Here is a 72089-nt window from a genome sequence, read left to right as displayed (position 1 = left end):
GTTAACTATTATGGGAAGTCAAATGTAAACAAACTTATAGGCTATAAAATGCCTTTTGGGTCAAATGCTTATGTAACCTTAAAGGCCCCGCCCTGTTTGCCACCCTCACTTATAGTGCACAAACATGCTGACTATATATGACTCGTGCAAAACTTAGTTGAACCCTGATGGGTAAATGCTTATGTAAAATTAACTTGTCAGTGAGTAGATGCTCTTTTAAATAGCTAAGATGGACAGAAGCAGAGGTCTCTTTGAGTAATTACTTAAATAATATAGTTACACATGCCATAATCTATGAATTCCTCAGTATTTTCATCACATGTCAAGTACCTCAAGCCAAATCATCTTGAAACAAGAGTTTTAGCAAGTGTAATGACAAGCAGTACTCAAACAGCTAGATAAGAGATGTAAGAGACCCGAGATGTCTGAGTGGCCCTTGCATTGCATATAAAGTAAAGATGATTCCTAGCTCAATAATAATGCATGGTGGATTCAGAATTGAAAGCGACTAATAAGAGATGTAAGAGACCCTAGGCTCCGGCAAACTCATACACCATTGCGGAATATGTAGTGATATATCCACTTCATTTCATAAAGTTTATTTCTTCTTTTTTTCCTTCAGTGAACAGAAGTAAACTTTATTAATTGTTCCAGGAACTAGACATATTATTATTTTGTGTTATAGATAAGCACAACATTTTCTTCCAACATACTTAACGCTTTTCATCGAAGTTCATCTCTTAAACGCAGATCACAGCATTATTAACCTTTGTTTACAAGCTTTCACACAATGCACATGAATTGTTGAATTTAAGCTTGTATCAGTTTTTTACACACTATTGAAATTAGCTCAGTTGTAACATGTAACTATCTTATTTTTTACATAACCACTTTACGTTCCTATCGATAGTCACTTCAAATTGGCGTTTAATAGGGTGCATAATGTCAGGTTTTCACATTATCCGAGTGTATAATTTAAATCCATACTAATAATGAGTAAACCCCAACCACCTCCTCTGCCCCGCGCGGGTAAATGACGGTTTTAATGGTGGTTCATCTGACAGGTTGTGATATCTTAAACTTTTTTAGATCACAAGCTTCCGAAGTTCAAAGTAGTGAAGAGCCCCAGCTAGATCATCTTATAAAGTAGTTTGGAACAGTGCTCTTACCTCTTGGGATTGACTTATCAAATCCGGGAACTATTAGGTGAAAGTTACATATAGTGCTGCACATGCAAATTTCTGGCTAGAAATAGGCAGGGTATGAAAGAGGAAGCTGCAGTGAATCATCAATATTGCCATTTCTAGTTCATTCATTTGATCCCCTTTCTCCTTGACAACAGTGGAGGAGATGTTTAGCAGCATAATGACTAATAGAATGATATTTCCTTTTAAATTTTCGTAAAAGAAAGACATGTCAACAGTATATGCTGTAATTCCTCCGTGCTTAAAAATCATTCATAAGTCCCACAAGCCAGGCTAGGCCCAAAATAGTTGTCGAGGGGGGATCACATAAGTAACGTTTTGTTGCACTCCGTTATCATTCGTAACACCCATCTTGGCTCAAAGGATTGTCACGTTTCGCTTTCCAAAGTCAAAATACATATATTTGATCTAATTTCTGATTTAATCATGACACTTCATCTAAGTTCTGAATTTATCAATTCTCATTTTACTTCAAAAATAAATTGGCTAGTAATTTGTGAATTGCATACTTTCGATCGCTGTGGGGTTAACTCAAATCTAATTAATTAGGCCATCTCAAAAATCGGGGGAAGTGCACGGGTGGCCACTAATAACACATGTATTTACTTTTAAGCCACCGTTTAAAATGTCTTTAGCCTTTAGTCACTGCTTTAATAAACTTTAACTGCCCGGACGAAAATACCCTTCTGCTCATGTCCTTAACATTTGTACTTAACTTCAAGACTTCGGGACTACATGTCCTTAACTTTTGAACTTGGAACTCTAAGTTCAGGACTTCAGGACTACATGTCCTTAACTTTTGAACTTGTAACTCTAAGTTCAGGACTTCAAGGCTACATGTCCTTAACTTTTGAACTTGAAACTCTAGGTTCAGGACTTCAAGGCTACATGTCCTTAACTTTTGAACTTGGAACTCAAACTTCAGGACCAAGCGTCCTTAACTTTTGAACTTGTAAGTCAAAGTTAAGGACCTATTGTCCTTAACTTTTGAACTTGTAACTGTAAGTTAATGACTACTTGTCCTTAACTTTTGAACGTGTAACTGTAAGTTAAGGACTGTCTGTCCTTAACTTTTGAACTTAGAAATCAAAGTTAAGGACCTATTGTCCTTAACTTTTGAACTTGTAATTGTAATTTAAGGACTGCATGTCCTTAACTTTTGAACTTGTAACTGTAAGTTCAGGACCAAGTGTCCTTAACTGTTGAGCTTGTTAGTCTAAGTTCAGGACCTATTGTCCTTAACTTTTGGGCTTCTTAACCTAAGTTCAGGACCTATTGTCCTTAACTTTTGAACTTGTTAGTCTAAGTTTAGGACTTCAGGACCTATTGTCCTTAACTTTTGAACTTGTAACTGTAAGTTCAGGACCTATTGTCCTTTAACTTTTGAGCTTGTTAGTTTAAGTTCAGGACTAAGTGTCCTTAACTTTTGATTTCCTTCTTCTTTATAATTTTTTTTATGATGCCTAACCAAAAGGCTAATCTTCAGAACACAAATTAAACTGATAATAACAGAGAGAAATTTAAACAGAACTTTTTGAACAGAAATTCTCCCATTCTTGCCATAGAAGGGGCTAAGAAACTTCAGTTGGCTCAACACCGTGCAATAACCAGGGGCGAAGGCACACTTGGGTTAGGGTGGTCAACTGACCACCTTTTGTCGGAAAATTGCGCTGCTTATATAGGTAAACTATTAGATTTTAGAGGTACATAACATGTATTGAACACCTTTTGTCGCATTATTTTTTTTACTTATTTCAAGTTTGAACATCCTTGACAAAATTCCTGGCTTCGCTACTGGCAATAACAATTGAAAGACTAAGGTCAACGTTAATTAGTAGGAGTATTAAAGAAGAAAAAGAGATTAACAAATTGGTAGAAGTCTCTTTTCCGGTATTTGATTTGACAATTTTGTTAATCTCTTTTCTTTTCTTCTTCAAATACTGAAAAAGAGACTTCTACTTATTGCTTGTATCGCCGCCAAGTCTAGCTCCGCCCACCCGGTCTTTCCAATCCACTGTAATTTCGTTTGGGAAGGAAAATGTAACTCAGTCTTTTTATATTAATTTTAATAGACTAGTGGCTACCTTTGTTCAGTATTAAAAATAATGAATAAAAAGTAAATATAACTTTAATAGTGGCTACCCCACACAATTTTTACTCAAAAATCGTAATTAGATCAATTATTAATGGCAAGCCCAATCAAGAATGGGCCAACAGTCAAGTATATAATCTTATCACTGGACCATGTTACCCATGAAGAACAGACCTCAACTTCATACAACTAAAATTGGGTGATTTGCAGTCATACCCTATATTTATGTCACCTTTTAACCTATACCTTATTTTTAAAAATTATTAATTTTGTAACCAACTAACAAAAAATCTGTAATAATATGACCATTATACCCCTTCCAAAACATATAAAAGATGCATCAAGCATACCAGATTTAAATTCCAGATCGCCTCCGTATTTCCTCATATCGCCTCTCACAAACCAGATTTGAACCAGATTCAAAATTACAAAATATATTGTAAGTATTCAAATTCATCTTTAGAATTCAAAAGAGTTTTTGAAACTGGTTGATTTCATGATATATGTTTTCTGATTGATTGATTGAAGTTGTTTGACGAACTTCACTGATATGCTGAATTTGCATTCTAAATCTGTTTGACGTTGAATTAACATTCTAATCCGACAAATTTAAATATGTTGAAGTTTTCCACTACATAATATGCTGAAATTTTTGGTTTATTTGCTAAACAAGCTGAGCCTTTACATATGCTGAAGTATATGTCTTGTTTATTTGCTAAATAAGCGGAAGTTATTTAGTTCATATTTAAAAAATTCAGCAAAACGAGCTGAAGTTTTAAAGTATTTACACCTTTAGCAAAACTTCAGGATAGGTGCTGAAGTTTGTTAGTTAATCTTTAAAAACTTCAGCAAGACGAGCTGAGGTTTTCCTCATGCACTGAGTAAAAAATAAAACATAAATTAAAATTTCATAATGCACAAAAACTTCAGCATTAGGTGCTGAAGTTTTTTAATTAACTTTTAAAACCTTCAGCAATACTAGTTGGAGTTTTCCTCCTACACTGGGTAAAAAAAATAAAATATAAATTAAAATTACATATTGCACAAAAAACTCCAGCATAGGTGCTGAAGCTTTTTAGTTAATCTTTAAAAACTTCAGCAAGACGAGCTAAAGTTTTCCTCCTACACTGGGTAAAAAATAAAACATAAATTAAAATTTCATATTGCACAAAAACTTCAGCATTAGGTACTGAAGTTTTTTAGTTAATCTTTAAAAACTTCAGCAAGACGAGCTGAAATTTTCCTCCTACACTGGGTAAAAAATAAAAAATAAATTAAAATTTCATATTGCACAAAAACTTCAGCATTAGGTGCTGAAGTTTTTTAGTTAATCTCTAAAAACTTTAGCAATACAAGCTGAAGGCTAATACAACAAATCACTTGTTTCTCTTCTTTTTATTTTCAACTAGTGAAATGATCCGCGCTTCGCGCGGCCTTAAAATACATCTATAAAATTTCAAAAATGATGAGATATTCTTGAAATTTTGTTGAAGCAAAAATATGCTATTACTCATAATGTCCTCAACTACAATCTAGAAGAATAAATGGACTAAAAAAATTATAACAAAATAAAATAAAATAATAAAGGTGGCCATAATAGAGTAATCACAAAGAAGTTAGTATTACGAAGCAAAATGTGATAAAAGTATCTCAAAGTATTCGTAACCGACTGGTCTGCTGGGTAAAAATGAGAGCAAATTAAAACGTACATGGCATATTTAAATAATAGCAAAGTATGGAGTGTCACAAAATTAATCATTAATTTTGTGAAAGAAAAGAAAAGAGAAAGAGTAAGAACCTCCGCTCATTAATCAGAATCCACATTCATATACAAGGCTTTGGCTCAAAATTTAAAGGATGCCAACCGTTGGTAACCGGTTTGAAACGGAAAATAGGTTACAAAATTAAAAATGAAAATAAAAAGATACAATCCTTCTCTTTCGTACAAATAAAAAAAAATCATAGAGAGAAAGCACATAAAAGAAAAAGATCGATTGGCGCATCTCTACAGTTCTGCCTTTGTTGCCATCACCTCTGCCTCCTTTATGGCCGCACTGCCACTTTTTTCCCGTTAAAATCCTTATTTTGTCATGTTGAAACCTCTCCTCCTTTATATCCTTTAGATCTGAATGCACTCATTAATTTGTCCAAATCAACAGAATAAAATACAATTTAAAAAATATGGAATGGAAAACCTCTGTAACCTCATGAGAAACCTACATTTGGTTGCATGCTAATTTAGTGTCACCCGACTTCTACAGTTGGGAGTTTTGGGATGCAGTGTATGCACTTGTCCTTAACCTTGCTTCTTGGCAATGTTTGGCAATGCTAGATATAGCATAAACAATTCTTACACAACCATGTTGCATATTAGACTTATCATAGTAAGATGCTCTCTCCATTTCTGTTTCTCTAATCCTTTTATTGCTATTCTTCTTTATTATATCTTTGTTGCATCAAAAGATTTTCTTTTATAATTTTGTTCCAAGAACAACTTTAACAGGATTCTTCGCAGCATTACAAACAACCACACTCGCTAACCAAATAGGATTAATTGAAAGTTAAACCATACAAGTGTGGATATCATCACTTCTAATAAAAGTTAAATGACAATAACAGACAAATTCATTAATGCATATCTACTGTTGACACTAAACAGAAAAGTAAAAGAAGTCCAAACACTTTTATTTAAGCTAACACAATATGCTAGAAGCAATGCTAAAGACTCTTCTGTTTGCAAATATTGGTGTCTCCATCGCTAAATTCATCGTCATCTATGATTATGTTTCTTCTCTTTCTATTCTTTACAACATCATTAACATGTTGATCTTTGCCAGAGTGTTCCAAGTTATCCAATGAGACATCGGCAGCCTGTTTGGTTCTTAAAAAGAAAAGTTCACATATCTATTAAACATGTCCAATTTTAAATCTGAAAAAGATAGGTTATTCAGATACCTATTAAACTGTAAATCAACTTACCTTTTTTTTATTAATCTTTTTGACTGTCGCTCCTCTGGTTCTTTTTCATCCCCCAATAAGCTTTTTCCCTACAAAAGCAACAAAAATAAAGCTTATTTATAGATATTTATACATGTCCAATACAATTATGGATTAAAAGTTCTTATAAAGTACATAACTGATAACACTACCTTCTTATCTTTCCTCGATTGGTATTGCATTTCCAAATTTTCAACAAGAATGAAAATCTTTGATACGGTAAAATTTTCAAGCCCCTCTTGCAAATTGTAACTGTTTAATTTTAGCTTGAAAATAAAATCTTTTCCGATAAGGCTTTGGATTTGGGCAGGTACATCATTGTTATCCGATGATGACAGCCTGCTGAACAACTTGTGAGCTGATGTATCAAGTAGCTTCTCTGCAACAACATTAAATAGGACAACACTGCTCTCCCCAGTTTTGTCTTTGACTTTTACGTGTATCTTATACCTTATTTTACAAAATAAGTTAGTTTAGATAACAACATGAATCAAATTCACATTACAAATTGGTTCCTTACTTCACCAAGGGAAACTTGCATTTTTTGTTGCAAATCGAGCAATTATAGACACCATTAACAGGTTCGATCTTCTTTGAACACGCATTGTATGAAATATAATACCAACCAAAACGGTTGTCTATTTTTGTAGTCTCTCCCCTCATGATAACAATGTATTCCTACCATTTAAAAGACTATATATTAGCGGCATCTTAAAATTTTGAGAAAAAGAAAACTTAAGAAGCAAAATAGGAAAATAACCTCTAGTTCAGGACTCCAGTCATAATCCAACAACTCCTTGATGTTCATCCTGTTCAAAAACATCTCTTCCTCAATCGGAATGTTGTTAACATTAGAGCGTTCAATAGTTTGTACTCCAGCAGACATGGTCGCAAACTTTTGGATCAAAGAAGTTATGTAGTCTACATTGAGATTCACATATATTTTGCTTGCGTAGCTGGTGGCGAAGCTAACCTCACCTATTGACAATGAATGCAATAATTAATAGCTTCATTATAATGTTCAATGTATCAGAGTAGATAACTTTAATCATTAAATCTAAAACAATTACCACTGAATTCTTTAACTGTTGTAGCGGTTACTATCACGATATACGGGTCAGAATCCCTCTTGTACAAATAAGGATCAAATTTCTCACCAAGTTCTTCCCATAAAGTAATTTTTGATTTGACAGAACTACAACAAAATAATGGATCGGACACTAATAGAAGAAAAATTCATATGATTCATGTAAATATAATCAAAAGATATATGCAATAGAATAATTGGTAAAAGAGCAGGTGAATTTTTTTAGTTTAGGCAATATTGGTTCCTATAGACAGGAATCCTATTTTCTCCAAACCAAATTAACAGATTTGTTTGAAAGGTTTTACTCCCCGAACCAAACTAACAAATTTGTTTGAAAGGTTTTACTCTACCAAGACCGCACATTTGAGGAAGAGGCATTGAAACATAATAGGAAATGAAAGTTCTGGAAGATTTACAAATTAAAGGAACATAAAATGGGAAGCGACTCACTAATCAGTAATAATATGGATGCCCCTTTTTTTCCACCTCGAGCCAGCAGTCTCCATGTCTCCAACTCCGCACAAACAACGCACCACATCTACAAATGAAGAGCAGAAAGTTGTTATTTTAGAATTACATGAATATTTAAAAAAAATATAGATTTTTTAATAAATATACTTGATAACACAGTATTATTGTTCACCCTTGAGTCAATCATATCTGGTGTGATAAAGTGAAATCCATTTACAAGAATACTAACAATATCTTCCTCTAGACTTTTGACAGCGGTTTTAAGTAAAAAAATAATTTTAAAATTACTTTCAACAGGCCTATATCCACCAGTACTTTCAACAACTTTGAACTTTTTGATAACAAACAAAGAACCTTTGGTCAACTTATCGTTGAACTTGTTATTTAATTTCTTGTTGATTGTAGCATGCATCAAATTTTCCTGATAAAAGAAAAGACGTAAATATTTTGAGATGAAAAGACACGAAGAGAATCTGTGTATAAAAGTATAAGAATCATGAAGGTACCTTTTCGTCAATAAATATCATATCCAAGTCAATCAACTCTCCATTTTCTTGAGATTAAAAGAATCCTACATTCTGCAAATTCTAACCCTTATCAACTAATTGAAGACCTAACTCTGAAAGAAAAGAGTATGTCATTCTAAGAAAATAATGAAAAGCAAGAGAAAGCAAGCTAGTTACAGTATGAATAACATTCATCACCATCTATATATAATCCATCAAAAAAGAGTATCAATAGGCAGAAGATTAATCATCAATTTAATAATTAGAAATTAATACACAATAAATATCATTGTAATTAGGAATTATGAGGATAAATGGAGAATTATTAGGAGAAGATAGTAGAAAAAATCAAACGACTACAACATTCCATAAACTGAAGAAGGGATTTTACCTTGGCATGAAGCTGTGAAACGTGGGGTGTGTTAAGAGGAAACAAAAAAAGGGCAAATTAGAATTTTATCGTGAAAGGGTAAAACAAAACGGTTAGTGGGCTTAATGTTTGGGATGTTTAGTAGCATTTTAATAGCAGTTATTATTTGGAGTAGTGGGCTAATAAAGTACTATTAGAAATAAATGGAGAAAAGGAGTGAAATAACAGAAAAAATTCAAAAAAATCAGGAAAAAGAAAAATATGAAAGCTGACCATTCAGGGATGCCACATCAGCTGACCATTTCCCAACTTTATATATATATATATATATATATATATATTTACATTACATATTTAAATATAGTATGAAGCAAAATATTTGTATAAACGGTGCCGACCAGTTAGAATTATCTTAGAAAACCTCAAATATTGATTATTAAATTTAAATAATTTAAATAAAGATAATAAAATTCATATAATCAGCATCAACTAACTTGAAAACAAAATAATTATCGATTTAGTTAGATGCATTAGGATCTTTAGATGCTTTAGGTGCCATCTGTTAAAAAAAAGAGTAAAAGTTACAAAAAATAATATCAAGACATTATCAAAAAGATCAGTTAAAACTTCAATCTCTAAGAAGGCTGAAGTTCCACAGTTACAAAACAAAAACTTCAGCTCTAGAGCTGAAGTTCGACATTACAAAAACAAAAACTTCAGCTCTAGAGCTGAAGTTCACCAGTTACAAAACAAAACATTCAGCAAAAAAACATGATGTAGTTTTTACAAAACACAAAACACAAATTCAAATCCAAAAATAATGCCAAAACATGAAAAAATTTCAGCTCATATCTAAGGTATCATTGAACTATTATAAACTTCACACTTTAATAGTATCATCTATTTAACTCTCAAAATTTTTAAAAGTTTTGACGTCTAATCACTGAAGAATTTATAGAATTTTCATCAATGACACAAACACTCGTTCAAAAAACCTAAAAACACAATCGTAAAAGTAAAACTAATGCACTTATCAAATAAACCCTAAGAAACTATTTTATCATAAATACATGACTATCAAAACTAAAACTAGAAATTAAATCGTAAAGATTAATACTAAAATAAAACCCAGAAAGTTAATGCAATGTACCTGTGATTAAATCGTAATGTTGGGAACAACGACGACTAGCAGTTGAAAAATAAAAAACAACGACGAAAACCGTTTGATTTCAGAGAAGAACAAATCAAAAAACGCGAATAACGGGAGAGAGAGACAAAGACAGTAGATGACTAGCATATACTTGAAGAGAAAGTAGTCTTTTAATAAAAAAGGGCAAAATAGTCTTTTTAAAAGGCTTTTAATAAAAAAACAGGTACAAATACAAATAGAAAAATAAAGCGGCTACAGATTAAAAAGGGGCGTTCCACGCAATTTTTACACTAAAATATGAGATGGCCCACTAAAGAATTTTCCTAATCAATTTGGTTAACATAATAGAGTACCCATAAAACGACCGATTTTGTGATGGACCAGATACTATTTCAGTTGACAACGTATCAAATACGACTCCAAAAACAACAGAAGCTACTGAGTAGTGTAGTACTACTATAATAATTTTCACAGATGGCCATGGCTGACACAGAAACAGAGAGAGAAGTAGCCAGGCTAATATTGGAAGTCCCCACCCTCCTTTTTTTCACTTTCATTTCTCTTTTTCTTTCCCATATATCTTCACGTGAATCTGACTGTGCCTTTGCCATATCCTCTCTTCAGTCTTTCACCTCTTTTGTCACGTATTGCACCTCTAAACCTCTCTGCATAATGTAAGACCATTGCTACATTATAGAGCTAGCAAAGAAAAGAAAACCAAAAAAAGGGTCGTAAAAATTCAATCTTTGAACCCCCAACAACTCTTTTCCCTTCTCGCACTGAGAGAAGATGAAAATACATCAACTCTTAGTAGTAGTTGTTAATCTCTTATGTTTATCTTCTTTAGCCACTGGTTCTTCTCATTTACAATCCCCTTCCACTAGTTTGTTAGTTCCTTCAGATGCTTCAGCATTGTTAGCATTCAAATACAAAGCTGACTTAGGAAACAAACTTGAGTTTTCTGCTAATAAAAGCTTCAGATTCTGCAAATGGAAAGGTGTACAATGTGCAGAAAAGAAAGTGGTTCGTGTTACATTTGAAGGTTTAAGCTTAGGTGGTATATTTCCTCCTAATACATTGTCTAAACTTGATCAACTACGTGTTTTGAGTCTTCAAAATAACTCACTTACTGGTCCCATTCCTGATCTTTCTTCCCTTGTTAATCTCAAAGTTCTTTTCCTTGACCATAATTTATTCACTGGTTCAATACCACTTTCTATATTTACTCTTCACAGGCTCAAAACTCTTGATCTGTCCTACAACAATCTCACCGGTTCATTACCCATTTCAGTCAACAACTTGAACCGGTTGTACTATCTCCGGCTTGACTCGAACCGGATAAACGGTTCAGTTCCACCGCTGAACCAATCTTCACTTCAAATCTTTAACATTTCTCACAATACCCTCTCCGGTCCTATTCCAGTAACTAAAACACTATCCCGGTTTAAAACGGCATCGTTCTCAGATAATAAAGGACTTTGTGGCGAAATCATACACAAAGAATGCCGTCCAATACAACCCTTTTTCAGCCCGTCTACTGACGCCGCTACCAAAATTAAACCGCCGCCACCAAAAACTCCAGCAGAACTCGGCCAAAACGAGGATTTACAAAATGGGGTTGCTTTAAAAAGTAAAGAAAACAAAACCCATAAAAGATATTTACTCATTATTGGGGTTTCCACAGCTTGTTTAGTCCTTATATGTTCAGTAATATTATTAGCATTAGCGACGAAAAAGCACAAGAACTCGAAAAAATTGGGCGAAAAAACTCAGAAAGGTGCATTTGATCCAAGTGTTAGTGGCAATGCAGAAGCAGTAATGAGGATTGAAGAAGACAATAATGAGTTAGAAGAGAAGGTGAAAAGAGTGCAACAAGGAATGCAGCAAGTGATTGGGAAAAGTGGGAGCTTAATGTTCTGTGCAGGTGAGGTGCAGGTGTATACGCTGGAGCAGCTGATGAGAGCTTCTGCTGAGCTTTTGGGTAGAGGGACAATGGGGACCACTTATAAAGCAGTGCTTGATAACCGTTTGATTGTTTGTGTGAAGAGATTGGATGGTGGGAGATTAGCGGGTACAAGTAAGGAAGAGTTTGAGCAGCATATGGAATCAGTGGGCGGGCTTAGGCACCCGAATTTGGTTCCACTTCGGGCGTATTTTCAGGCAAGGGAAGAAAGGCTTTTGGTCTATGATTATCAGCCCAATGGTAGCTTGTTCTCTCTTGTTCATGGTACGTTCCTTTTCTATTTGTTCTTATTCCTTTTTTTTCTAATACGCTTACTGGAGTAATTCACCAGCATTGGTATTAAATAATTCTATCCTTCAAAGCTTAAATAGATGAAAAGAAATGATCCAATATTTTGCTTTCGCCGGATTTGAGCCTACTTCTGTTTATTCTTAATCTTCAATAAATGAACGTAAAGAGAACATGACATTAATGTGAATGAGAAAAAGAATTGAAATGGATAGATTGGGATATCAGAACTATTATTGGTTTCGCTGTAATTAGTCTAACTTAATTTGTCGGAATAAAATGCCTACGCTATATGTAATGTAGGGACAATATCTTAGATTTTCTTCTTTTCTTCTTCGTCATTTTTGTTTTTGGTTTTAAATTGTTCTTGGAAAGGGCTTGGTTATGATAGAATTGAGGGTCTTTTGGTCGGAAACAAGTTATTCTAAAGTTAATTATATCGCCATTAATATTATTATTGTACCTATATGGATAAAAATAACACTCAGTTTCTGCCTCCGCCCTTCCTCAACCCCAAGGTTTTCACAGACACAGAGCATCTTGCAGCTGACCCTGACGACATTGGAAACCGATTTCTATCTTCGTAAAATATTTTTATGTTTGTTTAGTGTCCTAATCATAGGTAGTAGTGTTATTAAACTTATTTAATCTGATTTAAGAATATAACTTTAATTTTGTTTCACGTGTGATTGCGTAACTTGAAGTTAATAGTATTGTGGGTGTCAGCTCTCGGCATTGCTCAAGTAATAAAGAATACTGTTATTGCATGTTCAGTACCACCGTCGCATATTTAATACAAAGCCTTATAATTATTCTTTATTGAATTTAGTTAGTTTTATCAAACTTGGTCGATCTGACGTGGCATCCGAAACATACTTTGACTGGTCAATGTGCCACGTGTTCAGGTTCCAAGTCATCAAGAGCAAAGCCACTTCACTGGACTTCATGCTTGAAAATAGCAGAGGACGTAGCTCAAGGACTTTCCTACATTCACCAAGCATGGAGGCTTGTTCATGGCAATCTCAAGTCCTCTAACGTCCTCCTCGGCTCCGATTTCGAGGCGTGCATAGCCGACTATTGCCTCTCGATCCTCGCTGTCCCCTCGGACGACGAGGACCCTGATTCTGCAGCCTACAAGGCTCCAGAAATCCGAAAGTTGAGTCACAACCACCACCACCACCGCCAAGCCAGTGCAAAATCCGATGTTTATTCATTTGGCATTCTTTTACTTGAGCTTCTAACAGGAAAACATCCCTCAGAACATCCATATTTAATGCCAGATGATATGATCCATTGGGTGAAATCTACTAGAGAAGATCATGAGGGAAGTGGAGAAGATAATAAGTTGGAAATGCTTCTTGAAGTAGCTATGGCTTGTAGAGTGACATCACCAGAGCAAAGACCAACAATGTGGCAAGTGTTAAAGATGATACAAGAGATCAAAGAATCTGTAATAATGGAAGATAGTCGTGATATGGACCTCCTCACTGGCACCTCCTAGTTCTTGCTAGTTACTAAATCTTAGTTATAAAGTTAAATCTGTATTATATTCTAAATACCTTTTATTGTTCATTGGAAAAGAAAAGATAAAAAAGGGGAAACTAAAAAGGCAGAAACATCTAGACTATATACGGATTTTCATTTGCTTAAGTTTTTGGGGCTCTTAGTTGGGGGAAATTAAAGACTATACCTTTGTTAGCATGTTCATAAGTAGCTCGTCTTATTTAAATTAGGCAAAATACCTTAAACCACCCCTAAATTTGGCTCAGATTATTAGTATCCTTCCCGAACTATGCCCGATCTTAATTACCCCCCTCAACTTGGCCTTTTGAGGGCCAATACCCCCTAGACGCTGATGTGGCAAAAAGTGTGGGTACACTCCCCTGCCACGTGGATTTTTCTGTCTGTGGTATTTTTTTGAAAAATAAAATATTTTTTTACCCTTTCGAATAAAATTTATAATAAAACTTGGATATAACTACATTATTTAGGCTAAATATTTTTGTTTGGCCACAATAATAAAGTTTTAGTTAATCTTTTTTTGAATTTGACCTGAAAATAAAGATTTATACAATTGAAATAAATAGTCAAAACATCTAAAAAGTTATAAAAAATACATAGTTGAAATAATAGTCATTGCACCAAAAGAAGAAATAAAAAGAGTGTACAATTGCAAGACTATTTATTTCAACGGTGTATTTTTACTTTTTTAAGTAAAATCTATAAAAATAAAATAAAAATAAAATTAGAGCACCGTAATTTAGAGCTATATAAAAAATTATAGCCAAAATAATTAATTTCAAACTATGTATTTTTTATATCTTTTTAAATGCCTTGACTATTTATTTCAATTGTATAAATCTTTATTTTCAGGTCAAAGTCAAAAAAAGATTAACTAAAACATTATTATTTTTGGCCAAGTAAAAATATTTAACCTAAATAATGTAGTTATATCCAGGTTTTATTATAAATTATATTCGAAAAAAATATCTACAAAATAATATTCTTAAAAAGGTAAAAAAAAAATATTTTATTTTTCAAAAAAATGCCACATAGACAGAAAAATCCACGTGGCAGGTGAGTGCACCCACACTTTTTGCCACATCAGCATCTAGGGAGGTAATGACTCTCAAAAGGCCAAATTAAGGGGGGTAATTAAGACTGGACATAATTCAGGGATGATACTAATAATTTAAGTCAAGTTTAGGGGTAATTTAATGTATTTTGCCTTTAAATTACTATCCCCTTATTTCAAATTGGGTATTCCCCGGCCCATTTCTTTTCTCAAGAGTCTAAGTTGATTTATTTTCTCTATACCCTTTTTAAAAACTTTATGATGTTATAAATTGAATCTTGGTAGTAGATGGGAGTCTTAATAATTTTAGGGAAAAAGGTAGCAAGTTTAGCCGCTTCCAGTAAAAAGTGGTAGAATATTTAATGTACATCTTCAAGAAAAAAATACAGCTTGCCATCTAGTTGGTTGTTGGAGCTACTTCTCTTTCACTACTTGGAAGGTTGAGTTTGTAAAATAATTATTGTTGAAGGCCGTACACATTCTTCAGACTGGCAATATTTTTTTGTGGCTTAATAGAGGTGAGTACGTGTCTATATTAAAGAGATGACGTAAAACTCAATTGTATTAGCTGGACAAATGAATATATTCACCCATGAACAAATTAATATGGAAAATTTTATTTTGTGTCTCGTACAACTGACACTAGTTGTATGAGATAACTTTTTGTCTTACAGTTTTGTGGACCCAAAAATGGAAGATTGGGGTCCGTAAATTTGTGAGACAAAAATGAGCCTCATACAACTAATGTAAGTTGTATGATGCACAAAATAAAACTTCTCAATTAATATGGTGTGCACAACCTGATCTACCACACAGTATTTTCCACTCGAATTGAGCTTCCATTTAACTCCTTCCCCTTTTCTTTTTGGTTCCTGCAATGGAAAATTGAACCAGTGAAACCATCTTAAGTTGTCAATATAATCCTAGCAAGCATGTTGTTGCTCTGCACAGCTGGATGCTCGTATTCATGTCCCGCTAAAGCCCTCTATCTCTTTGTTTTTCCCTCTATCTCTTTGTTTTTTGTTCCAAGTATGATACACTTCATTAAACGTGAATGATACACTAATAAATATGAAGAGTGGATTTAGATTTGGGAATTTTTAGTTTCTAAGTTGCACAGACTCTTCGGAAATATCACCGAATGTGCGTCGAATCCTTTAAAAGTAATGTATTTTTGGAGGATCCAACAAAGGTGCAGTAGCATTTTAAAAAGTCCGCACAACATAATTGAATCCTATGAGCTCCATGAGAAGGGCAATGAACAAAACTGGCCATGGTGTATTTTTTTATAGCAAATTGTATGGGTCAAAATTAAGTCTAGTTTAGCAAATACAGACAGACGAGCTGAGGCCGAGGTCGAAACCAAGCACGACCCAGTGGCGAGGAGTCACTCAGAGAGAGAGAGAGACCAGTGCCGAGGTCGAGTAGAGAACAAACGGCTACAACTGTTAGAATATTCCTAGGATTATGAATAGGAATATTCCATTGAATATTCCCCTATATTGTGTTTTTTAGGGTTTTCTAGAGATATCCCTTATAAATAGGAAGAGAGAGGAAACAAAAAGTGGATTCGGAACTTTTATGAAAGAACATCTTGTAAAGAGTTGATTATCAAAAGTATACAAAAAGCTTGTCTTGTCTCCTCTGTTTGATTCCATTACATAACATTCCTCTTTTATTCACAAGATCCAAGAACACGTTGTTTACTTCCATAATCTGATGTCACACGCTATAGTCAGAAAAATGAATCATCCATCCCATTCAACATTTGGGTGATAAATTCCTTCTTATTACATTTAATGCCATTTGTCATATTTATTGCATGTTTTTATCCTTATATTTATTGACAGTCATCGAGCATTAACTTGGCATTTGTTGACTTGAGCACGATTACGTACCTTCAACTTTAGATCTGGGATTTATTACTTTTAGCTTGGATTCACTCTTTGTCAATTTATTAAATTGGTTTAACAAACATGTCTTAAAATTTTTTGGTCAAACAATTTGGCTCCGTCTGTGGGGAAGTCCTAGTTAAAAAGTTTAGTTTCTTCTAGATCTGAAAAAAACACACAACAAAAGCTCCATTTTTCTTGTTTGCACAAGCTAACAATGACAGGAAAAGGAGAGGAAAGACTGAAAGCAATGATGGGTGTCACCACTAATCTCCTAGGCACCATCAACGAGATGGACAGGGAAGACGAGGAGAATTTGACGCCGAGCGCCTCACCCAAGCAAAGTGATTCACCTCCCCATCATGGGAGTGTAACCGCTTCACATGAAAAGGAAGCCTCCACGTCCATGATGGAAGAAGCGCCGCCCGCAGTGAAAAAGTTATTGGAGGCATGGCTGACAAGTACCCTAAGCAGTATACTCGACAAACCCGTTCAAGGGGCGAGTAGGAACACCGCACGAGTTGACACCCAAATAACCATCAACGAGCAACACGCCATCCCCCAACAGGTAACACTCACACCATTGTTGATGCAGGTAACGATGCCCTCATAGCTGTTCTAAAGAAAATGGAAGAAATGGAGAATGAGAATAAAGCGCTCCGCGACCAAATGAGGGAGCACCAAAAAAGAGTTGATAAGATACCAGGCACCCCAAAACTCCTGCCAAAATGGGATGTCGGTTGGTTCGTGGAACAACCATACAGCGAGGAGGCAGTCCTACATGCCATACCCAAAACCTTCACAATGCCACCATATCTATATATGACGGCACAACGTACCCTGAAGACCATATCATTCACTACGCCACGGTGGTAAAAGGCAACGACCTCTCGAAAGAGTAGGTATCGTCGATGCTGCTGAAGAAGTTCGGTGAAACCCTAACAGGAGAAGCCTTAACATAGTACTCGTAATTACCAGCACACTCCATAATGACGTTCGAGGAAATGGCCGACAAATTCGTCACCACCGATGCCGGGGCCAAGAAAGCAGAAGCCAGAGTGAATGACATATTCACCATCAAACAATCACCTGGCGAAGGACTCAGGGACTTCCTCGTCCGGTTCAATAGAGTAAGAATGAACATGCCAAACGTGTCATAAGGGATGTCGGTAGTGGCCTTTCAAAACGGGTTAAATAGGAACGGGTCGAGGGAGATTAGAAAAATATTAAGCGGACTCATGAAATACCCTTCGCACCACTCGGGAAGAAATTCACAACGCTTACTGTGCCGAGGTGAGAGCAGATGAAGACGAACTCAATGGTCCAATCCAACGGCTAACAACAGTCCAAATGGAATCAAGGAAAGATCGTCGGAATGACAGCCGAAGAGATCACGCAGGTCCACGCCTCAATGGGGAAAGGCACCAACCATACATCAGAGCGACCATCCCACTACCTCCCTGCTAAGCCGAAGGGGCGTTCAGGCCACAAACAAGAATTCACCGAAATGAAAGAGGTATGCCTCCACATTTATCTGCTCACAATTTTTGTGTTTCTCCTTCAGAAATAGTTTACGCCCTAGAGAAGCTCGGTCCCAAGGTGAAATGGCCACAAAAGATGAAGTCGGACCCAAATTCTAGAAAGTCGAATGCCCTCTGTGAGTCCTACTACAAGAAGTAGTGAACATGCTCCACCAAGGACATTTAAAAGAGCTTATGAGCGATTGAGGGAGAGCAAATTTTGCCCGTGGAAGAGAACCACATCAAGGCCCCCCAAAGCCAACTTTCCCCGCCTGCACCATCCAAATGATCACCGGCGGAGGTGACGAAGCAACAATTAACCATGTGAAGTTCACCACCACACACAAATTGAAACGGTCGATCACCTATGAACGGTATGATGACCTCGAAGACAGTATCATCTTTGATAAGTCAGATACCCACGGTTTGACCTTTCCTTATTTCGACGCTCTTGTCATTACTTTACAAATTTCAAATAGCGATGTAAAAAGAATCATGGTAGACGACAAGAGGGGCGCATGTATTATCCACCCTAGAGTTCTTACACAAATGAGACTCGAGGATTAGATAGTACTATGCTGCATAACTCTAACAGGTTTTAACAATGCAGTTGAACAAACCTCCGGAGAGATAACATTTCCCGTTCTGGCCGGGGGAATCACCCTGGAAAAACCATTCCATTTCATGAACCAAGACACTTCCTACAACACCATTATAGGGCGACCCTGGATACACGTCATGAGGGCCATCCCGTCCAGTTTATATCAGGTCATCAAGTTCCCTACCCTATGGGGAATATTCAGCATCTGCGGTGAATAGCGCACAACTCAACAATGCTACCACATCGCCCAAGATTTCACATACACCCAATAGTTAAGAGAGGAGGGCTTAGGAGCATAGCAATTACCGAAGTCGGGGGTTGAGTCCGACGAACAAACAAACATTTTCAGAGACCCCGATGTCGTAGAAGCCACAAGGTCAATAGTGGAAGAACTTGATCCCATCTAGCTGAACGAAAGCGACCCCAACAAAAAAGCCTACATCGACTACAAACTCACAAAACTAAGTAAATTCCATAAATTTTTAACTAACAATGCCGATCTGTTTGCTTTCTCCCATATAGATATGCCAGGTATCCCGAAAGATATTGCAACACACAAGCTGAACGTCGCTCCACCCTACCCGTTGGTACGATAAATCAGAAGAAAGTTCAATACAACAATCAATGAGGCCATCCACCAAGAGGTAGAAAAATTGCTCTCTAACGGTTCCATTCGAGAATCAAAGTACCCCCAATGGGTCGCTAACGTGCTCATGGTGAAAAAGAAAAACGGGAAATGGCGCATGTGCGTAGACTTCACGGACATAAACAAAGCCTGCCCAAAAGAATCCTTCACGTTGCCTTACATCGATCACCTCATCAATGCAACAACAGGGCACGAGTTATTAAGCTTCTTGAATGCCTACTCAGGCTACAACCAAATCCTCATAGAGGAAGAGGACTAGGAAAAAAGCACATTCATCACCCATCAAGGGACGTATTACTATAGAGTCATGCCATTCGGGTTGAAAAATGCAGGGGCGACCTATCCGAGGATGGTCGCCAAGATGTTCAAAGAGCAACTCAGCAAAACGATGGAAGTCTATATAGACGACATGTTAGTCAAATCAAAAAGAAAAGAGGACCACATCGACCATCTGAGGGAAGCCTTCGACATACTTAGACGATATGACATGAAGATGAACCCTGAGAAGTGTGCTTTTGAAGTCACCTAGGGAAAGTTCCTCGGCTTTTTGGTATCGTAGAGAGGCATTGAGGTCAATCCTGACCAAATCAAGGCCATAGAGGGAATACCTGAAATTTTGACTAGGAAGAAACAGGTGTAGAAGCTGACCGATTGTATAGCCGTCGTGTCGAGGTTCATCTCACGATCCTCTGACAGATGCCACAAATTCTTCAACGTACTCAAAAAGGACAACATATTCTAGTGGAATTCCGAATGCATCAACGCCCTAAGAGAATTAAAGGCATACTTGTCCTCGCCCCTACTACTCGCCAAGGCAGAACCAGGCGAACGTCTCTTAATCTACCTGGTCATATCTGACGTTGCAGTAAGTGCAGTCTTGGTCTATGAAAATAAAGGTACGCAATCTCTAATCTATTACATTAGCAAAGACCTGGTCGATGCCGAAATGAGGTATCCCTACCTCGACAAACTGACCCTGGCATTAGTCGTATCTTCACGAAAGCTGAAACCCTATTTTCAATGCCACCCCCATCTCGGTGGCCACGACCTTACCCCTAAGAAGCATCGTACATAAATCTGAGTTGTCGGGTAGATTGGCCAAGTGGGCCATCGAATTAAGCGAGCATGATATAACATATCAACTGTGAACAGCGATAAAGTCGCAAGTACTTGCCGACTTTGTCGCTCACTTCAACGCCAAAATATTGCCTAAGGCCGACCATAAAGTTGCCCGTACCTCCCCCAAATTATCCGACCTATGGGTCATGTACATCGATGATGCCTCCAATGCGCCAGGATTTGGACTGGGACTCGTGCTCGAGGTCCCAACAGGCGAAGTCATCCGCCAGTCCATACAGTGTCCCGACATGACTAACAATGAGGCCGAGTATGAGGCCGTAATTGTCGGACTGAAACTAGCTCTCAAGTATGGAGCACGGCGAGTCATCCTCCGATGTGACTCACAATGCGTCGTCAACCAAGTCACAGGGACTTTCCAAATCAAAGAACAAAGGTTACAGAAATATCACACAGAAATTCATAAGCTACTACCCGATTTCGACGAGTTCCAACTCTACCAGATACCCCGAGCACAAAACATCAAAGCATACGGCCTTGCCAAATAAGCAGCGGCCACCAAGAACATAAGCGTAAAAAAAACGTGGTCACCCTCCTTCGTTCGTCGATAGACCAAATTGAGGTACACACTATAAACCTGACTTGTGACTGGCGCAACCGTATTATGTCATATTTGTAGGAGGGATTGCTCTCACCCGACAAAAAAGAAGCCTAGAAGCTTCGAATGCTGACGGCTAGATATAATCATCAACCATGACCTGTACAAAAGAACATTTGGCGCTCCCTTGACGAAGTGCCTAGGACCAAACTAAACTAGGCGCGTCCTCGAAGAAGTACATGAAGGCCAGTGTGGAGCCCATACCGGCAATTGAACCTTGGTTAGATGCCTCATACGGGCTGGCTATTACTGGCCCACTATGAAAAAGAAAGTCGCCAACTTCGTTAGAAAGTGCGAGCAATGCCAAAAATACGCCCCAATGATCCACCAAGCGGGAGAGCATCTCCACCCAGTCACATCGCCTTGTCCATTCATCAAATGGAGGATGGACATCCCTTCCAGCAGGACGAGGTAATATACGATTTCTTTTAGTTTTAACTGACTATTTTTCCAAGTGGGTAGAAGCAGGTGCATTTGCCCAAATACACGAACATGAAGTTATCACATTCATATGGAGGAATATCATATGACGCTTCAGTATTCCCAAAGAAATTAGTTGTGACAACGGACCCCAATTCACCAGAAAAAAGACCGCCGAATTCTTCGAGAAATGGCACATCAAGCGAATACTCTCCATAACATATCATCCCACAGGAAACGGTTAGGCGGAGTCCTCCAACAAAACAAATATTGAACATCATGAAGAAGAATCTTGAGGACGCCAAAGGACTGTGGCCGGAAGTGCTATGGGCATATCGCACCAAGCCAAAAACAAGCACTTGAGAAACGCCATATTCGCTAGTATATGGGACTGATGCAGTGATACGAGTCGAAGTCGGGGAACCAAGTTTGAGATACTCCAATGAGAGAGGACCAAGTAACGATGAAAGCAAAAGGCAAGACCTCGACGAAACAAATGAGCATAGAGACATGGCCTACGTAAGAATGATAGCTCAAAAACAGCAAGCAAAATGGTACTACAACAAAAAAGCCAAAGTCAGACCACTCAAGGTAGGGGACTATGTACTCAAAGTCAAAACACAAGCGAACAAAGACCCACGGGAAGGTAAACTGGGAACCAATTGGGACAGACCACACAAAATCACGGAAACAGCAAACAAAGGGTCATTCCAACTAGAAACAATTGAGGGAAAGCTACTTCAAAACAATTGGAACGTCGCCCACCTCAAATACTTCAACTTCTAAAGATGGACGTCCTCCAAGTCGTACTCTTCTTCCCTCACCCGAGTTTTGTCCCAATTGGGTTTTCTTGGGGAGGTTTTTAATGAGGCGACGAAGGGGGTGTCTCGAAGTTTAGGTATTCAGTTCACCTCTCTGCCTATCGACTACTTCTCTAGGCCAAGCGATGAAGGGACTAGATAGACTAGGACTCCTCAATTATATGTACAGACTGAACATAAATATGTAATATTCTCCAATGAATAAACAAAGCAGTATATGACATTCTTACACAACTCCACCAAATTTACACATCACGCCAACACAAAAGAAATGTACATTCGACCTCACTCGAATTAACTTACATTCGACCTTGTTCGAATCGATATACATTCGGCCTCGTTCGAATCGATCTAAATTCAACCTTGTTCAGATCGATATACATTCAACCTCGCTCGAATCGATATACTTCGACCTCGTTCGGATCGATCTACATTCGACCTCATTCGAATCAATTTACAATCGACATCACTCGAATTAACTTACATTCGACCTCGTTCGAATCGATATACGTTCGACCTCATTCGAATTGATCTACATTCGATCTCGTTCAAATTGATCTACATCCAACCTCGTTCGAATCGATCTACATTCGACCTCACTCGAATTAACTCACATTCGACCTCGTTCGAATCAATATACATTTGACCTCGTTTAAATTGATCTACATCCAACCTCGTTCGAATCGATCTACATTCAATCTCGTTCGAATCAACTTACATTCAACCGACCAAAAGTCAGGGACTTTTTCACAAAAGAACACTTACGAAAGAAAAAATAAAGAAGAGCTAGAAATACACAACAAAAGACAACTGTTCCATTTCATTCATTCCATTCCAATACATTTTTACAAAGGGCTGGAAAGACGCCCTCACAAAAAAAAGTAAAACACAAAAAAGCAAAAACCAAGTACAAAGACTTCATGCCGCATCATCCCCCCAATCACTAACGTCACTGACATACTCATCGTCGTACCAAGGGTCGGAGGTAATCCCATCTAAGGCATCTTTATCATCCTCCCCTCTGGGCGTACCAGGATCATAACTACAGGCGTCACGAGCTGCACGTGCCTTGACACGAATATCCTTAAATTTTGCCTCGGAAATCTTCCCAACCGTCTTCAGAGACCTATATATGTCAAGTTGGGCCTCAGCATGAACCCACATTTCATACAACTTCCGTGACACACCGGGAGAAACAGAAGTATGAGAAATAGACAGCTTGGCCTGTTGTTATGCCTTCTCGGCTCTTATAGCGAGAACCTGCTCATTCAGCTCAGATAGCTTCGCCTCCAAACTCCCAATCCGCTCCTCAAACCTTGCCTCCATGAGCGCCGAAGTCTCCGCCTCAGTAGTTCGCTCAGACCTGCAAACATGGAGGGCGCCCCCTAGGGCTGCCGCCTCCACTACAAGCAGTCATTCTTGCTTTCTCAGCTCGACCCAGCTCTTCGACCCTGGTGCTCAACTCACCTCTCAAGTTGACTTCTCTTGCTTCGCTGTACTCGAGCTTGACCCCTAAAGACGCCATATGTGCCTGAAGGTCAGTATTTTGGGCCATCACTCCCTTGCTCAACCTCGAGCTCATCTTCCTTAGCCCTCCGCTCCCCTCAAGCACACTGCACCTACCGATGTCCCTCATAAGATCCTCATCCTTCTCCCTTAGCTCCCCATCCTTCTACTTGAGCCCGTCGCGAAGCGTCTGAAACTGGTTGTCCTGGCTAAGTAAGTCGACTAGCGTTCGGTGCTTAGAACGGTACTCTATGTACTTGGATACAATCTTCTTAAAGAGAGTCGTCCTACACTTTTCCCACCGATCATGCTCAATATCCATAATGAGGGTCTGACAAGCAAAAAAAAGACAGGTCAGCAGAAGGAAATTACACATACAAAATAAACTAACCTAACATGGGAAAAGCAAACTTACTCGCAAGGCCATGCCAGATATACCCAATGACAGATCCACGTCCTTCAGTATTTGTAGCATCCTCTTTTCAGAATCCGTACATAGAGGAGCGAAGGCCGACACCGTCTATTCTGAATTGGCCAAGAGGTCATAATCTACGGGGATGACTATGTGCCGATCAGGCCCCTCTGTCCTTATCTCCACTCGGGTGAACCTCTCTCAAAAGTCCGCACCTCCTCAGGGTCGACATCGGAGCCCGATCCATCATCTTTTATGAGGACGATTTTATCCCTTCTATCCGTTGATGATGAGCTGACCCCGACTATTCATGAAGGTTCCCATCTATCAAAGGTCCTTTCAACTTCTGACGGCCTTTCCTTTGTGATAATAGCCGGCGTGGGAGAAACCTCAATGCCTAGTAAAGGCGCCGCCTCCGCATCCAAAACATTGGGCCTTTTCGACTCGGTATCAGCATCACCAACCTTTCTAGTCTCCACCCTTTGCCTTTTACTCGGTACCGCCTCCCCCTCATCATAAGATGACTCGTTAATTAGGTGCAGCACACGGTGACCGGAGGTCTCAGCTAACATAATGGCTGCATGTAGGGCGGAATCAACCAACGGTGGAGCTAGAGTTTGACCCTCTCATATAGATTCAGCCAGTACGAATTGTATTCCAGCCGAAGCAATTGCCTGGCAGAATACGGACACCAGAGCCTTCGCCTTCTTGGAAGCTCGCCGACATGGCGCAAAAAGAAAATCATGTTTAACAAAAAAATGATGACAAGATGGTGGTAAGCTATAACGAAAACGAAAGGGTCAGGAAAATGAGAATCAGACTCACTAGTCGAAGGCTTGGGCCCGAACCGCTTGTTAAAGGACGTCTAGTCGCGAATTCCCACAGTATGAGGTAAGACGTGAGTTTCCCAATCTTCGATATCAAGTACCAAGGAAGGTGGACGCCTACCAACTGAAAGTAGAAAGACATAAGCAAGTCAGAACAAAAAGAGGAGGGATAAACAAAATATATGAGACGGTAAAAGACCCTTATGGTTGAAGTTCCACTACTCGGGAAATCCGGCTGGGTACGCAAATACGTGTTCAGTCCTGACTAAGGGTGTTAAACGGGTGGGCCGGGCCGATCCGGGTTGGAAAAAAATGAAACCTGCTGGTTTCCAATCTGGGACGGTTACGGGTTAGTCTTAATCGGGTTTAACGTGTCCGGGTCCATCCGGGTCCATCCGGGTAAAAAATGAACCGTAAGGGTTACGAGTGTAAGGGGGTGGGCCGGGTCGGGTTAGTGTTTTTGTTTGTATTTTGTATAACTATTGTAATTTATATTAATATAAAGTAAAAATATAAAGAATACAATGAAGATGGAAAAAATTTGCAGTTATAAATTGCAAGTGCTTTTTTATTTCAAACTCCAAACTTACAAATTGAAGTTTACATTTAACAACAAGTAAATTAACGAAAAAAGAGTAAATTCAAAGTTTATGCATTACCTTAGTAAGTTCTTCATAATCAATATGAACTTCTTGGCCATCTTCTGAAGTGTTAAATTCAGATGGATTACCATGTGTTAATATATTTCAAAGTTCCTCGTCTTTTGGGCTATCAACATCTTCACGTCCCTAATTTCTTCGTTCCGATCTAATCTAATCTCTGAAACATACTAAAACTTCCAAAACATTGCTTTCCAATGAGTGACGGGTGTCTCCAAGTTGTTGTCTTTCTTGACTAAATGCACTCTCTGATGCAACAGTTGAAATTGGCACATTCAGCACGTCCTGAGCCATAGCGGAAAGAACAGGAAATTGCTTTTCATTCTCATGTCACCATCTTAACGGTTAAAATTCCTTTGTGCGAGGCTCTTTTTGTTTTTGCAAGTAGAATTGAAGTTCATCAATGTTCCTGCTACTGGTTTGAATGTTAGAAAATATAGAAAAAATATTAAAACTATCAAGGCCTTCATCATCATCCATAGTAGTAGAAGTGGTACAATACATAGTGGGATTAACATTGCCTATATTAAGAGCATAATCATCAAATATATTTGTATAATTATATAATTATTGTAAATAATCATTTAGCTTGTTCATACAAACACATACACACACACACACATATATATATATATATGGGGTTTCAGTTGGTCCAATCTCTATATAAGTATATAAAGCATTGATTAATTGGTGACAATCAGACATCTTAATAGAAGGATTTAAAACAACACCAATTAAGTAAATCGGAGGAATTGGAAAGAAATATTTTTTGAATTTTGCTTGTATTTTTTCAACAACATCCTTGTATTTTTCTTTCTTCTTAAATTTAGAGTGTAGAAAAGAAATTTCAGCTATATGACCATAGTAACAGTAGGGTAATACGCTCTAGAAAATTCAACAGTAGCTGTATAAAATTTATGTAAAAATTTAACAACATCATTAATGGCCTCCCAAGTAGTAGTTGTTAACATACGGTTTGGATCAGTACAATGCGCATTATCAACTTCAGTTATTGACAATCTACATTTTTAGCAACATTTTAAAAATATATATGTATAATTCCATCTAGTAACAATTTCGTCTGGCATGAATCTGGGCTTAAGGTTATGCTTGGTACACTTATTCTTATATTCCCTAATTCTAGATTGTCTATTATTTCCTTGAATAACACCAACTGCTCTTCTAGCATGAGTAATCTCATTTGAAAATAAATCAAGGCCACTTTTAACAATTAAATTATAAACATGACATGCACACCTATCAAGTGGTGGTTGCAAATGCAGTTTTAATATTGAAATTGCGGCATTATTGTTAGAAGCACTATCAAAAGACATACACAATACTATTTTTTTAAGATTATAAAATTCAATAACTTTGCAAATAGTAGTACTTATAAACACAACAGTATGACTCTGATCTTCATCATATTTAAAAATGATAATACATTTTTGCATATAATAATTATCATCTATCCAGTGACATGTAATTGTCAAATAATCATTTCCATTAACAGCATGACCAATATCAGAAGTTAGAGAAACTCTACAAGGAAGGTGGTCAAACAAATAACGTATGTATGTTTGATATTATCCATAAAGTCTAAAGATATCAGATCTACAAGTACTTCTAGGGATGCCTTTAAATAAAGGATTATTAAATCCTTTGAATATACATATTAAGATATGATGAAAAAGTAAAAGAAAAAGGTAGACAACGCAAAGCAATCATTTTTGCTAACTCCTCACGATCCTTCATTTTATCATATTTCATAAGTTCTCTAGTAGTAGGGTTTAGAGTTGCTTGATTTTGATCTAAATCAGAGCCCCATTTTATAGGATGCTCAATTCTCATATGTCTACTAAGTATCCCAGTCTCCCTAATTGTCCTCTAGTCTTATATTTAAAATCATCATTACAAAGTCTGCATTTAACTCTATCAATACCTACTATTTTATAAAAAAAAATTCAAACCTTACTTCTTTTTCTCCGATTAGTAATCGGGACCACATGTAGTCTACTACTAGCACCACGACCATCACCCCTGCTATCAACTCCAACACTACTAGGTGTAAGTGGTGTCTCATCTTTAATTTCTAATTCATTATCTTCTATACCAAAATCTTCCTGTGATTATTCATAATCTATATTATTATCAGGTAATATTTCAGAAATATGTGTAGAGCCACTTAAATTACTACCACATGTTGAAGTAGTACCTCTTTTCCTATTTCCCTGATTACTATGATTAGTAACCTTATTACAAACTTTTTTTCCAGTATTAAACATATTGTGAAAATTTAACTTGTTACAACCCAAAATCTACTAAGGGGCGTGATGGCGCTGGACACCGATGTCAGGCAAGCCAACCAAAATACTCAATTAAATTCTCATTTTAATAATTTTTGAAAACTATGATTTTCCTTCAATTTTACTAGTAAAAGGTAATCATTTCAAATTAAATATAAATGTTAAGAAGTTAATACAAGATACCCCATAATCATCCCAGAACTCGGTGTCACAAGTGCATGAACATTTACTAGAGAATGCAATAAAATATAGTAACTGTCCGGAATACAAGTGGACAGAAATAGAAAATACAGTAAAATACTCTAAAGGGGACTCTGCTGGCTGCGGGTCATCTCGATAAATGCATCTCACCTAAGTCTCTGTATCAACCATGCCGATATGCCACTAATCCACTAGCTACACATAAACCTGTGCAACAAAAATGCACAGCAAGTGCAGTATGAGTACGAAAACAACGTGTACCCAATGAGTATCCCGTCTAATCTCGAAGAAGTAGAGACGAGAGGTCGACTTCTACACTTACTAATGGTCCAATGATAATATAGAAAAAATGTGAGGAATTCATGGATTTCATAAAGCAAAATTTAACTCATAAAGCCGGAAAGCAGGTAAACAACTTCTCAAATAATAAATGATTTCCAAAGGTTTACTTTTCATTATCTTTATCAATTTATCCCTAGAAAGAAAGGAGCAATTATCAACATTTAAAATTCTCCAGCAAGCAATACAGGCATGTGCATATCATGTCGAGGTCGTACAACCCGATCCAACAATATTTAAACTGTGCACTGCCAGAGGGTCGAATGGCGCGTACCATAGATACATCTATTTAATCTACCGAGGCGTTTGACCCGTTCCGAAATTAAACACATACAGACAGTCAATCAAGAAGTCAACAGGCAACAATTATCCAAAGAAAAGCCAATTCTCTTTTAACAATTTTATAAAATGAAGTTTAATCCTTTTAAGCAATTCAACTGTCAATAAGATTACAAATATTCCAAGTATAGCATGGTTTTGGGTCCTAGACTACCCGAACTTAAACATAATAGTAGCTACGCACGGGCTCTCGTCACCTCGCGCGTACGTAGCCCCCACAAATAGGAGCACAAATCCAATTAATTCATCTATGGGGACAATTTCCTCTTACAAGGTTAGAAACGAGACTCACCTCGCTCTGAGGTTCCATAACCGGCTTCCAAGCCTTTTTGACGACTCAAATCGATGCGCAACGCTCTAAAACTAGCCAAGAAATGAGAAAATCCATAAATACAGGCTCTAATACTCACAACAATTCAATTTAGATAAATTCCTAATTCCGCTCGAAGAGTTGACAAAATCGCCCTCGGGCCCACATGCCCGAATTTCAAAAAAACTCACAAATCTGACAACCCATTCCGATACGAGTTCAACCATACCAATTTTATCAAATTCCGATAACAAATCGACCTCCAAATCTAGAATTTTTGTTTTTGAAAAGTTTACAAATTTTCTCCAATTTCTTCCATTTGATTCACTAATACTTGATGAAAATAACCATGGAATCATTAAATATAATTACTTTGGGATATAAAACACTTACATCAATCCATATGGTGAAAATTGCCTCAAAAATCGCTTTAATCCGAGCTTCATAGCTCCAAAAATGAGTAAAAATCTCGGACTGCTCGATTTATACATTGTCCAGCATTTTCGCACCTGCGGTTATTGTTCACGCACCTGCGAAAAACACAGCAGTTGCCCAGAAATTTAAGTAGTTTTTAATTTCACTAAAAATGCCCTAACTCCATTATACGAACTCGGAATTCGACGATTCTTATTCCTATGCGTCACAAATAATAATACGAACCTATTCCTTTAATCGAAACTCAATTCGGATCTCATCTACTCAATGCGATACCAATTTTGCTCGTTAAACAATTAACTCATATTTTGCGCTAAAAACTCAATCGCGACTTGATGAAATTAGACCAAACTTTCCAGATCATTCCTATAATTAATTATCAAAATCCCCGAAGTCTCGAAATCAAGTTTCAATCTCTAGAACTAAAAATGGAGCCATTACATGCTTATGCTCAAAACGCCAAACTCTTCCAAAAATTCCTCCAAAACTCATCCGAGCCCCATGGGATCCCAACCAAGTATACTAACAAGTCCCATAACATGACACGAACTTAGTCGATGCCTCAGAATCGCACTCCAATTCAAGCTTAATGAACTTTAGAATTTCAAACTTCTACATTCGATGTTGAAACTTATTAGATCACGTCTGATTGACCTCAAATTATGCATACAAGTCGCATTCAACGTTATGGACCTACTCCAACTTCTGGAATTGGAATCCGACCCCCGATATCAAAAAGTCCTCTTCCGGTCAAACTCCTTAAAAACCTTCAAATTTCTATCTTTAGTCAAATGACTCCAAAATGACCCCCGGACCTCCGAATTCACTTCCGATCGCGCTCCTAATACCAGAATCACCATACGGAGCTATTACTAGACTTGAAATCCCAAGAAAATATCGATAACATTAAAATGCACTTCAACCCAAACTTATGAAATTCTTCAAAAAATGCTAACTTCCACTATAGGCGCCGGCCCAAGTCCGAAATCATCATACGAACCTGCTGGAACATTCGAATCCCGATTCCGAGGTCGTTTACTCAAAAATCCAATCTTAGTCAATTCTTTCAACTTAAAGCTTCCGAAATGAGAATTCTCTCTCCAAATCAACTCTGAATTTCCCAGAACTCAATTCCGACCATGCGTACAAGTCACAATACCTGAAGTGAAGCTACTCAGGGCTTCAAACCGCTGAGCAATGCGTTAGAGCTCAAAACGACCTGTCGGGTCATTACATTCTCTCCCACTTAAACATACGTTCGTCCTCGAACATGTTGAGAACTACACCGGAGTGGTCCGAAATCACTGTTTAACACCTTGAGCACCTACCCGTGCTACCACAGCTTAGTTGAGCACAATAATTCGATCAAATATGAAGATATTCTCTTTTATTCAAACAATTAAGCTTAGAACCCAATTCCAACACCCGAAATTCTCCGTCAGGCCTACTTCAATGAGCACTGTATCAATCACTTCACGAGGTACCAGAACATGATTGCATACCTTTGCTGAATTCTCACCATGCACCACGTCATACGCAGGAACATAATAACATTCTCTGATCATAACAACCGACATTCCTCGAGTCTAATGCTCACAATGCCCCACATGACATGTATAAGTCTTGACCCAACTCCTACAATACTGCCACGACGGAAGAGACATGTAGAAATTCATAACCAACTGTCGGGTCAACAATCATTAAGTTTATAATTCTGACAAGAACATTACCTCATTCTGAACCAAATAATAATCCTTGCTCTTTAATATACTTCATACAATCCGATTGCACTGATCCTAGATCCAATAACCTTGCCTCACTCGGTACGAACGGCTCAAGCAACAAGCCACCCAGACATGACCAAAAGTCTCATATGATGCCACAATGTGCCAATAGGCTACCAACTCAAACTTGATACATAAGAAAGCCGAGACCTGGAAGTGACTACCCCACTCACGCAGCTAATATGAACTTTCCTCAGAAAATGGAAACAAAACACACAGAATAAAATATAAGGGACTGTAATCATCATCACACTCGCCCAATCCACACATAAAATTCACATAAAGAGATACACATTGAGCCAAATTGCTCATTATAATACAATACCAAATATCGGCCACAAACACGCTAAGTGCATAATACCATCCCTGAAGGAACATGCAACACCATAAATTAACAAACTCAAGCATAACTGAGGTGCGATATATGTTCTGAAACTAAAGAGCCATCATGCTCACATAACACCATCACTACGCGGAACCTTAGCACATAAGAAATTTACCAAGCCGTTTCGCAACTCACACGGCACAATATAGCATTACATGAAATAGTCGGTGACGAAATAACATCCAATGTCCGAATACTCCTCCGTAAGGAGAGCTATGTTGAACTAAACACATTCGGCCTGATATAAAGCCCATATTCACATTTAAATCCATCCACATGCCTCAAGCTGATTCTGATCGTACCGAACTAGGCCAATAATCTTTCTGGGTCCATAATAGCAATCGTTATATCCGGAGCAAACCTCCACAGTCCACAACCTAATAAACCAAGTGCCCTCCAGATATAAATTCTCAAATTAGTGATATTATCACAATCTTCATGCTCGGTTTAAATCTTTAATCAATCAAGTGACTACACGTCACACTCATACAATATTCCTGTGAGATACGCTTCCACGATCTCGTGCACCAGGTAGCAAGTATGCACTTCCATACCACCGGCCACACAAATGTTGTAAAGTAATTCAAGAATCTGTAACCAGGATGCAAAACCTCTTTCACAAAGTACCAATCTCAGGTGACACTAAAGACAATGCCAGCTTACTCTAATCATTCAAATCCCTTTCACGCTCATCCGAGCTCGTGACATCCTCGTCAACACCAAACCGCAACCTTGATCCTCACCTTCAAATTCCATACACTCACTGCACCTAACATGTCAACATGCGATAGTACTAGAATTTCATCACAACTCATAAACAACTAACATGGTAAACACTTCCTCACATAGAAACTTTTTACTTAACTCATTACAAGAAAACCATAGCAACATACGAGTGAATTCTCATAACCGTAGAACATTCAAATTTTCAAGTAGTGGCCTAAACCACCACAACCCTTCCAGGATCCGCCTCCACATCACAGGCCATAACACTTGAATACTTTCGAATAAAATCAATTACGGTGGCTGACAAGCCTCACACGTACTATCGCAAATCACTAGCATAACTTAATCACGTTGAAAGAACTGATCACTGCCACCAGCATGCCAATTCAACCATGACTGACCAATCAAACCTCTTCCAATTTATTCTTAATTGCCTTAGAATAATAATAACTTCATTCAAAACATAATGCGCTCAACCCAAATGGCCTTGTAACACGAGACCATGCTGTCTCGAATCCCACGAACCACCCCATACCTTCCTTGTGCGCATATTCGCATCTTGACTAGTACATCCATTCTGATAATTCTTCTACGATTCCAAAGTCTTTTCCTCCTTTTCCTCCCAATGCTACACTGCAAGTCAAAACATCATATAACGTTCTGAGCCTCTTACCATAAGCTAATACAAAAAGCTTGATTCTTAACCATACTGCAGGCTTAAACCCTTAGGCACCAATTTTTGACCCTTGAATTTACTAGGATCGTTATTGAGAGTCACCCACTCTGACATGGTCCCGAAAATAATCACCTGCAAGGCCCAGCTAGCACATGACTACCCTCTCAAAGAAACACCCGGTCGAATCACCTTCCTTGCAATTCACTTCTACGCGAAGCATAACTCACGAGTCTTCCCAAAGCCTGAACATGAATCGATGATGCCAATTATAGAACACATTCTTCAATTCCTTTTCTGAAATTACTACCGATGTTCTTTTTTTTCTTAGCCGAAACAACTTACCAATACGCCGATAACCAAAAACCTCACAAGAAGATAATCATACAACCCAATTGTAGGCGGTGGGACTCTCCCACTTAGCTTGAAGCTGCCATTACGCTACTCTGGAATCCAACAAGATCCTTTCTTCATTGTTGACATGATCTAGCACAACCAACCCGCCAAACTTGTCGAAATCTTTCTATAAACTATTTATGAATTCTCTGAATCATTAACCACATTCACATGTTCAACCTCCTTACCAGATAGCCAGAAGGATTCTTCGCAGAAGATTCGCCAACCACGCGACTGCTGATCTGCCCACAGGAAATAACCCACATGTGGAGATTACACGCCGACATCTTTCAGTGCCGCTGCACAAGGCACCATCACTACGCCATTCATAACATATCATGAACACGTGCTCATTCGCCAATTGTACTACACTTCTTAGGGACATTAACCAAATGTGCGACAATATCTTCCAATTCAAAGTTATGTTGTATCCTTCTTCATATCAAGCAACTCCTTTCCGTCATATCAAATCTCCCGCCGTTATGCTAGCCAATATTTCAAAATAAGCTCGTAGACCCAATCATCGTCTACTAAAAATTCCCAAATCACTTCAACTTTCCTCAAGGGTGTAGTTATCCTGCCACTGAATCCATGTGCTGCTCTGCCACTCTCCTGCTTTGGATGGACCCTCTTCTTTAAGCAACTATTCGACTTCCGCTTCTTACACTTGGCCTTCTAGAAATTTAACCACCTCCTGACACTTCCCACATGTCCTTCCTCATCCTTTGCTGCTCAGCCGATGCCTTAGATCAAAGTCTAATTCGGTATCACTTGAACCAATAGATCGCTACTAACCTTTAAACCTTTCCGAAGATCATCTTTCTCGAGCCGTCAGTATTAGAAATACACATTAAATCCTGAACCACCGCACCCCGTGATCTTTGACAGTCGCTTCTCAAATACTATATTACAATATCCTGCCTAAAAGATGAATTATTGAAGGTCTTAACACCGGCTTAGTACATTCAACAAGGACAACAACACCTCATCACAGGTGAAAATTCTACCACGCTCGCAAATACCAAGCCTCGCTATTCCATCAACCCAAATCTGAACATCCTTAGCCCGATTGCCTTTCCCCCGCCGGGAATAAAATATTGGATCTCTAAATCATGCACTGAGTAAACCTCCTTTCAAATCGTTCACTACCCCGACACATAGGCAAGCATTCTACCATCACATTAATACTACGCGATAATCGTTCATAACTATCATGGCAACCTGTGCCTAGCCTCAAAGCTCTCAGAAGTACAACTACTGAGCTGAAATGACAGAATATCCTTCCACAAGGCGACGACAATAGTCAAATCAACTACGCCAGGAGAAACATCCCGTACCACCTCTGTAGTACTTTTAAAATTTCTCAATTCCTGATTTATAATAAGCGCTCCACGTTGCATAAGATTGAATAGGAAGAAAATAAAGGCATAAGCCTCAAAGGAATCAAATCACACGATGAGGAAATCAAGAAGGGAAGTGCTCCTAACACCCCTGTAGCCTCCCAAAGATAAGTACAGACGTCTCCGTACCAATTCGCGAAACTTTACTAGACTTGATCACGACTCGTGAGACCTAAGGGAACCTAGTGCTCTGATACCATATTATCACAACCCAAAATCCACTAAGGATCGTGATGGCGTCGGACACCGCTGTCAGGCAAGCCAACCAAAATACTCAATTAAATTCTCGTTTTAATAATTTTTGAATACTACGATTTTCCTTCAATTTTACTGGTAAAAGGTAATCATTTCAAATTAAATATAAATGTTAAAAATTTAATACAAGATACCTCATAATCATCTCAGAATCCGGTGTCACAAGTGTATGAGCATTTACTAGAGAATGCAATAAAATACAGTAACTGTCCGAAATACAAGTGGACAGAAATGAAAAACACAGTAAAATACTCTAAAGAGGACTCTGCTGGCTGCGGGTCATCTCGATAAATGCAGCTCACCTAAGTCTCCGTATCAACCATGCCACTATGCCACTAACCCACTAGCCACACTTGAACCTGTGCAACAAAAATGCCCAGCAAGTGTAGTATGAGTATGAAAACAACATGTACCTAATGAGTATCCCGTCTAATGTCGAAGAAGTATAGATGAGAGGTCAACTTCGACACTTACTAATGGTCCAATGATAATATAGAAAAAATGTGAGGAATTCATGGATTTCATAAAGCAAAATTTAACTCATAAAACCGGAAAGCAGGTAAACAACTTCTCAAATAATAAAGGATTTCCAAAGGTTTACTTTTCATTATCTTTATCAATTTATCTCTGGAAAGGAAGGGGCAATTATCAATATTTAAAATTCTCAAGCAAGCAATACAAGCATACGCATATCATGCCGAGGTCGTACGGCTCGATCCACCAATATTTAAACTGTGCACTGCCAGAGGGTCGAATGACGCGAATCATAAATGCATCTATTTAATCTACCGAGACGTTCGAATAGTTTCAAAAATAAACACATACATATAGTCAATCAAGAAGTTAACAGGGAACAATTATCCAAATAAAAGCCAATTCTCTTATAACAATTTTATAAAATGAAGTTTAATCCATTTAGAAATTCATTTACCAATTCGATAGGATTTAAGCAATTCACCTGTCAATAAGATTACAAATATTCCAAGTATAGCATGTTTTTGGGTCCTAGACTACCCGGACTAAAATATAATAGTAGCTACGCACGGGCTATCTTCACCTCGCGCGTACCTAGCCCCCATAAATAGGAGCACAAATACAATTAATTCACCTTTGGGGACAATTCCCTCTTACAAGGCTAGAAATGAGACTCTCCTCGCTCCGAGGTTCCATAACCGGCTTCCAAGCCCTTCCGACGACTCAAATCAATGCGCAACGCTCCAAAATTAGCCAAAAAATGAGAAAATCCATAAATATAGGCTCTAATAGTCACAACAATTCAATTTAGATAAATTCCTAACTCCGCTCGAAGAGTTGACAAAATTGCCCTCAGGCCCACGTGCCCGGATTCCAAAAAAATTCACAATATCCGATAACCCATTCCAATACGAGTTCAACCATACCAATTTTATCAACTTCCGATAACGAATCGACCTCCAAATCTAGAATTTTTGTTTTTGAAAAGTTTGCAGATTTTCTCCAAGTTTTTCCATTTGATTCACTTATACTTGATGAAAATAACCATGGAATCATTAAATATAATCACTTTTGGATATAGAATACTTACCCCAATCCATATGGTGAAAATCGCCTAAAAATCGCTTTAATCTGAGCTTCATAGCTCCAAAAAATGAGTAAAAATCTCGGACTGCTCGATTTATACACTGTCCAGCATTTTTGCACCTCGGTTACTATTCACGCAGGTGAGGTACTGTTCACTCACCTGCAGTTACTGTTCATGCACCTACGGTTACTATTCACGCACCTGCGAAAAACACAGCAGTTGCCCATAAATTTCAGCCGCTTTTAATTTCACTAAAAATGATCTAACTCTATCATACGAACTCAGAATTCGACGATTCTTGCTCCTATGAGTCACAAATAATAATATGAACATATTCCTTTTATCGAAACTTAATTAGGATCTCATTTACCAATGCGATACCAATTTCGTTCGTTAAACAATTAACTCATATTTTGCGCTAAAAACTCAATCGCAACTTGATGAAAGTAGACCAAACTTTCCAGATCACTCCTATAATTCATTATCAAACTCTTGGAAGTCTCGAAATCAAGTTTCGATCTTTAGAACTAAAAATGGACCTTTGGATCATTACATGCTTACGCTCAAAATGCCAAACTCTTCCAAAAACTCCTCCAAAACTCATTCGAGCCCCATGGGATCCCAACCAAGTATACTAACAAGTCCCATAACATGACATGAACTTAGTAGATGCCTCAAATTACATTGAACAACACTAAAACATGAATCACACTCCAATTTAAGCTTAATGAACTTAAGAATTTCAAACTTCTACATTCGATGTTGAAACCTATTAGATCACGTTTGATTGACCTCAAATTTTGCATACAAGTCGTATTCGACGTTACGGGCCTACTCCAACTTCCGGAATTGGATTCCGACCCCGATATTAAAAAGTCCACTTCCGGATAAATTCCTTAAAAACCTTCAAATTTCTATTTTTAGTCAAATGACTCTAAAATGACCCCCGGACCTCCGAATTCACTTCCGATCGCGCTCCCAACACCAGAATCACCATACGGAGCTATTCCGAGACTCGAAATCCCAAGCAAATATCGATAACATTAAAATGCACTTCAACCCAAACTTATGAAATTCTTCCAAAAATGCTAACTTCCACTATAGGTGCCAAAACGTCTCTGGGTCTTCCAAAACTCGATCCGGACATACGCCCAAGTTCGAAATCATCATACGAACCTGCTAGAACCTTTGAATCCCGATTCCGAGGTAGTTTACTCAAAAATCCAATCTTAGTCAATTCTTTCAACTTAAAGCTTCCGAAATGAGAATTCTCTCTCCAAATCAACTCCGAACTTCCCAGAACTCAATTCCGACCATGCGTACAAGTCATAATACCTGAAGTGAAGCTACTCAAGGCTTCAAACTGTTGAACGATGCACTAGAGCTCAAAATGACCGATCAGGTCATTACATAACTACTAGCAAAAATTAAATATGCAAATAAAATACTCCATCCGTTTCATATTAAATGAGGTACTTTCCTTTTTAGTTTGTTCCAAAATAAATGACACAATTCTAAATTTGGATTCAACTTTAAACTCTTTCATTTTACCCTTTTACCTTTAAAGAGAAGCTTTTATAGCCACACAAATGTCATTGTCCCACAAACCTTTTACCCCTTAAGCTTTTAAGACCACAAGTTTCAAAAGTCTTCTTTTTTTTTTCTTAAACTCCATGTCGAGTCAAACTACCTCATCTAATATGAAACATAGGGAGTAGTAAATAAGAGAAAGAGTTGGAGGGAGTGCACCGAATTCGGCAATAAAACACTTGATGATTTGGCAACTCCAGTGTTACCACGAAGAAACGTCAATTATTAAAATTTTGAAGTTCAATTGTTCAAACTTCAAATAATAAATAATCCGATAAATTAAATTCCAAAAAAATGAGAGCCAAATACTTGATTGCACTTTAGGTGAAGAATGAGAGAATGATAATTGAGAATATGAGTTTGAGAAATGAGAGATGAGTGAAGAAATAAAGAAGAGGGAGGGTGTATTTATAGTTTTTCAAAGGGCTAAATTAATAATTACAAAAAGTGTTGTTGTTTTTTTAAAATTGCCCAAAAGGGCTATTTGTGCAATCCATCCAATAGGCAACGGCCAAAATCCAACTGACCATTGCCAACAGTCTAAAACCTTTAAAAAAATATATAATTTTAGAAATCTAGCCATTAAACCGATTCGGGCCGGGTCGGGTCGAGCAGGTTAACCGGTTCTACAGAAATTTTGGTTGACCGGATTTGACCGGTCCGGTTAACCGGATCAATTTATGTGAACGGACCAACCACTAATATCCTAGTAACCCAGCACACCCGGCCCACTAAGTACCGGTCCGGGCTGGTCCGGATTTTAACTGGTCTGGGCCGGTCCGGAAAATGGGTCAACCTGGCCCGTTGGACACCTTTAGTCTTGACAAAGAAGTAATTGCACCAGAACCGGCAGTTCGCCTTGTCATCCATCCCCGTCACCAATCCTTTGGTCCCACGATGGCGGAGATAAATCAGCGTGCCTCGGTAGAATCTAGGCGAGAAGAGATGCACCAGATGACGGATGGAGTCTTCGTAGCCGGCCAACTCTACGAACTTCGCCAGCATATAAAAGACTTTGTATAGGTAATGGGAAAGGTGTGTCGGGCAGAACTCCTCAGCTAGTGGGGAAGAGGAAGAGAGTAACCTACCAAAAACGGGTAAGCGTAAAAAGCGCAATACCCAGGTCGGCAAACTTGTATTGCATCATTCCCCACCGGAACAATATCGACATGAGCAGGAATACAGAATTTAGACCGTATGTCAGATATTTGTTTTGACCCCATGACTTATAGCACATGCTTAGGACCAGGGGCAGGTTCTTTCGGGAAGTCATTTCTGACTGACGGGTTCCGAGGAATTATCTCCTCCATGGTGGGAAAACTTTCGTCCGTAATCGTGGGTTCACCGCTACGGGAAAGCATGGCTACCGACAAAGGGGTGGCATCGGAGACTATGTCAGAAGTGTGAGAGGAATTTGTCATTTCTGCAGTAACATGTATACAGTAGAGCCGGAAGGAGAGTATCAACGGGAAAAGAAACCGTAAGCTAGAGTTGAAAAGCAGAAGGAAATCGGAAGCAAGGGTTAGAGAAGAAGCAGAAAAAGTGCGAAAAGTTTCATTTTTGAATCTCCCTTCTCCTATTTATAAGATATTGAGGCGCCTAGATCGATGCAAGAAACTGCCATGGACACTAAAATAGAAGCAAGATAGGCACTGGAATCGACGCATTGAATCGGGATGATACGTAATAATGACGCACGTGGCCATGACATCATCCTATGTTAGCCACGCTAACCACAACCTTTGAGCCGATCCGCCATTAATGCGACATCAACCAACGGCGAAATGTTTTATGATTAGATATAGATAAAATCCGCTCATCGAGGACTCCCAAGAGGATGACCACAATAAGCAGAGGGACTAATTGTATGGGTCAAAATTAAGTCTAGTGTAGCTAATAAAGACGGACGATCTGAGGCCGAGGTCGAAACCAAGCACGACCCAGTGGCGAGGAGTCGCTCAGAGAGAGAAAGAGAGACCAGTGCCGAGGTCGAGTAGAGAACAAACGGTTGCAACTGTTAGAATATTCCTAGGATTATGAATAGGAATATTCCATTGAATATTCCCCCATATACTGTACCTTTTTAGGGTTTTCTAGGGATATCCCTTATAAATATGAAGATAGAGGAAACAAAAAGGGGATTCAGAACTTTTATAAAAAATATTTTGTAAACAGTTGACTATCAAAAGTATACAAAAAGTTTGTCTTGTCTCCTCTGTTTGATTCCATTACATAACATTCCTCCTTTATTCACAAGATCCAAGAACATGTTGTTTACTTCCATAGTCTGCTGTCACACGCTATAGTCAGAAGAAGGAATCATCCATCTCATTCAACATTTGGGTGACAAATTCCTTCTTATTACATTTAATGTCATTTGTCACATTTATTGCATATTTTTATCCTTATATTTATTGACAGTCATCGGGCATTAACTTGACATTTGTTGACTTGAGCACGATTACGTACTTTCCAAGTTGTAGAACTTTAGATCTGGAATTTATTACTTTTAACTTGGATTCATCCTTTGTCAATTTATTAAATTAATTTAACAAAAAAAAGCTTAAAACTCTTTGATCAAACACACGTAATGTTATGCTTCATGACATGTGATGAAACGTATACTTCACCGATCAACATAACAATTGAAAGGAAAGAAACTTTTTCCCTTTTCAACGGTCCCTTTGCCATGTACCTTCACTATGTATGTCTTAACCAAAATTACTAACTATTCCATGGCGCACTTTTGCTTTAGCTTACTTGAATTGATTTTGATGTATACCTATGAGCAAATAACAATCGCAATCTAGTCATTCCATCCATTTGCCCAAATGAGAAATAATCATGGACTACATATACCCGATAAGACCATTTCCCAACCTTGCCGAACTACCTATTCATCTGCTTAAAGTTGGAAACAAAGTCCTCTGCTTGTTTATCATTGTTGATTCCTAAATTGTGCGAGTCAATAAACTTTGGTACCATATATTAGTTTTCACGGAAAATGTAAATATTATGTAAGTGAGTAATTGGTAGGGATATGCATAGGTCGGGTTAGTTCAGATTTTTTAATTACCAAGTCAAATCAATGGTGTCTGATTTTTAAATTTATACTATAAACCAAACCAAACTAACAAAGTCGGGTTTTTCAATCTCGGTTTTTCTCCAATTTTTCGGATTTTTTCGGGTTTATTTCCGATAAAGTCTTCTTAACACAAAATATGTAAGTTGTGCTCCAAATATTTCTTTAGTCTTAGTAAGATACAACTATATAATATATTTTCTAAGAAAATAACACAATATTATGAGCTAAGTCATAGCATTATACTAAAATAGTCAATAATAAAAATAATAAAATTGCATAAAATAAATATTGCTTATAATTAATAAGCCATAATAAAAATTAACACAATTTAAAAATACTATATAGGTCATTCTAAAATAAGTATAGCTAATAAATACTACTATTAAATACATAACTAAGCATTAAAGAAAAAGATAAACTAAGTTATGCATTTTTATTATAAATCAATGTAAAACTAAAAAATAGATATCCAACATTATTGTCATTCTCAGTATTGCATTGAATTTCTTTTGTTAGCATTAGCATTGATTTGAACTTTGTTAGAGTAACTACATTTATGGGCTATAAAATTTATTTACCATTCAAGAATGTTAAGTTCAAACTTGAAATAACATGTTAAAAGATAAAACTGTGAAAAAGTTTAAGAAATATTTATAAATTACAGCACAATAAATATTTATATGTATAAAATATTTTTAAAAACTATATAAATGTATTATCGGGTTGGTTTGGTTTCGGGTCGACTTTTTTAGTTAAAACCAAACCAATTATGATCGGGGTTTTCTTTTCCAATACCAAATCAACTCAAACCAAACCATAATCGGATTTTTTTTCACCGGCTTAACTCGAATTATCGTTTGATGCGATTTATCGATTTTCTTTGTACACCTCTATTAACGAGTCACTAGTTCGATCACCAAAGATCATAATTAATTTAAACAATAGTGTCACGACTTCGAATTTAGCAATCTCTTCACCATTGTTTGCCTTGTTCAAACTTTTCGTGTAGCAGAAGAGTTAGCAACACAAATACACAATTAATTCGATCTAACCACTAAACACACATGTCCGTTTCAGGTTAATATATGCCTGCTTGACCTCGAGGAGTGGCAAAAAATACATAACTTTAATCAATTAAATGCCTCAATATTAGATGTGAGACTTCCCAACCTTTATATACTTTTTCTTTGTCGAATTCCCTACCTTAGTATAGGAAGAATTTTTATAAAGCAATACAGTTTAGAGTTTAATACAGTGATACACATAATTACTGTAACATTGTATGTGACTCCATGCACCGTATATACTGTATTTACCTTGCTACAAAATACAAAAAATAGCTACGAATTATAATTATTTAAAGTGTATTTATGTATGATAAATACAGTGTATACATTAGTTATACCATGTAATTTTTAGAGAAATTTTCAGAAATGACTATTGTTTAATGGCGATTAATTTGCTATAGCTATCATTTATTTAATTATTTCCTATAACTATGTTTTCACTTGTTATAGAGAGTATTCGATGTATTCAGGCTACTGTATTCATGAATACAGTAGCAAAACTTGGCGGAAAACAAGAAAGTCCAGCTAAACATAGACTGTATTCATATGTATTCGCGAGCTGTATTCGCGAGAAGTATATCAGGTTATCTATAGTGCAAAACATATGAATACATACTGCAGATACATTTGAATACATATATACATATGAATACATAAATTATATTAATTAAAAAAATATATGAATACATTCTACAATATATTGAATACAGACTACTGAATATATAATGCTGCACAAAACAGTGAAACAAAGTGAAGCTTTGAAATTATATAATTACATTGAATACAATTAAATACAGTGAATATATTAAAAAAGTAGAAAAAAACTAAAGACAGTGAATACAATGAAATACATGAAATACGACGAGATATATTGAATACAATGAAAATAAAGTATCTTTTCCCTTAACCCCTGAATCATCATCCATATGTTTTCTTCTCTTTTCCGCATCAGAAAGTGTTGATTCTTTCGAAGATTTCTCAAATTGGGCTTGTTTCAATGTCGGGTAACCCACTTGTGAGTTGTTGAATCAGCTATTGGAGATGAAATTTTGAGTTTTCTGGTAAAAGCATAACAATGGTGATTATTTCTAAAAAATTAGTAAAGGGAAACAGAAGAAGCAATGTACTAGCGAAAATCTAACAACTTTAACACTTATCACAACTTTTTGGAGCAAAAAAATTTGAAAATTTTGCGAGATAATTTGAGAGAGAGAGATCATGGTTTCTGAAATTATATACTATACGGTGGTCTTGTGAGAGAAAGAACATAAAGTAGGAGAGAGAAAAATATTACTCAGCGTATTTAATGGCTAAACGGTAGGGAGTGACCATAAATACATATTTTGCTATAAAACCTAAAAGGTAGCTATAGAAAATAATATTTTAAAAGAATATTTATTTATAATAAATAAGGTGTAAAATTTTGCTATAGGAGGTAAAATTTCCTAATTTTTAGGCACAAAGAAATGAATTAATGCGTCACTGGACTGTAGTTTAATTGGGCCTAGGCGTGAAAAGCCCATAAAATAAAAGGCCCAATAAGAGAACAATCAGCCGAGGGGATGATGATAGAAGAGCCGAGGAGGAAAGATGAGTGTTGGGGGGTGGGAAGGGGCAAATATTCCAGAAATTGCTAGAAACATCTGCTTGTCTCTTCGCCATTTCTCTTATCTTCATCTCTTTTTACTAATACCTTCAATCAAATACCAACCCTTCAGTACAATAAGAGTCAGAAATAAAATACTCTTCAGCGACAAAAGTGCAGATCGCAAATTGCAACTGAAATGCCATGGACAGTACGGACACTGACATGATGGAGGCGGAGTCCGCGGCGGCGCCACCGCAACCTCCACGGTCACAACTGCATTCCAGTTCGGGCAAACACGACGTCGTTAGAGGCATGCTCACTACTGCTCGCCAGCTTATCGATCAAGGCAAGCCTTCTCAGGCTCTCCAAGCGGTAATCTCATTTCTCCCTACCTTTAGCCTCGTCTTCTGAAATTTTATATGATTTTAAATTCTTTATTTGACTGAAAATGAATGCTAACTGTCTCTTAATTTAACTATTGAGTGAGCGGTGAGTTTTTATGTAAATGCTAGTGTTGTTTTTTGTGTGGCCATTTTTAACAGACTTAATTTCACTTTTTGGTTTATACTAATTTTCATGATCATATTCACTATTAGGTTATTTTGACAGAAAATTTATTCTTTATCTAATAACCAACTATAAGCTGATTTAATCTAATCAATTTTTTCTTTAATAATCAGCAATCTAAATAATCTCAGATACTTGTATAATTTAAACCAGACAGACGAAGTACACTGTAATAACTTGGATTTAGCTGACAATTCTAGGCTACACATCCTGACATTCAGGTGTCTCATAGGATTGGCGTTATGAAGTTGTGTAGATTTTACAAGAGTATTTTTGAAATATGTAAGAAAGATATTCATACCTACCTATTGTGGAATGTGAGATACACTATCCTGTAATCATTGTCAGCGAAGATTCACTAAGAGAGTCTCCGTTGATGGATAAATAGATTGTTAGACGTGCTAGAATTGACACTTCATGGACAACTTCTAAGAGCTTAGCTGAATTCTTATTGCCTGTCAACTCTGTTGCTTATGTCAATGAAGGGTGAGTACATGATTAGTGGAGAAATGTAACGTAGTTAACATGCTAAGATATCATTAAATATTTTAGTGCCGGCAGTGTGAGCTTTTTTATTGGGATGTCTCAAACAGTTCCAGTATAACTGAAGTAGCAATCTGCTATTCCATACTGTGATGATATACGATTCTGTAGTAGACTCTCTGTTTCACTGCCTAAGATTTAAGAAACAAAAAGTTTTTGTAGTGGTGTTATTGTAAAAAAGATACTCTAGTGGTGTTATTGTCACCTCATAAACCTCCTTAGGTTTGAGGCCTAATTGGTATGATCTAAAACTTTTTGATAAGTGTTACTATTAATTATTCTGCATTTTACTGTTCAAGTCCATTAGCTACCTCACATAGATTTTGTGCATGGATGTCACATTTCATGCACAAGCCACTTTTGCCAAATCCTTTGAAGTATCTCTTAATTGACAATATCGTTGACAACATTTCAAACGATTTTTTACAAATGGCTTCACGCATGAGAGTTATGGACAAGTGGCTAAAGAGATTAGCGAATTGGCTTCATGCATGGGGTTACAGACAAGTGGCTTCATAACATATGGCATTTGTTATGATAAGAGGCCGTTTCACAGCTAATAAATAACTAGTCGAAATCCTATTATTCTGCAATCATAAGCGTCCTTCAACAACTCTTGTACGCCTGGTGTTTCTTCCTGTGATTTTTTTCTTCAACAAACTATTAACTGTTCCTGTTGTTATTCCTCTTTTCTGACTTGCTGAATTGTTATTTAAATTTTGTTGCTCCTACTGCCTCATAGAGGCAAACTTGTTTAATCCGGGATGAAATAGTTTCTTTGATTGTTGAAAGCAAGGAAAAATATTGACAATATTTATATATGAGGATTCATACCGTCAACCCCAACTTTGTTTGGGACTAAGGCGTAATTGTTGGTTTTGTTATTGCTATTTATATATGAGCAGATATATGTGGAGTTTGTGTCGTGTTAGACACTGTCCTAAAACAGGACGATGTCTAGTATGACTCAAGCTCCTTGTTATCTCCTCATAAATAAATAACTATTTTAGTGTCATTATTTATCACTTACTTATTTCAGCAGTATGAAACTTCTCTCAGGATTAAAGTAGCCTTCCTCTTATGGAAAAAGGAGTACCCGAACATCAAAATTTAAATAACAGCCAACAACTTATGAGTGGAAAAGAAGAAAAGATATAGTAGCTAAGCATTTGTATGGAGATTAATTGTATAGAAAATAAGGCTAAAGAGAGTAGATATTAGGATAAAGTAATAATTCTGATGCACGAGGAAGCCATAATTAGGCCAATTTTTTGTATGTTCATGAAGGAGTAAAAATGGGGTATTTATAGGAAGAGGAGATGTTTCTAACCATGCCATTTGTTATGGTTACATGTTAAGTGGCAAGACACTTGATTATGTCCACTTGCCACTTAGCAAAACATGAAGTCACTCATCCATATACATTTTCCACTTAAACAAATAGCTTATGCGTAGATTCACCTTCAAGCGCTTGTCAAACATCTTTTACATTTGAAAAACTGGGCATGAGAGAGCTGTTGAAGGAAGGCTTATGAGTGCGTGTGATTGCAAATAATGTAGTTATGATTAGCTAATTATAGGATGTAAAATGGTCCCTTGGCATGACGAGTGTCATAGGCCATGAAGTCACTTGTCCATAACATACTTGAAGGGCCGGACTACAAAGGTCTATTGTGGCGCAGCCTTGTCCGGACTACAATCTTTTGAAATATTGGTAATTTAGAGATATTTCAAAAGATTTGGGACAAATGGCTTGTGCATAGAAATGTAGCATCCATGCGTAAGATCTATTCTAGGTTGTTAATGGCCTTGAACAAATGGCTAAAGGACCGCTTACACTTGGCAAGATAGAGATTGATGTTAAGGTGCTTTTAGCAGTTAAATGGACCTCATGACTCTGAGTTGCAAAAATTAGTGGGGTATACGCCCAAAAACAATTAGTTCTGTACCATATATATATTCAGATTTTTCACTGACATTATAGTGTTATGAAAAATTCTCATTTTCCTTTTGTGTTCATGTTAATCTTGGTATTAATTAAATGCGGTAACAGGTGGTGATGGCCATGAGAACCAAAGGCGGTGAGCAAGCTGTATTTCAAGCCCTGAATCGTGCTCAGGAACTGTACAGAAATAAAGTACAGGCAAGTGTGGCTGCAGATGAGCTGGCTTCTTTATTTGCTGAGTGTGCCATTGCTGAGGCCATGCCTCCTGTATCCCAACCGTCTGAACATAATACAGTGGATAAACCAATTGAAGTAGATGTTGATGGAATGTCAATACTAGCTGAAACTGGCAGAAAACAGATAATGCTTGATGCATTCTCTGATGGAACCAGCTTTGTCTGCTTACACTGTGGGGGTCTAGTTAGCACGCACCGCAAAGATGAGCACTACTCATTCTGGTGTTGCAAAATGTGACATAGTTTGCTACTTGATTGGGTTACATCTCCTTGCTCGGTCTTGGACTGAGTGCTACATTTTTCATGTCATTACTCATCATGAGAGGCTTATATCTCGTGCATGGTGCTTGTGCACCATAGGTGGTAGTTTCTACTATATACATAACCTGCTCTTGGTTCCAGATGTACTCTCCTTAAAGGCATGTTGCTGTAAGCGTTACATGGCCAATTTGGTGGCTGAAGTTATGAATGCCTGAGGTAGTACTCATTACTTAACGTCATATGGTTAGATATTGGTTACAGCAAATGTATTCGGTTCTAGGAGTGTGTTTGTGCACATTTGTGCTGTTTAAGATGTTTTCAAATAATACGCATGTCCCTTGTGTGAGCTTGTAAGTTATGGTTGTGTCAAACTTAAAGGTGTCAAAGGGGTGGGCCGGGCCCGGTCGGAAAAAAAAGTGACCGTCCGGTCACCAATCCGGGCCAGTTACTGGTTTTTCCATACCGGGTTTAATGGGTTCGGGCCCATCCGGTTAAATATTGAACCGGAATTGGGTTTATTTAAATTTTTTTTTTTGTATTTTGTATAACTATCGTAATTTATATTAATATAAAGTAAAAATATAAAACAAAAAAATAATTTTATAAAAAGAGTGTTTGAATAAATTTCAAAGACTTTAAAACTCTTATATTTGAAATATTCATTAGGAATTTAAGATAATACAATGAACATGAAAAAAATATAACTTATAGTATAAATCTTATATTGGATACTTAAGCGCTATAATAACTTGATATATAAGGATAAAACTTCAAAGGCTTTCATAGTTCCATTTCAAATTTTCATTGCATAATAATATTTTAAATTAATCTAACAAACTAAAACATTAAGCATAAATACGTCTAATAATTTTAAAATAACACAAATTGTCTCAAATCAACTTAAATACGAATTTATGAAGGACACTCAAGACAACTCTTCATATGCCTCCTTAAACAGCTCGTGCCCACCCACTTTAGACGAAGATTTAAGACTTGACCACAGTTCTTGTACTTTACTTTGTGAACTTCTTCATTTTCTTCTACCACCTCAAAGTGTTCCCAAACATATGAGCACACTCTAGAATCACGGGGCATGATTTAACTTGAATTGAGAATTTAAGTTTGAGAAATGAGAGATGAGTGAAGAAATGAGAAAGATGGGGTGTATTTATAATTTTTCAAAGGGCTAAATTAGTAATTACTTAAAGTGTTATTTTTTAAAAAAAAAATTACCCAAAAACGAGCTATTCTTGCAAAATATCTGTTGGCCATTGGTCAAATTTGAAGCTGACGGTTGCCAACGGTCAAATGGATTTAAAAAATATTCAGAAAATAACCGTTGAAATTATTCAGGCTGGTCCGGTTAACTGGTTCAATAGTGTTTTCCCTTGGTCGGAGTTGACCGGTCTGGTTTACCGTGAAGAAAAATGTAAACGTCCCAACCCCCTAACCCCCCAAACCCAGCGCTACTCGGCCCCCTACTACCGGTCTAGGTTAATACCGGTTTGGGCCGGTCCGGAAACAGGTCAACCTGACCCGTTAAACACCCATAGTCAAACTTGTGCTTAACAATCTTTTCACATCTGAAGATTAGCATACTGGCCTCATTTGTTTTTTTAAGATTAAGACATCTGAATCTGAATATACATATGAATATTAAGATATGTATTAAGATCTGAATACTAAATGATTACGATTATTTGATTTTTAATATCTGAATGTATAAACTTTATCTTTATTTGAAAATTAATGAACATAAAATTCAAATGAAATATTAATTAATCTAATATTCTATCAATAAAATATATAAAAAAAATTTAAAATATGGCAGTTGCTGGTGGCGATGGCTAACGATGGTGTTTATGAATGTCGACTATAGCCGGTGGTTGGTGGTAGGTTTGGTTGATGATTGTGGTTCAGGGTAGTAGCTAGTGGTGACGATTATGATTGAGGATGGTGGTGGTGAGTGATGATAGTTAATAGTGGCGGAAGGTGGTAGTAGATGTGATTGAAGAAAATGGTGGTGGGTAGTGGTAGTTAATAATGATGTGCAGTGTAGGTTATGGTTGTTGATGGTGATGGGGTAGTTAGTTGTGGTAGTTGAGGTGAATGAGTGTTGTTTGTGTTTGAGAATGATGACGGTGGGAATGGTGCGGATGATAGGTAGTGGTAATCGATTATGGTGGCGGCTATGATTGAGAATGATGGTGGTGGTGGTTGAGTATGGTGGCGGTGATGGTAGAATGGTGGTAGTTGATAATGGTAGGCGATGGCGACAATTAACAATGGACATGGATGATAGCACTTAATGAAATTAAATCTTTGTTATGAATCTTAATCATACAACCTATTCGAACCCATTAAGTGGTTGTGAAGTAAAAAAAACAAACACATTTAATGATTAAGATCTGAATAATTAAGATTCAGAAAAACAAATGCACTTAAATGTCTGAGATCTGAATGATTAAGATTCAGACCTCCATTAAGTGGAAACAAATGAGGCTGCTATGCTGGTATAAGTAGCATGACCCCCAACTTCCAGAACATATCACCAAAAGAAATGCAAAAAATACCCTCACTCTAACATAGCATTCCATTGCAAATGCACTCACGTACACTGCAACTGGTTGCTAGTTTAACTAGCTTGGTTCAGGTGAAGAGACAAAAGAGGGGGGGGGGGAGGCTCTATAAGCTATGTTCTCCATAAATACATAAAGTGAAATGTTATTACACTACCATTTTGATACAACAAGAAAAAGGGACCAAAAGAAGTAAGTCCAGCTGCTATAGAAAATGCTGCATATTTCATTATACTTTAACCAAAATCAATGTTGTGCTTACACAATGTACATTACACAAATTTATCAAGAATGACCAAAACAAATTCAAACAATAGGATCTTTTGACATGCTTCTGTGACCTGACGGAGGAATTCCTTCAAGTTTATGTTATTTGCCAAAATGTATACACAAATCTCCTATAACTAAAATCTACTGGCAACTTCACCATCCACTTTCTAAGTATTGTTCAGTAATTACTGAGGCAATCCTAATGTAGCTTCAATATATTCACAAGATGCTGCTGATGAATAACCACAGTTTAAAAATTCAAAGATCTAGCAACTCCAACTAAACCACTCCTTTAAGAACACCCTAATACCAAAATCCCCTCCACGGCTCGACCACTTGAACTGCAACCTGCACATATAATACCTGTATTGCAAATGGCATTAACCCATGTTCTTGAAAATAAGTTACTACCTAATAAATAGATAAAGGCTCAATAGATATAGCAAATTGAAGTGCGTCTATGACTAGGCAATTTGACCTTTATGTCAATGCTTCTCGTTTTTTACATTTTCCCTTCAAGTAAGAAACGACAGAATTTTATGCTTCTTGATAAACCATAATATAGCTCCCAATTCACTGTTTATGTTGCAATGTTAGTTATCCAAGTTAAGCATAAGTGTGGCCACGCGTCGGACACTCCTACTGTAATTTATTCCTTGAATAATTTTTTTTTTGTCCATAACGAGGACGAAATGCTTCCATTACCAAAATATGGAACCATGTGAAATCAGTCAAACGAGTGTTCATTTATCAATTTTATGGAGGCAAAGGCAGTTAAAATCTCAGAAAATAAGAGACAAATCACAGTATAATTAAAAAAATAGACTTACCAGCACTTATTTCCAGCTTCTTCCTGTACCATGTGTTGGGGTCAAAAGAGATCAGAATAGAATATACAGTTGGCATGAATAAGCTAGTGACCATTTCTGCACATAATATCTGGCAGAGCCTGGGTACGGGGCCGTGATCTCATAATTGTTTCATCACTGTGTCTAATCCACTCAGAGAGTTTCCAAGGTTTTTGCCACTTCCATTTGAACTGTAATAGCCACTGATGATGACTTCTCTTCCACCTCCACAGCTTCCCACCTTGTCCTGCTCCTGTTAATTTCTTCATCGTCAATTGGCCTAGTGGCACCATCTGCATCATTAGAGCTTATTATCAGCCATTTTTGTTAATAATGGTAAACTTGAGTTCGGCAACTGTCAAAGAGGTAGGAAAAAAAACATTAGAGCAACCTTTCGTGTTTGATCTATAAAGGCTGCTGCCTCTCTGACTGACGCATTAGCAATGCCAGCTGAATATTTGAGCTGTTTTTGTGCTGGTACAGGGATTGGAGACGGTGGACCGCTCATCTCATCAACAAATTGCTTGTTAGAGATAACCTGTTTCTCATGGCAACATCATCAGTATAGGGAAAATGTAAAACATAAGAATGTAATCCATTCTGATCTTGTAACTACAGTTCAACAGTATGCATAAACATGATGCACTTAACCATATAGCACGCAGACTCAATCAGGCATTTCTTTCAAAACTCAAAAATATTACTATCTAAAAGCCTTGCATGTTTCCCTTAAAATAAGATCTAAAACACTTGATATATAATCTGGGACTAAAGAAAGTAAAATCCTACCGAAGCTGGGGAAGCCAATGCATCTTGAACAGCTTGCTTAAGCTCCTTTTCAACTTCCTTTCTCCTGATTTCACTCTGCCGCAATAGACCAATGAGTTCTTTCATCTGCTCTTTCATTTCCTTGGTCTCAAGTTCCTTCTCCCAAAGTTGGCATCTGGATGACATAATGAGGGGTTAAAGCAAAAAAAATCCCGCGGGCTGCCGCAAATAGAACTAAATGAGATGTTGCTTCTTCAAATTTGTTTTTAGTTAATAGCTGGACGTCATGTCAGAAATCATCCAGAATTCATATGCACTTTGAGGTAGAGACAGTTATCCCAAGCTATGTTGCTCGGATACGGTTGCGGGTGTCCGACACGGGCGCAGATCTAGAGATTGGATCCTTCAAGATGTAAATTCTAAATTTCGGGGATACAGATCCTAGTACGGATACGGGTGCAGGGATACGTCTAAAAATAATTGAAAAAATAAAAAACATAAAAATATCTCTAAATTATGAAAATTTTGTGGAATATTTACGAATATCTTGTAAAGTGTGGATTTTTTTTTATTCTCAAGTTATAGATAAGTAAATGATTGATTTCCTAGATAAGGTATGCTATTTTCTTCAAATTTACCCTAGATTTGGTTCTGATTTCGGGAATCAAATTGTATCTCGTCTCGAATTTTTCCGTCTGTCATGGTCAAAGTACCCAAAATTGTTTGACCACATCCGGTACGGATCCCATACCCACACCCATACTAGTTTCGTGTAGCACAAGTGTGAAGCATTCCTAAGGTCCTAAACTGCCGTGTCGGAGCAACTTAGACCCCAAGTACCATATGAGATAGTGTTCAGTTAGGGTATCGTATGCACTCATTCCTAAGGAAATCTTCCAAGGTTCTGTCTTCCTTCCTTTTTTTTTTTTTTGAGTGGAACTTTTTTGACTGGGATGATGTGGAATTTTACACTTGTGTAAACATATGGAGACTAAATGAACTCTCTAAGGTAAAGACAAGACCTGCTTACCCTTTTGGAACCCGCTTTCATAACCTTTTGACGTCCCTAGCTTACCAAGATACAAAATCTTTTTGGGTTGAAAACTCTCACTACTGGACCTAAGCAGTATGCTCCTAATCCACATTCCACAGCTAAGCTCAAAAGACCTATCTAGTGTTTCAGATAGTTTTAGTTGCAGTAGACCTTCAGTTTCTCTATTTCCTTTCGCAATTCCTTCTTTAATACAGAGCATAAAGATTCTAGTTATTTCTACTTATCAAGCTTCAGATAATAACAACTCATACTACAAGATGCAAAACACATCAGCAGATACCTTGCATCAGCAAGAGAATTGAACATATATTGGAGTAAACTTTTTGCATCCCCCATTGAGCGGAGCTGGTTCCAACGCCCACGATTGCTGAAGGCACGCTCTCGTTCTTCTGCTTCTGAAAGTTGTGAAGCCATGGCAACTAGAGAATTGGATGAAATGCTTAACATATTCTCAAGGGAAGCAATTCGTGCCGTTCTAGCATTTGGCGACATTGAAGATGCCCTGAACAGATAACCATGAATAGAAATCCATTACACCGAACTTGCTTTAGTAGTTTAATGTAGTTAATGCTCTTCCAGCTGCATTTTGGAGAATTAAAGAATCCACTATTGGCTGAAAGATAAGAAGAGTTTAGTATACACACCTAGAGAAACCATTTTTACCCCTTGGAGGACTCAGTCCTTTTGAGGCAAATTCATCAACTTGTCTCAACACTGCTAGCTCTTCACCCAGTGCAGCTCGTCTGAGATGAAAAGAATCAATTTTAAGAAATTCAAAGAACATGAATTGTTGAGTGTGTACACATTAAGAGAAGATTTCTTTAGGTAAACTAAAGTTTATTACATACACTTGACTTTGCTTCTCATACTCGTGACGAACTTCATGAACATTCACCATCACTTCAAGCTCATGATCAAGCCAACGTTGCAATGATTTCTCATTGCTCTGAATGCAAAAGATACTTGAGTAAATTCTTCGATCGAACAGGTACAGAAACAAAATCCATTAGAGTCCAAAAGAGAGCTAGATTAGTACCTGTCCATTTGCTATGTGGCCATTGCTAGTAATGTGGCCATTGCTAGTAACTGCATGTTAAACACAACATATGTAAAAATGAACAGTTAAAAGTTCAGAACTTAGTAGAACTTCAATGGAACTTTATATGAGAGCAAATTTCTTGATACCCTTTATTATAATTAGAAACAGAAATGCACAGTGATCCACAACAAAGGCATCAGATAAAGCTCAATGCAGTGCAAACCTGAGTTTTCACGACCTGAAGATTTACGTGCTTCTAGCAATTCTTTCAGTCTCTTGGTTGCCATTGCAGCCTCCTCTGTCTTTCTTTGAAGAACCTGAAATAAATCCATGATGTCATATACAATTCAGATATTTACTGTGATCACCTCCTTACACGAGCTTGACTCTTGTCCACATTATTCTAGTAAAGCCACCAACTTATGTTACCCACTAAATCAATGCTGTCAAATGTACTATAGCCACAATATGAGCAGGAGGGGTACAGATAGATGTTCAAGTGGCTGAATTTTTTCGTAAAGGATAACAAAAATTGCCACTTACACACAGGGGCGGATCTACGTTGTAGAGAGGGGTGGCACGCCACCCGCAAGCTTCGGTCGAGACAGTGTTTATGTTGTATATACATATATGAATATGTCTATATATTTAATGTGGCACCCGCAGTAATAAAACGTAGCATGATGCCACTGGCAAAGGGTTAAGGATTCCGCCTAAATGATGGGAGTTCGAATTCCACCTGGGACGTTTGTGTGTTCTGCCTTGGTTTTGCTCTTTTTGGCTTGAAGGAAATGCACTTCTTTTATTTCATATTTTTCTTTTTGGTAATTGTTTTTAATTCATATTTTTCTGTGTATTTCTCCCTTTTTTTAACGGAAAATACACATTTTTATATATATTTTGCTCTTTTGCCTTGCTGCAAATATACCTTTTTTTAAAAAAAAATATCCTGATTTGCTATTCTAAATTAATCTTAGTTAAATCTTTTTCTGTTTAATTAATTCTTGACTTTTTCTCTTTTTCTTTAAGTATTAGTCCTGGGTATGTGCAAGTGCAACCTCCATATTAATAAGTACTATACAATTTTAACAAATGACATAAATATTAATAAAATGGTTTTAGATAGTAAACTATAAAATAATAAAAAAAGGTTTAGATTTTAGAAAATGATGAAAGTTGACTATATTATAGTACTCTTTTAAATTTGTGTGGTTATTTTGATATTTCACTAAGAAAACATGGAGTATTTGCAAATGTAAATAATGATGTCATCATCGAACGTCTTCAGAATATAAAAACTTGAAGATAATTGTAATTGAAAGATTTATAACATTAGTAATACTTTTGATATTCTTATGATTTGTTCCAAGTTCTCATAATGATACATTTTTTTTTAATTTGAACAAAAACGATGAATAATCCGAATCGAAGCTCAAAATGGATCAAACCGGCCAAATTTTACCCTATTTATTGGACCGTGTAAATAGCAATATGTTTACGTTCAACATAGTGTGGCACCCGGAACTTCCAAGTCCTGGATCCGCCTCTGCTTACACATCCATTTCATGAAGTACGATTGAAGATTTTTAAATTAGACTTTGGCCAGCAGATTAAAACTGCTGTAGAAAAATGAAAGGCGATGCAAAGACAAAGAGGAAAGTAAAATGCTCACCATCTTTTGTCGCTGATTTAAAGCTTGCAATTTATGTCTCTCATACTCATTCCTTCTCCCTTCCTTCCTTAACTGCATTTCAAGGAAATCTTTTTTGATAAGGTCCAAGGAAATTATTGTTGGTTAACAACATAAAGTAGAATTTCAACCAGAATTAATTGAACTTGCCTCAACAGTAATGGTTAACAACATAAAGTAGAATTTCAACCAGAATTAATTGAACTTGCCTCAACACTAATGCATGAATATAATACTCTTATGAAAATATTTATAGTACTGAAATAGCAGAAAAGTCATCCCTTTCAACACTAATGCATGAATATAATACTCTTATGAAAATATTTATAGTACTGAAATAGCAATTTATGTCTCTCATACTCATTCCTTCTCCCTTCCTTCCTTAACTGCATTTCAAGGAAATCTTTTTTGATAAGGTCCAAGGAAATTATTGTTGGTTAACAACATAAAGTAGAATTTCAACCAGAATTAATTGAACTTGCCTCAACAGTAATGGTTAACAACATAAAGTAGAATTTCAACCAGAATTAATTGAACTTGCCTCAACACTAATGCATGAATATAATACTCTTATGAAAATATTTAATAGTACTGAAATAGCAGAAAAGTCATCCCTTTCAACACTAATGCATGAATATAATACTCTTATGAAAATATTTATAGTACTGAAATAGCAATTTATGTCTCTCATACTCATTCCTTCTCCCTTCCTTCCTTAACTGCATTTAAAGGAAATCTTTTTTGATAAGGTCCAAGGAAATTATTGTTGGTTAACAACATAAAGTAGAATTTCAACCAGAATTAATTGAACTTGCCTCAACACTAATGCATGAATATAATACTCTTATGAAAATATTTATAGTACTGAAATAGCAGAAAAGTCATCCCTTTCAACACTTTCAAATAATGACCCCCCAACATGTTACAAGACGAAGAACGTATGGGGAAAAAGTAATAGCAGCAAACTACCTGCATTAACTCTTTCTCCCGAGATGCCTTCCATTGACGAAATTGTTCAGCCTCTTGTTTAATCTTATGCTGCAATTGTACCTATAAAAGGAAAGAACATAAGTTGCATATAAGTGGTAGAAAGGGTGTTAAGCAAACGAGAAATGTAAACCAACCTTTTGTGCCTTGATTGATTGTATTTCATCTTGCAAGCGCTTTGCTGCGTCATCACTCTTCTGTTTTTGCTTTAAAAGCTGAACCTGGTTCTCTTGTTTTTTCTTAAGATCTTGTATCTGGTCGGCAAACATGTTTAAGATATTAGAGTTAAGCATGATACTCATGGCTATACAATGGAACATGGTACAATTGGGCAGACCTGTGCTTCAAGGGACTTTAGTTTCTGGGAATGCGTGTCTTGCAATTTTAGTGCTTGTCCATCATTGTTGGCTGCAAGGTTTTCAACCTCAGCTAATAATCTATCTCTCTCTTGCTGCATCAGCAGGTCAATTGAAAAAGGGAACATCAGTTTGACAAGCTCAAAATGACAACGTGCGATCACATTTTCATTGCTTTTCTATTACCTGCACCGCTCTTTTCTCCTCTTCAAGTTCCAAAAGTTTCTTTCCAAAATGTTGCTTCAGTGCCATGGTGTCCAAGCCTCCATAAAGTTTCATTTCAGACTGAATTATTGTTGCACAGATATATATGTCAAATCACCACATGCATCAAAGATAGGAAAATGAGCAACCATAGAAGGTTACCATCTAAGAGAACTGCACAGCCAAGAGCACTATCCCATGTTTAAATTCTATATTCGCAATTAATATTTTTGATGAATAACTATTTCACAATTAACTGCAAGGCATACCAAAGAAGAAACATCTAAACACGAGTTTACTAACAGCAAAAGCCAAAGCATTAATAATAGAAGTTTAAAGTCGCTATTGCAAATGCGAAAATCAAGTAAAGGACGTGGAATCCCTAGTAGCCTCCCTGGTCCATGTGAGAAGGGGGGGGGGGACAGTAGCTAACTTCAAAGCACTTGAAAAGCTGTAAGAACTTCCCAAAATCACTATGTATTAGCCCAATTTTAGCTTTGCTGCTCCTAATGGATATTGTTCTTAACCACACTGATTAATGATGGGCGTCTTTAATGAATGCTAGCACTTCCCTTTAATAGGTTAATCCCCCCCAAAAAAATATGCACAGGAACAGACAATTTTAAACGATAACAAATTGGTTTAATGTTAAGAACATCTACTTTGCTTTCAAGAGTCTGCCTTACCTCTTTCTGCTCTAAGCGCCTATTTAACTCATTCAATTCTTTGTCCATTGTGTCTTGCAGGAGGGTATGTTCCCACTCCTTTGCTGCTTCTTCATCCATATCTCCTGAATCACCTGGCAGTACAGAGACTGGCTCCAAATAAGAATACTGAAACCACTTCAACATTTAGATTTTAAATTCTTAAGACAATGAAAATTGCTTTTCTTCCTGAAAACATCCCAGTTCAAACATAGTCATCGGAATATATACCTCGTAACCTAGTACAAAAAGTTGAGAGTGACGCACCATTTTCATTCATTGGATAGTCAGATGACTCTATACTTTGCAAGCCCCTTTTGAGGCCTTCGCTTTTTACTGAAAAGACACCATTAGCCTGAAATAGAGATGAAGAATTTGTTAAGCAACTAAGTTGGATGAGAATTCCTCTTCTTTTTTTTTTCTTTTTTTTTTTGATAACCGAGACAACCCCGGGGACCAGTGACTCATTGTTCGAAACTCGGTGGATAATGGGCCCGCCCCACTACCCTTCTTCGCTTAAATACCAGTTACCAGACTTTTTGTCTGTGGTAGCGTTCGAACCCGTGACGTGCGCCTAGCCGCCTACTAAGCCACACATCACAAGTTGCATTCCTGCCACTAGACCAAAGCCCTGGGGGCTTAAAATGGCTTCTACAAGTGAGGGGAGCTCAATGTATACCTTCACTTCAGTTCCACATTGCTCAGTGCCAGAGCCTCTTCTGCGGTACTCATGCAGTTCTCTGCTTAGCTCCTCATTACTAGCTTCAAGCCATGAAATCCTATCCTTGAGTACCTAGACATGAAATTTCAAATTGAGATCTCCATTGTCATTTAGTGAAGACTGAAGATGATCCAGAGCTTTATTTAATATTTAATTAAAAAGGTAGTATGCTGACATCTACACCCGAGCACAACAAAAATTTACCTGAATCTCAGATGAAGCACCTCCCCCACGGGCACAGAGTTCTGCCTGCAAATACTCTAGTTGTTGCCGCATCTTCAGCATCTCACTAGATACAGGATCTCGATTGATCTGGACATAATTTAAGGAAAACTACTTAATTCTTGATCCAGAAATGATAAGAAGATTCATGAAATAAGGTTTGTCACTAGACTTACAACTGGCTTGTTCTGAATATTGCGAGCCCGATTTGCATATTTAAGAGTGTTCAAAGTTTCTTCAGCATTTATATCAGCAGGACTAATGCATGCTGGAAAATACATAAACCATAAGCAAGAATACAAAAGGAATCTGCTTGTCGCAGGACAAGGCATGGAAACATCTCAAAGGCTGGCAAGAAAGAAGGATAACAACTCTAATTAAATAAGATACAACTACTGATTGTTACTTTAGATAAGCTTTAGTTCATTCTTCCAAAGACCACTTTTATTTCCTTAGATTTTTTCTCCTTTTAATTGATAAGGTAAGATGTCTTCATAAAATTGTGTTATCATGAGCCAGATAAATACACCTCATGAGGTGTGCCAAACGCACGTGATTCCTTATTGTAACCATACACATATCACCCACAGCTAACAGGCTTGAAAGCAATACAACAACAACAACAAAAAGAACAACAACAACAACCCAGTAGAGCTGGGCTCTAGGGAGGGTAGTGTGTACGTAGACTTTACCCCTACCCTGGGGTAGAGAAGTTGTTTCTGATAGACCCTCGGCTCATCTCAAGAAGATGAAAAGAACAATAGATGGCTTGAAAGCAATGAGGGGAATTAAACAACCAATTTGGAAAGAAGTTAAACTGATGTCAAGGTCTGTGTTCAATATCATAATTTACCTAGAAGAATAAAGAAGAGGCTTTCACCTAAATCTAAAGAGAAACCAAGCTTGTGCAAGTCATTAGAAAATGCAAGCTTTGCAGTCTCCGAAGCAAAAGATCTCTGAAGAGCCACTTCATTATCCAGTGAACAGAAACAATTTAGTGTAATCAACTGCTGCTTAAATGCTAAAACTGTGACGTGCATTCATGATCAAAGAAATCAACTAGAGCGTTCATTTCGAGAGTGACAAACTACTTATTAGAAAATCTGTTTGGCAGTTTAGCATGGTTTATTCTAGGTCCAGAAGAAAGTATATAGTTAATATCACTAAGTCACGGTCACAATGCTTTCTTTGGCAAGACTTAAGTGTAGAAAAGTTCAGCAAGACTGACACACATAATAGGTTATGCACTATGCTATTCACAAACCATTCAAACTAGAAAGAATAAGGGGTTAAAACTGGAATTACCAATCATGACTGTCCGACTGTTACCACCAAGTGAATCCTGTCATTTGCCAAAAACACTTCATTAGAAAAAATAAACAAATAACTAAATAAATAGACTATAAAATCAACAAGGGAGAAACAAAAAGTCCAAAAAAAAAAAATCAACTTTAAAAGATGATGATATTACCAAATCCTAAAATAACAAGGCGCCCTAATATTGTATTATTGCCAAACTCAGCCCACAATTTTCGCAGTGTTCATTTTCCAATTTAATTCCTTTCCAACGAGATGACTTCTTCTTTTATGTGATAAATTCTCCAGTGAGAAAAACTTATAACTAAGGCCAGCTGACATTTTACTATTACAATAAAGAGTACCAAGGAGCAAGGATTTCGGGGAACCTTTCAATATTAGAAATCTGATTACATCACAGGAAAAGGATTGGACTTATTCAGATTGGATGTTGGAAAGATATTCAGGAAACTATTTATTATCAAGATTGCATCATAACTATCAACAAATTGGGAAGCATGAGGTGCCCCTGATGTCAATGACCATTTTAAGAACAAACAGGAGCAAAGATAACTCATTTGACCAAATGAGGCAAAAGCTGCTTTTGGATTACTTTGATCAAATGAGTTCTCTTCACACCCGTTCGTTCAGAGCTCCAACATATAGCACACAAATGAGGAGATGCTCAGACAGAAATATGAAATGTTTTTCCCAATTCTTAGATCTGGTTCTCCTTGTGTTTAATATTTTAGTGACTTGATGAAGTATTGGAACAACCTAAAACATGGAACCATGTCAAACCTGCAATAGCCGGGTGAGTTTACTGTCTCGATAAGGAACATGGACACCTTCTTTCCGCTTTTTCTCATCCCCAAGTGCACTAATAACATTTCCAAGTGCAAGAAGGCCTTTATTAATGTGAACTCCTGTGGTGGACAAGTAGGTCAATAACCGACATGAAAGAGACACTTTCAAAGACAGGAAGAATGTTAAAACAAGAACCTTCTTTGAAACGGAGACCATCTGATCCCGTTCGTTTTGCTCGCTCTGAACCAGCAAGATCTACCAAATGCAGCTTGGCACAAAGATATTCTTCAGTCATGCATTCATTGCTGTGGCCGTCATTAGAACTAGTCTTGCGCATCTGCTCCACTGTAATGGTGAATATGGCATGAGAGCGACTGAAAAAGTGAAAACAAAAAGGGGATAAATATTTACAAATAATTTAACAGAAAGAATGCATCTTTCACGAGTCAATACTCGGTCCTTCAGGACACAAGCAACAAAAACTGGATTTAAGAACTCTCCCTATTAGTTTGCTTGTATTCTTTCATTCGTGTTAATAAATTCATGTGTCAAAGTCTTACGCGTTTAAATAATTTCTTTCTTAACAAAGGACCAAGTTCATTTGTAAATTATCAGAACATTATAACTATGCTTCAGTCTCAAAAAAGTTGGGGTCCGCTACATGAATCCTCACTTCTTCATTTAAGCTCAACTCATATCGTCATTTATATGCACAAAAGTTCACCGACACTTCCACCCAACCCCCCAAAAAAAGAAAATTAAAAAGAAAAAAATTAATGTCAGTTTTTTTCTTTTTGAATTTAGGAGTTTCATGTGAAAGTATATCATTTTTTTTTTGAGATGGATGAGAGTATATCATGTTTCAGACCAAAATAAGCAAAGGAGGAGAGAGTACACTATACAATTAACTAGGTTCCAACCTTGATTGGTTATTCATGTTTGTACTGCCTGTGGCCCTGCTAAGAGATCCTTGCTCCAGGCAATCAGCCATTTCTTTGAGTGTTCTCACACTGCGTTCGGTGGATCCTGCCAATGTAATAACACCATTTGAAGATTCACGAATTTGTATTGGGGGTTTCCCAGGAATAGCAACTTTTCCATTGTGTCCATTTGTTGTCTCTGATCTGTTAACAGAAATAGCATCCAGCAAATCTCGTACTTCTTCTTTGTGTATCTGGAAAAAGAATTATCTTAGTAAAAATGCTGCATAAGTACTGTCACAAAGTATGTGTAACATCACTCAAATAAAAAATATATCTGGTCTATACAAAGAACAAGATGATAGGGGGAAAAAGTTAGCTTCTAGAAATGATGTTTGATCAGTCTATAGGTTCCAAGTAAAGAGAATTGAAAGCAGACTATTGTATGATGCTGCATTGACAAGAAACTACATATTTGAACAATTAACACAAAATCCAATATCATCTAACTAAAAGAAATCGGGAAAATGCATAATCCATGAGCAAAGTCGATCCTGTGCAGAGTTGCCAAATGCAGCATGAATTTGGACTTGATGTACACTTTGAGTCCATCATGGAAGTATAACCCTACTATGGCTAAATCCTAATAGAAGCCTACGCCCTCAATTAACAAAGTCCCTCAGCTTTCTTATCAATTAGTTCTTAAGTGATCTTAACTACACCAAAAGAAATAAGTGCATCAGTTTAGGGAACATAAGAGCTATCTACTAGAACATTGAGGATGCTTCGGTTTCAAAAGCAGTTTGCTCGGACAAATACTCGCCAGGAACTGAAATGCTTAAAGCATCAACAAAATGAAAAAGGAATCACAGGAAAAATTTTAAGGGCATGTGTAGGTTCAGTGAACTTAAAATAAAACAAAAGAAAAGAAATGAGTTACTAAACCTCGATAAAAGACACATGCAACTGGAATTCTGCCTGATGCTTCAAAGCCTCAACCTTGTTGAACAAAGAGTTCATAACTTGGGGAATTAGTCCAGTTTGGAAACCATCTTTGAAACCGGTGCCCATTGTGTATGTTTTCCCCGAACCTGTCTGCATTGTATTGAAATGTAAATTGAAAGAATATGGAAAAAAAAAGCCTGAATTTAACTATAGCTTCTATTACAGACCTACACTTCTGGTATACCAAAATGATTTACCTGGCCGTAAGCAAGAACGGTGGCATTATAACCTTGGAACAAACCATCAACAAGAGGAGCCACACACTCCTCATACATGGCAGCTGAGGGAGAAGCAGTGCTCCCGTAAACATGATCAAAAGTAAAGGAATGTGTTCCAATTTGCACCTGCAAGCCCAACCAATTATCAGAAGTGAAGGTCATTAGAAAGCAGCAGCATATTAAATTAATTAGGATAAAAGAGACTGAAAAGTGGTAATTATTAATTATCAATATGGAGAAAGAACTCAGTCCAATCTATGAAGTTTAAGCTTTTTACATAAACAAAAATAGTGGCATAAGGGAATTAGTTCACATGCATGATTCTTTTGGAAAGCCTTAATCTTTACCCAGGTGAGTTGTATTGCAGTTCCTATACAATAGAAAACTACAAAACTCAAGAAGAAAAGTCAATTGCAGATCCAAATGAAACAAACAAAAAAAGTTTAAGGAAATAGGATTTTAGTCCATGTATGAAACCCTGATAGCACCAAAAAAAATAAAAGTTCATTTTCCCCAATTTAGAGCCACACTTGAAACATTCAAACAAAAATTAAATCCTTAGAGTCAAGTCCTTTTCACCTTCCCTCTCCTCACCCCACCCAAAATGTATTAAGAAGAAAGAAATCAAAGAAAATTGGATTAGCATTCTTCAATCAGGCAGATGGAATGTTAGATTCTTCGACATTTTTCGTCACAAACTATCAGAGTAAAAACTCCAATTACAGAAACACTAGGTTTAAACTAAAACATGCAGAACCCATAAGGTCCATAAAAAGCAATTAAGCATAAATTTTTTAGAGCTTGAGTATCACAATAAGATCCAGATCTCCAAAAAATCTCCAATTCAGTCCAAAAATGCTAAATCTGAAGAATCACATTAGAGTACCTGAGGCTTGTTAGGGACGACAGAGACACAATCTTTACAACCCTGAAGTTTCTCATCTCCAATGAGTGGCCTAATATGAACTGCCACTTTAACACAACAATCCTCCCCATTAGCTGCTTCCATAAGAAAATTCTCAAGAAAAGAAAATAATACAGTCAAAGAAATGGAAGTGGGAAAAACAGTTAGAAGAAGAGAAGATTGTTTTTTCACGGAATTGGAAAGGAAGTATTAAGAGACCAGAAAATGATACAACAACAGCAGCTAATTGAGTCGGTGAGGAAGAAAGAAAGCTAGTTATTCACACTTGGGAAAAAAAATGTAAGAAGATTGAGAAAAGGGTAGTTGAGGGAATAGAGAAATGAAAATGGGTGTATGGAGGAGTATTTCAGAAGATGGAGATTGTGACACTGGTTGAGTATGTGTGCGTGTGTGTTAGTAGTGTAACAACTATGACAACTACCACTTACATAACATCTTCTTTCTATTTTCTTTTTCTTTTCATTTTTTCCCTTTTTGTTGTTTTATTTTTAGCTTAATTATAGAAAGTACTCCATACCAATTACAATAATGCAAAATTTTCACTTGTTGCGTATCTATAGCAGTTGTACAGATTACATAACATTTTGCCAAGTAATAACACACACTTATTATACACAGATAATAATCATTAAAGATTATGATTTATGATGGAAAGTATAAGATTCATTTATCATTAAATAGAGTGATTTCATGTTTAATGGTGCAAATACGAATTGATTAGTTTCGGATACCTGACACCAAAATAGAAAATTAAAAAAAATATGTTACGATTATCAATACAATCTAATTGATTATTACTCCAGTTTTAGATTATAATTTGGTCTTGATATGGAGAGTTTCCTCTTATTATATTATAGGTCAAAATTCAATAGACAACTTAATCTGATAATATAATTTTTTTTATTACTACAACATGTGACGGCATAATTTTTAAGTAAAATAATATTCATATATATATATAAAATAATTTTTAATGATATATATGAATTTTTTAAGAAAAATTGAATTTTATTTTTCTCTTCTTTTTTAGTTGTCTTGGTCTTCACTACAAATAATGCACAGAAGCCCAGACGGTTAGTCAGGAAGGAGTAATGGCTTCCAATGCTTAACATGTCAGAAGAGAAGACTTAAGAATCACTCTTTCCGAAAATGCCCTTGGCGGCTTTCGCGACTTTGCAACGGCTTCTTACTGATTTCCCGTCAAAAACAGTTGTCCCTTCTACTTTTGGTCGTTATTCTATTTACACTTTTGCCCCTTTTCTCTTTCTTCTATTTCCTCTTGATTTTTCTTTTTAATTTTAAACTATTTCATGGCCAATATACAAGTATGTATCACGTCTAAAAAGAAGGACAGCGTTCTAATAGAATAGAATCCCAGAAAATGGTAGAAAAGAAAGGTGCAACACAGCGCAAGGCCACGTGATTTGGAATCCTGTGTACGATTACTAGGTAGATGTTGTTTTCATTCGGCTTCTAATATTTTATATTTTTCTTTTATTATATTTTTTACATGTCTATATGTCTACCATAAAAATTCTATAGCCTAGCAGTTGTGGACCCACATAAGTTCAAGGATAATAATTATATTATTCATTAAAAAATTATACAATATACGTTTTGTTAAAATACTTTTTACATATATATTAGATCTTAAATACTCTTAATTAAATTCTTGGTCACTGATCACGAGATCTTCAATATCTAGTTAGTATTTCTACTTCCTATTAGGACTAGTATAAGAGCCAAAAAAAAAAGTATTCAACTATATTCATGCATGTTGTTTGACCCAAAAGATTTTGAAACCTTTTTGATTAAATTAATTAAATAAGATAAAAGAGTAAATCTCAAGTATAATAAACTCTAGAATGAGAAACATAAGGGATGAACAAGGTAAATAATATTTATTGATCTCGTGAAACTGAATGATTAAGCGTAAAAGAACAATCACCAAGAATGTAGAATAAATACTGTAATGGATGCTCTTAGTCGAAAGTTTCTTCCCCTTACAAGGTTTTTTTTCCTCACTATATATAAGGGACAACCCCGTTCTGAACCCTAGGAAACATATCATAGGGAATATTCGAAGTATATTCCTTAAGCCTCCTGTTAGACCTACATTACTGCGAAAGTCATGCGTCATCTATCCGCTTGTTGGTCGTCATCGTCTTCCACAGGACGTCGTGTTGTAAAGATCTCATCTTTTGTCATATTGGTCAGTAGCCATGGTCGTCCAAATTTGGACCCATACAGTTAGTCCATCCGCTTGTCGAGGTTGCGGCTTGGTGCGTCCTCGATAAGCGGACATCGCCCATACCTATGGAGAAATTTGGTTTTATGAAACACCATGACTTGGCCAACAACGAAAGGTTAGCATGATCAACGATACCCCTGGTGGTGTGTCTTATCGGGAAATGACGTCACTTCCACGTGCGTCATCATTATGCGTGTTTTCGAGACAGGGGTGGAGGGCTTGTCGCTTCGATTTCGGTGCCATTCTACAGCCTTCCGCTTCGATTCTGGCGCCACCCAATCCTATAAATAGGGGGAGGGTTTGTTTTTTCAAAAAATCTTGGTCATTTCGTCTCTGGTTATTCTTTCTTATCTCTCTCATGTTTTCTCCAACGATTCCTCTGCTTCCTTTCTTCCAATCTCCGTTCTTAGCTTTTTTTTTCTATTACATTAACACATTTTCCGTCGTAGAGATGCCTAGAACACATCGATCTTGTGAGGGGGTTTCCAACGCCACCCCATTGTCCATGGCGCCCCACCCCCCTCTCCCGATGGTGAGGACATGACGATGGAGGAAGGGGATAGCTTTCCTACCGTGGAGAAGTTATTGCCGAGACACCCTATGTCTCGAAGCGACTTTCTTAAGGATCCTCCTCCTACTCCTGCCCCCATACTCTCTGAAACTGAGCAAGTCCATATCGATGCTCTCCTTGCAAAATATAACATTCCCGCTCATATTGAGATGGTTCCAGCGAGAAGGGGCTTCGTGGAAGTTCATAGGCCTTGGTACTGTGCTTTTTATGAGTACCCATTCGTGATTGGTCATTCCTTCCCCCTTCTCCCGTTAGCGGAAGAATTCTGCCGATTTTATCAAGTTTTCCCAGCGCAACTTTCCCCGTACACGCTCAAAATACTCCTGTTGTTGACAAAATACGCTGAGTTGGCAGGGTGCGAGGTTACCGTTCACCACCTTCTACACTTGTTTTCTCCCAGATTTCATAGGGGTACTATGGTACATCTGAGGCACCGTGGGATAAAAGGGTTGGTGGTCGGAACCGATGATCGGGCGAGTCACAAATTTTAGCATAAGTACTTCTTCGTCAGAACTGAGCACATCGTGTCTGACCCCGCTAGATTTTCGGAGCGGTGGAATGAGAATCGTAAGTGTCGCCACTTGTTTACTCTTTCTTTTCTTCTTCATTTACCTTAGTGTTTATTTGTTTCTCGTTTGCAGCTATGGGGTGCCCACCTCACCCTATTGCAGGTATAAGGGATTGGGTAGCCCGTCTGTTGTCCCATGCAGTGGAGACTAGAGACTGGCATGTTTTCGTGATGCGCTTTGGGCCGAAAGTTTCATTTGGTAAGTATCCTCCTTTGTATCTCTCTACGACTATATACCGTCGTCTATTGATATGACTCTTTATGATGATAGGTCGTGGAGCTTCTAGGTGGAGGGCCCTAGTCCCTGCATTTCGTCAAGTTGTCGCCTCCGCAGGAATGCAATTCACTTTGGATGAGTCCGCCCGAAAGGGTCATGTTCAGTTGGTACAGGCGAGGGAAACCTCTCGTGATATGGTCGTGAGGGGAGAGATCCCTTTTTTACCAGTCCATCACCTCGTGGATGAGTCCTCTAATGGGGATGAATCTTTGTTGAGAAAGAAGAGAAGGATAGAGCTTGGGAAGAGCGTGGACGTTGATACCGGTAAGAGTAGGACGGGTGCATCGGAGACAACACCGGTACCCACGTTTATAGCCGATGCCATCTTGGCGGGGAGGTCTCCTCAAACAGAAGGGGTTTACCAAGGAGGTGGTTCTGTGCGCTCCGCTGAGGGTAGCGCATCGTTTAACGTCGGAGGGGGCCTACGCATCGAGGGCGAAGGCTCGGGCTCGGATGTCAACACGGGGGATGTTCGTGAGCTTTTAGAGTGTCACACTCAAGTAGAGGTCAAAGTGGAGGGTTCTGATCGACACGTAGTTGTCCCTAGGGATTACAACTTGTTGTCGGACTGTGATCAGGTGGCATCTGCTTTAGCTCCTTTATGTGTTGCCCCTGAGAATGAGGCACTTAGAACGATGAGCAATATGGAGCTATCCCGGAGCATCTCTGGCATGGCCCTACGGGTAGATATCTTTCTTTTTATTTCGTCGTTGGGTTCGTGTTATTGTTTTTGGTCTGTCTTTTTGTTTTAACTTTACTTTTGTGCCAGACCTTTATCATGGAGATCGAGCGCGAGCGTCAGGAAAAGAGGAGGACACCCCTCTATGGAAATATGTCTTCTAAATATCAAGAATATCGCACCAAGCATCATGCGATGGCCGACAACTACAATCAGGATCCTACTTCCAACTATTCCGCGAAGGGCTCAAGTAGAGGGAGGATCAATTGGCGCGTAAGGTCGAGGATTTGAGGGAACGAGACGAGGACCTTATGAAGTCCATCGCCCGTAAGAGTGAGCTTGAGGCATCCCTTAAAGTGAAGGAAGATGAGCTTGAGCTAAGTAGGGGGTAATGGCCGAGAATGTCGACCTCCAAGCAAAGGTGGCCAATTTAACTGCCGAACTGGATATGAATACGACGGAGATCAATGAGCTTAAAAGTGAGCTGGGCGTGAGTGCCGATAGATTGGTGACTGTTGTCTCTGAGGTGGCGGTTTTTGAAGATGTCCTCTGTGTTTGTAGGTCAGAGCGGACCAAGGAGAAGGAGGCGTTCGCACTTAAGATAGCGGGGCTTGAAGGGCGTGTTCAAAGGTTGGAGGCGGAACTGTCCGCATTGAACAAGCAAATGGATTCTTTGAAAGCGAAGGACACACGACTACAGTCGCATCCTTCTACATCTTATGCTCCAGCTGATCCTGTCGTGACTCGATGTCTATATAAGTTGTGGGTTCACGCCGAGGCTCAGCTCGATGTGTACAAGGCTCTTCATGTTGATGGGAGGGCGTCTGAAGTGGAGCTTCAGGATATACGTATCAAGTCTCATGCAGCTCGTGAGGGATGCAGGTATGATCCTCTTACGCCTGACGGAAATGATATCTATTCAGATGATGCGAATAGACTCGCCTCTGACTTTTGGTACGAAGACGTGTATGCCATCGGGAATGATGTGTAGTATTTGTTTTGTACTTACTTTTTGTTTCGCGATTTTTGTAAGGGCGTCTTTGAGCCCTCTGGAAAGACAGGTGCTTGTAAGATTTTTGTTGTAATGAAAAATTATTTTGTCGATTCGGTGGTAACCTTTGTTGCATTTATGATATTCCGGGCCTTTGTCGAAATATTAAGCCCATTTTGCTTCGAATGAGGTCGAACCCTTTACTTCGACGATGGCCTTAGCCATTGGGATGTTACTTTCGAGCTGGTGTCGAAGTAATACCCCATCGTGGTTCGAGTGATGTCAAACTATTTTTGTCGATGGTCTTAGCCATTGGGATGTTACTTTCGAGCTGGCGCCGAAGTAATATCCCGTCATAGTTCGAGTGACGTCGAACTCGTTTTTGTTGATGGCATTAGCCATTGGGATGTTACTTTCGAGCTAGCACCGACGTAATATCCCATCATAGTTCGAGTGATGTCGAATTCATTTTTGTTGATGGCCTTAGCCATTGGGATATTACTTTCGAGCTGGCGCCGAAGTAATATCCCATCGTAGTTCGAGTGACGTCGAATTCGTTTGTGTCGATGGACTTCGCCATTGGGATGTTACTTTCGAGTTGGCACCAAAGTAATATCCCGTCATAGTTCGAGTGATGTCGAACTCATTTTTGTCGATGGCCTTAGCCATTAGGATGTTACTTTCGAGCTGGCGCCGAAGTAATATCCCATCGTAGTTCGAGTGACGTCGAACTCGTTTTTGTTGAGGGACTTAGCCATTGGGATGTTACTTTCGAGCTGGTGCCAAAGTAATATCCCGTCGTAGTTTGAGTGATGTCGAACTCATTTTTGTCGATGGCCTTAGCCATTAGGATGTTACTTTCGAGCTGGCACCGAAGTAATATCCCGTCGTAGTTCGAGTGATGTCGAACTCGTTTTTATCGATGCCCTTAGTCATTGGGATGTTACTTTCGAGCTGGCACCGAAGTAATATCCCATCGTAGTTCGAGTGACGTCGAACTCATTTTTGTCGATGGCCTTAGCCATTGGGATGTTACTTTTGAGCTGGCACCGAAGTAATATCCCGTCGTAGTTCGAGTGATGTCGAACTCGTTTTTGTCGATGGCCTTAGCCATTGGGATGTTACTTTTGAGTTGGCACCAAATTAATATCCCATCGTAGTTCGAGTGACTTCGAACTCGTTTTTGTCGATGGCCTTAGCTATTGGGATGTTGCTTTCGAGCTGACGCCGAAGTAATATCCCGTTGTACTTCGAGTGACGTCGAACTCATTTTTGTCGATGGCCTTAGCCATTGGGATGTTACTTTTGAGCTGGCGCCGAAGTAATATCCCGTCGTAGTTCGAGTGATGTCAAACTTGTTTTTGTCGATGGCCTTAGCCATTCGGATGTTACTTTCGAGCTGGCACTGAAGTAATATTCCATCGTAGTTCGAGTGACGTGGAACTCGTTTTTGTCGATGGCCTTAGCCATTGGGATGTTACTTTCGAGCTGGCGCCGAAGTAATATCCCATCGTAGTTCGAGTGATGTCGAACTCATTTTTGTCGATGGCCTTAGCCATTGGGATGTTACTTTCGAGCTGGCGCCGAAGTAATATTCCATTGTAGTTCGAGTGACGTCGAACTTATTTTTGTCGATGGCCTTAGCCATTGGGATATTGCTTTCGAGCTGGTGCCGAAGTAATATCCCGTCGTAGTTCCAGTGACGTCGAACTCATTTTTGTTGATGGCCTTAGCCATTGGGATGTTACTTTCGAGTTAGCGCCGAAGTAATATCCCGTCGTAGTTCAAGTGACGTCGAGCTCGTTTTGTCGATGGCCTTAGCCATTGGGATGTTACTTTCGAGCTGGCGCCAAAGTAATGTCTCATCATAGTTCGAGTGATGTCGAACTCGTTTTGGCGATGGCCTTAGCCATTGGGATGTTAATTTCAGCTGGCGCCAAAGTAATATCCCATCATGAGGGTGGCGTTCTATTTTATTTGTTGGAATGTCGTGGATGCCTGTTTCATTCATTCATTGGAGATGCTTGTTGATTTCGTATACATAATAGAGTGATTTTATTCATATGTCGGATATACATGTCGATTTCGTACATACAATAGAGACTTTTTATATCTAGTCCCTTCATTGCTCGCCCTGGAGATGTAATTGGTAGGTGGGGAAATGAACAATACTTCGAACCTTGAGACGTCCCCCTCATCACCTCATTAAAAACCTCGCCGAGAAAACCCGATTGGTACAAAACCCGGATGAGGGAAAAAGAGTATGACTCGAGCGACGTCTTTTTTTAGAAGTGGAAGTGTAAGCACGTGATTTTTGCCCTATATGAGAATTACTCCCAAAAAATTCAAAAATAAAATGATTTTCCTTGGTGTGCAATTTTGTGATATTTTTGAATAATTATTT

The 72089-nt window shown here is 37.7% G+C and overlaps 5 protein-coding genes across 11 annotated transcripts in view; 3 read left to right on the top strand and 2 right to left on the bottom strand.

Moving 5' to 3' along the window:
• The window catches only part of LOC107769609 (F-box/FBD/LRR-repeat protein At1g13570-like), a 9007-nt gene extending 5961 nt beyond the window's left edge, over positions 1 to 3046 (top strand). For 3 of the 4 annotated variants that reach the window (XM_016588840.2, XM_016588839.2, XM_016588838.2), the window contains exon 5: positions 1 to 221. This exon is cut by the window's left edge. The gene's annotated coding sequence lies outside the window, so the exon portion shown is untranslated. Of the gene's footprint in view, positions 222 to 2747 lie in introns of those variants that run through there. The other variant, XM_016588841.2, reaches the window with a different exon arrangement.
• Positions 3047 to 5887: 2841 nt separating this feature from the next.
• LOC107769610 (uncharacterized) lies at positions 5888 to 8813 on the bottom strand. Its single transcript, XM_075232458.1, has 8 exons — positions 8750 to 8813; positions 8359 to 8430; positions 7832 to 7919; positions 7055 to 7272; positions 6815 to 6972; positions 6447 to 6744; positions 6277 to 6344; positions 5888 to 6178 (listed from the first exon to the last, which is right to left on the bottom strand). The coding sequence occupies exons 2-8, from the start codon at positions 8377 to 8379 to the stop codon at positions 6016 to 6018; spliced, it is 1014 nt and encodes a 337-aa protein (XP_075088559.1). The 5' UTR covers positions 8380 to 8430; positions 8750 to 8813; the 3' UTR covers positions 5888 to 6015.
• Positions 8814 to 10472: 1659 nt separating this feature from the next.
• LOC142170643 (putative inactive receptor kinase At5g67200) lies at positions 10473 to 13779 on the top strand. The gene is made up of 2 exons (XM_075232606.1): positions 10473 to 12105; positions 13035 to 13779. Exons 1-2 carry the CDS (start codon positions 10668 to 10670, stop codon positions 13628 to 13630), a joined length of 2034 nt encoding a protein of 677 aa, XP_075088707.1. The 5' UTR covers positions 10473 to 10667; the 3' UTR covers positions 13631 to 13779.
• Positions 13780 to 44177: 30398 nt separating this feature from the next.
• On the top strand, positions 44178 to 48081 carry LOC107761404 (uncharacterized). The gene is made up of 2 exons (XM_016579631.2): positions 44178 to 44555; positions 47347 to 48081. Exons 1-2 carry the CDS (start codon positions 44385 to 44387, stop codon positions 47710 to 47712), a joined length of 537 nt encoding a protein of 178 aa, XP_016435117.1. The 5' UTR covers positions 44178 to 44384; the 3' UTR covers positions 47713 to 48081.
• A 2439-nt stretch (positions 48082 to 50520) lies between these two features.
• On the bottom strand, positions 50521 to 64783 carry LOC107761405 (kinesin-like protein KIN-4A). 4 transcript variants are annotated; one of them, XM_075232603.1, is made up of 26 exons: positions 64310 to 64783; positions 63403 to 63549; positions 63146 to 63295; positions 62201 to 62454; positions 61476 to 61654; positions 61275 to 61399; positions 60483 to 60519; positions 59354 to 59445; positions 59160 to 59267; positions 58914 to 59027; positions 58502 to 58589; positions 58217 to 58329; positions 57513 to 57611; positions 57308 to 57421; positions 57108 to 57224; positions 56953 to 57033; positions 55966 to 56037; positions 54517 to 54610; positions 54291 to 54340; positions 54103 to 54200; positions 53899 to 53997; positions 53535 to 53756; positions 52222 to 52375; positions 51824 to 51970; positions 51415 to 51725; positions 50521 to 50947 (listed from the first exon to the last, which is right to left on the bottom strand). In XM_075232603.1, exons 1-25 carry the CDS (start codon positions 64430 to 64432, stop codon positions 51498 to 51500), a joined length of 3105 nt encoding a protein of 1034 aa, XP_075088704.1. In that variant the 5' UTR covers positions 64433 to 64783; the 3' UTR covers positions 50521 to 50947; positions 51415 to 51497. The 4 variants fall into 4 exon arrangements, with proteins under 4 accessions (XP_075088704.1, XP_075088703.1, XP_075088705.1 ...); XM_075232602.1 differs by having other exon boundaries at positions 58217 to 58344; positions 64310 to 64778; XM_075232604.1 differs by having other exon boundaries at positions 54532 to 54610; positions 58217 to 58344; positions 64310 to 64778.
• Positions 64784 to 72089: the final 7306 nt, after the last annotated feature.

This window comes from Nicotiana tabacum, chromosome 16 (assembly GCF_000715075.1).
Source record: "Nicotiana tabacum cultivar K326 chromosome 16, ASM71507v2, whole genome shotgun sequence".
Classification (NCBI taxonomy): Eukaryota; Viridiplantae; Streptophyta; class Magnoliopsida; order Solanales; family Solanaceae; genus Nicotiana; species Nicotiana tabacum.
This window is presented reverse-complemented; position numbering and strand designations above follow the sequence as displayed.

Coding starts and splice junctions, on each gene's coding strand:
- LOC107769610 (XM_075232458.1), bottom strand. CDS start 8,379: ATGATATTTATTGACGAAAAG. Junction 6,345..6,446: donor AATCGAGGAAAGATAAGAAG/GTAGTGTTATCA, acceptor TTGCTTTTGTAG/GGAAAAAGCTTATTGGGGGA. Junction 6,179..6,276: donor AAAAGATTAATAAAAAAAAG/GTAAGTTGATTT, acceptor TTTCTTTTTAAG/AACCAAACAGGCTGCCGATG.
- LOC142170643 (XM_075232606.1), top strand. CDS start 10,668: ATGAAAATACATCAACTCTTAGTAGTAGTTGTTAATCTCTTATGTTTA. Junction 12,106..13,034: donor CTTGTTCTCTCTTGTTCATG/GTACGTTCCTTT, acceptor CCACGTGTTCAG/GTTCCAAGTCATCAAGAGCA.
- LOC107761405 (XM_075232602.1), bottom strand. CDS start 64,432: ATGGAAGCAGCTAATGGGGAGGATTGTTGTGTTAAAGTGGCAGTTCAT. Junction 59,446..60,482: donor CAGTCGGACAGTCATGATTG/GTAATTCCAGTT, acceptor TGTATTTTCCAG/CATGCATTAGTCCTGCTGAT. Junction 57,422..57,512: donor AGGAGAAAAGAGCGGTGCAG/GTAATAGAAAAG, acceptor CTGCTGATGCAG/CAAGAGAGAGATAGATTATT.
- LOC107761404 (XM_016579631.2), top strand. CDS start 44,385: ATGGACAGTACGGACACTGACATGATGGAGGCGGAGTCCGCGGCGGCG. Junction 44,556..47,346: donor CTTCTCAGGCTCTCCAAGCG/GTAATCTCATTT, acceptor ATGCGGTAACAG/GTGGTGATGGCCATGAGAAC.